The sequence below is a fragment of the Canis aureus genome, chromosome 3, assembly GCF_053574225.1.
Source record: "Canis aureus isolate CA01 chromosome 3, VMU_Caureus_v.1.0, whole genome shotgun sequence".
Taxonomy (NCBI): Eukaryota; Metazoa; Chordata; class Mammalia; order Carnivora; family Canidae; genus Canis; species Canis aureus.
In genome coordinates, this window is record NC_135613.1 from 88,837,148 (window position 1) to 88,909,236 (window position 72,089).

At 42.0% G+C, this 72,089-nt stretch overlaps 3 long non-coding RNA genes across 3 annotated transcripts; 1 reads left to right on the top strand and 2 right to left on the bottom strand.

Moving 5' to 3' along the window:
• Nucleotides 1–21,190: 21,190 nt before the first annotated feature.
• On the bottom strand, nt 21,191–34,962 carry LOC144306120 (uncharacterized). The gene is made up of 3 exons (XR_013373142.1): nt 34,523–34,962; nt 33,955–34,098; nt 21,191–21,296 (listed from the first exon to the last, which is right to left on the bottom strand). It is a non-coding gene; the product is annotated as an uncharacterized LOC144306120 (long non-coding RNA).
• An 18,140-nt stretch (nt 34,963–53,102) lies between these two features.
• LOC144306122 (uncharacterized) lies at nt 53,103–55,229 on the bottom strand. Its single transcript, XR_013373157.1, has 3 exons — nt 54,825–55,229; nt 54,066–54,674; nt 53,103–53,709 (listed from the first exon to the last, which is right to left on the bottom strand). It is a non-coding gene; the product is annotated as an uncharacterized LOC144306122 (long non-coding RNA).
• Nucleotides 55,230–56,760: 1,531 nt separating this feature from the next.
• LOC144306125 (uncharacterized) lies at nt 56,761–62,513 on the top strand. Its single transcript, XR_013373159.1, has 3 exons — nt 56,761–57,680; nt 57,904–58,113; nt 60,185–62,513. It is a non-coding gene; the product is annotated as an uncharacterized LOC144306125 (long non-coding RNA).
• Nucleotides 62,514–72,089: the final 9,576 nt, after the last annotated feature.

Below are 72,089 nucleotides of genomic sequence, written 5' to 3' on the forward strand. Positions count from 1 at the left end.
CGTATCAGATAAAGGGCTAGTTTCCAAGAGCTATAAAGAACTTATTAAACTCAACACCAAAGAAACAAACAATCCAATCATGAAATGGGCAAAAGACATGAACAGAAATCTCACAGAGGAAGACATAGACATGGCCAACATGCATATGAGAAAATGCTCTGCATCACTTGCCATCAGGGAAATACAAATCAAAACTACAATGAGATACCACCTCACACCAGTGAGAATGGGGAAAATTAACAAGGCAGGAAACAACAAATGTTGGAGAGGATGCGGAGAAAAGGGAACCCTCCTACACTGTTGGTGGGAATGTGAACTGGTGCAGCCACTCTGGAAAACTGTGTGGAGGTTCCTCAAACAGTTAAAAATATACCTGCCCTACGACCCAGCAATTGCACTGTTGGGGATTTACCCCAAAGATACAAATGCAATGAAACGCCGGGACACCTTCCCCCCTGATGTTTCTAGCAGCAATGGCCACGATAGCCAAACTGTGGAAGGAGCCTCGGTGTCCAACGAAAGATGAATGGATAAAGAAGATGTGGTTTATGTATACAATGGAATATTACTCAGCTATTAGAAATGACAAATACCCACCATTTGCTTCAACGTGGATGGAACTGGAGGGTATTATGCTGAGTGAAGTAAGTCAGTCGGAGAAGGACAAACATTATATGTTCTCATTCATTTGGGGAATATAAATAATAGTGGAAGGGAGAAGAAATGTGTGGGAAATATCAGAAAGGGAGACAGAACGTAAAGACTGCTAACTCTGGGAAACGAACTAGGGGTGGTAGAAGGGGAGGAGGGCGGGGGGTGGGAGTGAATGGGTGACGGGCACTGGGTGTTATTCTGTATGTTAGTAAATTGAACACCAATAAAAAAAAATAAATAAATAAAAATAAAAAATTAAAAAAAAAAAAAGAAATGTCTTTCTGAGGTTAGTTTATTCGAATCAGATCTGAAGCCTGCAGATTGCATTTTATTGTTATGAGTTTTATGTCTCTCTTCTTTGTGAGAATCCTCTGACCCCTCTCTGTTTTTTCCTGTGCCATTGTTTTCTGGGAAAAATCCCGTCATTCTCTGTGTAGAAAATCAAACATTCTGGATTTCCTTTCTTATGCAGCCTCCCAACTGTTGCTCCAGCCCCTGAAATCCGTTTCAAATGGACAATTAGAGCTAGATGACTTGCCTCAGGTTCTACTTTTGAGGGACGTCTACATCGTGATGGTGCTGGAAACCTCCTATCTCATCACACCATCAAGTATACAATGTCTGCTTTCCTCACGTCTAGTGACCCAAAAATTGATCATTTTTTTAAAAATTGATCATTAAATACAAGAAAAAGAAAAAAATTATCAGTGTGCTCACTTGGGGTCTCTCTGATCCCTCCGTAATAAAATCCCCCATCAGCGTTTTCCCACTGTTTTTCACATCCATCAAAGACTATTGCCTAAATCCATAATTGCATTTGAAGTTTCAAAATGTTGGTTTTCTAATCCCACCTTTCCTTCTGTACTCATAATCTGGAATTCTTCAGAATGCAGAATTTTTCTTATCAATTCTGGCTACCATGAAACATAAACTTGTAGAGATAATGCATGATACATTTGGTTGCTTTCCTTTAGTTTTCAAATTCTATTTTGATGTGTTGATGTCATGACAACCTGCTCTATTGAACATTTTTAAAATCATTTAGAATTGGTAGATTTACATATATTTGATAATTTGATGTATTTCAATCTGTCCCAAACATTATTTGTTTTATCCAAATTCTTACATCTTAAGCCGGCAATAGTTTCCTCAGCAAACAAGTGTGACTTTTGTTTTCATTTTGAAAAATGTTAAACATGCGCCTGTGACTTTTGGACAGGACTATGCAGTATTGTTTATTTATGGCACTCCTTGAGGGCACAATGACAGTTTTCAGACTTCTATAATTCCTGCCTCATACCTGGTATCAGATACTATGGAAGTGTTTCTAGGTTCTTTTAGTGAGAAAAATGCATTCATAGACCAGAATCTGGATGTGTGAAGTAGATGATTTTATGTGATCTTTACGGTGACCCTAAAATATATCTACTATAATTTTATTATTATTATTATTATTATTATTATTATTATTATTATTATTTTAGTCAAGGGAAAATCTGAAGTTCAGAGAGGTCAAATTTAGTCAAGGTCATGGTAAGATAATTAAGGTCTCAGGAGTGTTGTACTTACTGTGAGGGAATATAAATAACAAGGATGAAAATTTTTTGTCCACTAAGAGTTTATAATCAAATTGAGGAGATCCACATGTGAGAAGAAGTTCACGACATGCTGAAGAGACAGAATTAGAGGCACTGGGGTCTTGTGGTGATAGGCAGTTAGTTCTTGACATAAAGGACAAGGTAGGGACGCTTTATGGAGAATTTACCCCTTATCAGTGAGGTAGAGCATATAGTGAGGCTCAGGGATTTTATTTGGATAAACCTGGTGAAGGCCTGGGTTCAGACTGTTGTTTGGGAGGTGACTGCAGGAAGCAGAAGAGAGGGAACAGAGAAAGCAAGTCAGGAAAGGACTCCACATCTAGGTATTTCATCAAGAGAAAGGAAAACATATGACCACATAAACATGTGAATATTCACAGCAGCTTTAGTCATAATAGCCAAACCTGGAAAGAATTCAAATATACTTTGAGTTATTATTTAGTCTATGGTAATAGACTAAAAAGACTAAATAGACTAAAAAATGGCATATTTGTACAATAAAATACTATCAGCAATAAAAAGAGCAGATCAATGTGTGAAACAGCATTGATGAATTTCAGAAACTATATTGCGCTAAACAGTTCAAACTACGATTTATTTTTGTGAAATGCTAGACTTTGAAAGATTAATCTATAATGGAAAAAACACAAATCTGTGGTTACCTGGATTGATGGGGGGGTGGAGAGAAGTGGACTGCAAAGGGCATGGGGAGACAGGGAGACGTTTTGTGGGGTTACGTACCGGGTAATGCTTACACAGGCACAGAGGCACACAAGGTGCATCAAGTTATACGTTTAAAATGGATGCATCTTTCTATTTATTTATTTTTTATTTTTAAATTTTTAAAAAAGATTTTATTTATTTATTCATGAGAGACACAGAGAGAGGCAAAGACACAGGCAGAGGGAGAAGCAGGCTCCATGCAGAGATCCTGATATGGGACTCGATCCCAGGACCCCAGGGTCACACCCTGAGCTGAAGGTGGACGTTCAACCGCTGATCCACCCAGGTGCCCCTCTTTTTTTTTTTAAGATTTTATCTATCTATCTATCTATCTATCTATCTATCTATCATCTATATATTTATTATGATAGAGACCTCAAATGAGAGCAGGAGGAGGGGCAGAGGGAGGAGACAATCTTAAGCAGACCCTTTGCTGAGTGCAGAGTCTACATGGGGCTTGATCTCACAACCCTGAGATCACGACCTGAGCTGAAATCAAAAGTTGAACACTTACCCGACTGAGCCACCGAGGCACCCCAAGGGCAGGGTCCTTTTCTAATGGAAGTGAGGGGGCAAGGACATCGCCCACATCTCCTGTGTCAACATTTCATGGGACTGAGAAATGGTCTTTGTTGCAACACGTGGATAGCTCAGCCACTGTTTGTGAAATTTGAGGTGTGTATAAGCAACTTTGACATTTTGTTCCCTGGAAGCAACTTTCATTAACAATTGTGGTGCTGCTTCCTGGCTGGTTGCTCTACTGTGTCTGGGGAAGTCCTGCCTCTGAACTCAGAGAGATCGTCCCACTAAGATCCTGAAACCCTTCAACCCCATGTCTCCAGCAGCCAGGAGCAGATGCAAGGCCCCCTTCCCTTCATGCACACTTCACTCAGCACATTTTCTACCCCACACATATCATCTTTTTCCTTTTTTTTTTTTGGTACTTTTTTCTTCCTGTCGTCTTAATTTCTGTTACCTTACTGTGCTGCTTCTCTTTTTATTCTTCTCAGATGTTTGTAGCTAAGACATCACTGAACACTCTACACATACACAAAATAAGGAGCTTGGCTTGAATGAATTTTAAGGTCACTTCCACCCTCAGTGGAATTTATGGCGTAGTCACTTACCTTCTCTGGGCTAGAATTTTACTCATTCCTCAAATGAGGTGGTTTGATTGCAGATCATTAAGGCTTCTTCTTGGTATAAAATTAGATTCTATAATCATGCAAGTTACTGTATTTCTCCTAAGTGTGTAGATGACAGGGACGGGGTAAAGTTTGAGGACTGGCCTCAGTACAAATCCCTTCTGATGGGAAGTCCTACTCATGGCCTGGTATCCATCTCACATTCAATTTGAGAGAAGTATATTTTAACCTACAGCACAGAGAAATGAGCTCTGGACTTTTTCCTTTCAGCAAATTCAATTCAGTGCTTCCTGAGTAGCAAGATGATCTGGCCCCTGTGCTAAGTCTGGCCAGACTGGGGTTTGAAACATCAGGGAATGGGTGCAGGGATGGGAGGTCCCACCACTCAGAATCTAAAGGGGAAGTTGTACAGCCTGCTGTGTCAGGAAAGCGCAGGTTCTAGCTCGCATCTCTTACCCATCCTGTGCTGGGTGGATCCCCTATATCGACAAGTTTTATTACCTCCAAAGTTGTTTTATTTTGTCATCAGCATGGGAAGCTGGGTTCTTCAGAATGCTTGATTTCCAGAATCCAGTTCCCCCCCTCCCCAGCTGTTAATAACAATAGCTGTAATTAGGCTCATCACTCCCTGAAATCACCCTCTGCTCATCATGCTATTTTTGAGTTTCATTTAGGGTAGAGTCAGCACAGATTAGGACATTACAAATCTGGCCTAACTTACCTCTTTGTCATCAGTGTATCTGAGGGAACAAGTTAGTTTATTTCCCAGGATACAAGTCACTTTCCTGCCAGATGAGACCTGCAGCTTCAACAGATGGGAGCCCCTCTCTGTATCTCAGAAGATGCAGGGCTGGCTCACTATGGCTCTCCCTTCAGCCCTCCCTCAAACCTTTCATGGGCCATTAGCATAATGGGCTGTTTGCAGCCAATTCATTGGAATGAATGATGATTTTTTAAAAATTCAATAATCAAGGAACACAGTAACTCACTGACTATGGGAGATGAGGAGGTTTGGAGGGTAGCATGCACCTGGGCCTGTGGGAATGGGTAGAGCATGCAAGTTTCCTGTCCAGCGGGGCCTCTACTGTAAGTGAGCCACCTGACCACCCTTGTTGAGGATTATCCAGTAGATGTCACTTGGCCTCTCTTTTCAGCAGGTGCTTGTGCAATGGTCCAGGAAGCCCCTGCCAAACCCAAAAACACAGGTTCACTCTCTCCAAGGCTGATCTGGCTAGTGCTGTTGCTGAACATCCAACCTGTCATCAGAGACTACTGTACGGTTTTCGATAAAGAAACATAACATAATGGTGGTGTGATAATTAACTGAATCTTAGAACAAAGAGGAAAAAATCCTAACCAAGGCTGTTATGATTCCAGATCCCCACTTAAATAAACAGGAATACCAGCAATTCATACTTCAAGCCAAGACTCCCTAATTGCAACTGTACATATCTTTTTGAGGACTTGAGTTTGCTCCAGCTTATATGCAACATTTAGGTCTCTTGTATATTTTTTTCCTGGCATAAAAGATAAAACAGGAAATTATCATTGAAAAAAAATACTGTAACTGTGTGTTGGTGATGTATTTTCTTTTCAGAAATTTATTTTCATTATTGGGTTTTATTTAAGAAAATATTAAAATGGGCTTGCTTTTGAGAAGTATATCACTCACAGGGGAGAACCCATATTCGGCGTCATAATAGCTGTCTGACTGAGTAGGAGAACTGATCCCTGACCATGAATCCTTGTTTCCTCAAACCTCGTATGCCTCTGGGAGCCCAGGTTCAGGACAGCTCACCTGTCTTCTCCTCTGACTTTTCCAGGAGCCCAGGTTCAGCACCGCTCACCTGTCTTCTCCTCTGACTTTCCCAGGTGCCCACGCTAGTTGAAAGTGTACATAGGCTAGCGTGAAGGACACCTGACTTCTGCAAGAGAACCCATCGTGTGCCTCTGTCCCTTGAAGCTCTTAGCCACTTACAGATGGACAGGGTTGGGGGGATTGTCAGCCCTCTGAATACTAAACTTGACAGACTAGGGTGTTGGCTGGAGGGCACTGGCTGTCAGCCCATCTGTCCTCGTCTCTGCAGCTGCATCTCGTCACACTCCTGGGAGGAAAGCCAGGCCCTCCGTGACCTCACCGCCCTCCCTGGTCTCTAGCTTGGTCATTTGATTATCACCTCATACAGTTTATAGCTGTCTCTTTTCTTCATGACATTAGTATCACACCTACTGTCTGGGCACGTTTTAGAGGATAATTATCCTTTGGCCAGAATATGGAAGCACAGCCTGTTTGTCTGAATTGTATTCATTTTTCCCCTTGTAAATTCTGTATATATGCCGAATGGTTACACCCTGGAAGTTCTGGTTTGCTGATTCATCAGGTTACCTTAGGGCTTCTAACTGGGTGGCTCCGAGTCTGCCTCTCCCTGCCTCCATCAGATGTGCAGATTCAGGTTCAAGCGTCTACATGGGACTACGAGATAGGGTCCAGTAACCACTAGGAAGTGCTTCGGCCTTACATATCTCTTCTATTTTTTCCCCCCTCTATTGATACTGTATGACGGTATTGTGGTCAGGGGTTCTGGAAATATATAAACTCCTTCTTGTTTTGCCCACCATTCCTCGGTGTGAATTCTTTATCCACAGGCTAACACTGGCAAGATAAATTAAAGTAACATTTTATTATTATAATTTTGTTTACAAGCCCCAATTTAAAAGTGCAGGGTGGATTCTTTTTTTAAGGCTAGTGAACTTGGTTTATAGCCCAACCCGCATCGCTTCTGTCTCTTATGTCAACACCAGAACCTCTGATCTTGCCACCACACAGATTCATTCCTTGTGAGCTTGTTGACTTGAGACTTCCCCCCTTTAATTTAAATCAGCCTTTCTTGTGCTCTCAGAGTGAGAGGAGAATGGTAACTGATTTTGGAGATCCTTTAGGGTGGATCAGTAGTTCTAAACTTTGGCTGCACATAGAACCATCCAGGAAGCTTAAAAATAAAAAAACAGGGATGCCTGGGTGGCTCAGTTGGTTAAGCATCTGCCTTCAGCTCAGGTCATGATCCCAGGGACCTGGGATCAAGCCCCACATCAGGCTCCCTGCTCAGAGGAGAGTCTGCTTCTTCCTTCCCTCCTCCCTCTGCCTCTCACTCTGATTGTGCTCATGCACTCACTCTGAAATAAATAAATAAAACCAACATTTCTCAATGCTAGTGGGCCTCAGAATTACCCGTAAGTGTTTTGACTGTTCTACTGTCCAGGACCCACTTCAGATCCAACAAATCGCAATTTCTGGTAGTGGGGGCCACATACTTAGGTTTCAGTAAAATTTTGATAGGTGAATGTGGTACAACTCCTAGGTTAAGACCCACTGATTTAGGCCAAAATATTTATTTAAGTAAATCTGAGATTTAGAGAAGTAAAATGCATGACATAAAATGTATTACACAATAACCAAATGTACTGGTTATTTGTGGAGAGGGAGTTTTGTGTATTTATTTAAGCCAAAAATAAAAACGCTTTACTCATTTTTCCCGTGCCACACCCACCCCATTGATGATCACCAATCTGTTCTCTGTATCTATAAGCTTGGTTTTTGCTTTTGTTTTTGAGTTAGATTCCATAAATGAGAGATTATATGGTATTTGTGTTTCTCTGTCTGACTTATTTAGCATAATGCCCTCAAGATCCATCCATGTTGTGGCAAAAAGCAAAATTTCATTCTTTTTTTTCTGGATTAATAATATGCCATTAGTTTTTTTTTTTCATAATGACTGCACCAATTCATAATCCCACCAATCAGTCACCAGGGTTCCTCTCTCTCCCCATTCTCTTCAGGCCTTGTTATTTCTTGTCTTTCTAATACTAGCCTTTCTGACTGATGTGAGGGGATATCTCATTGTGGTTTTCATTTACCTTTCCCTGATATTTAGTGATGTTGAACATCTTTTTGTGTATCTGATAGGCATCTGTAGGTCTTCGGAAAAATACCATGCAGATCATCTGCCCATTTTTAAAAAAGATTTCATTTATTTATTCATGAGAGAAACTGAGAGAGAGAGAGAAAGAGAGAGAGAGAGAGAGGCAGAGACACAGGCAGAGGGAGAAGCAGGCTCCATGCAGGGAGCCCAACGTGGGACTCGATCCCTGGTCTCCAGGATCACGCCTTGGGCTGAAGGCAGCACTAAACCGCTGAGCCATCCGGGCTGCCCAATCTGCCCATTTTTTAATCAGATTATGTTTTTTTTTTCCCTTTTGAGTTGCATGAGTTCTTTATATAAGTTGAATATTAGCCCATTATCAGATACAGACACATCTTGTTTTATTGCACTTCACTCTATTATGCTTTGTAAATATTGTTGGTTTTTTTACAGATTGGAGGTTTGTGGAGACCTTATGTCAGGCAAGTTTACTGGCACCTTTTTTCCAACAACATTTGCTCACTTCATGTCTCTGTGCCACTTTTGGTAATTCTCACAATATTTCAAACTTTTCTCTGTTATGTTTGTTATGGGATCTGCAACCAGTGATCACAATTTGTTGAAAGCTCAAATATGGTTAACATTTGTTAACAATAAAGTATTTTTGATAAAGGTATCTACATTGCCTTTTTAGGCATAATGCTATTGAGCACTGAATATAGTGTAAACATAGCTTTTGCGTGCACCAGTGTTTGCCTGTATTTGATTTGCACATATCTTCTTCCATTCAGTAGGGTTCTTTTTCATTTTGTTAACAGGTTTTTATTTTGTTTTGTTTTGTTTTCTGAGTAGAAGATTTTCAGTAGCTGTAGTCCCACTTGTTTATTGTTGCTTCCATTGCTTTTGCTTTTGGTGTCAGACTCTAAAAACATTGCCAAGACCTATGTCAAGGAGCTTACTGCCTGTGTTTTCTTCTGGACCTTTATGGTTTCAGGTCTTATGTTGAAGTATTTAATCTATTTTGGGTTAATTTTGGGGTATGATATATGATAGTAGTTCATTTTCATTATTATTACTATTATTATTATTATTATTTGCATGTGGATGTACAATTTCCCCAACACCATTTATTGAAGAGATTGTCCTTTTCCCACTATATTTCTAGGCTTCTTTGTTGTAAATTAATTGGCCATATATGTGTGAGTTTATATTGGGCTCTATTATGTTCCACTGATCTATGTATCTGTCTTTACGCCAATACCATACTGTTTTAATTGCTATTGCTTTGTAGTAGTTTGAAATCAGGGACTGTGACATTACTGAATTTGTTCTTCTTTCTCAAGCATTTTTTTTTTTTTTTTGGCTATTCACTGTCTTTTATGGTTCCATTCAAATTTTAGGATTGCTTGTTCTATCCCTGTGAAAACTGCAATTGGAATTTTTATAGGGATTGCATTGAATCTATAGATTGCTTTGGATAATATGGACATTTTCACAATATTTATTCTTTCAATCCATGAATGTGGAATCTCTTTCCATTTATTTGTATCCTCTTCATTTTCTTTCCTTAATATCCTGCAGTTTTCAATACACAGGTCTTTCACCTGCTGTTAAATTTATTCCTAGGAATTTAATTCTATTTGATGCTATTGTAAATAGGATAATCTCTTAATTTCTCTTTGTTATAACTTGTTATTAGTGTAGAGAAATGCAACAAATTTTTGCATGTTGATTCTGCATCCTGCAACTTTACCAAATTTATTATTAGTTCTAACAATCTTTTAGTGGAGTCTTTAGAGTTTTCTATGTAATAGTTGACCCTTGAACAACATAGGTTTGAACTGTGTGGGTGCAGTTATACATGGATGTTTAAAGATCAATACAGTACAGTATTATAAAATATATTTTCCTTGTGATTTTTAAAATGATTTTCTTTTATCTAGCTTACTGTACTGTAAAAATACAGTATATACTACATATAACATACAAAATATGTATTAACTGACTACATTATAAGTAAGACTTCTGGTCAAAAGTAGGTCATTAATAGTTATATTTTAGGGGAGCAAAAATTATATGTGGATATTTGACTGCACAGGGTGTCAGTGCCTCTAATCCCTATATTGCTCAAGGGGCAACTTGATAATATCATATCATCTGCAAATAGTGACAGTTTTACTTCTTCCTTTGAATTGGTTGACTTCTATTTCTTTTTCTTGTGTATTTTCTCTAAGGCTTCCCATACTGTATAGAATAAAAGTGGGAATAGTTATTTTATTCCTGATCTTAAAGAAAAAATTTTCAACTTTTCAACATTGAGTATGATATTAGCTGTGAGGCCTATATTATGTTGAGGTATGTACCCTCTACATTCTGCTTTGTTGGGAGTTTTTATAATAAATGAATTTTTAATTTTGTTAAATGTTTTCTCTGCATCTACTGAGATGACCCATGATTTTTATTCTTCATTTTGTTAATGTAGTTTATCATATTGACTGATCTGTGGATGTTGAACCTTGGAATGTATCCCACTTGAACATGTTGTACCATCTTTTTAATATGTTGTTGAATTTGGTCTACTAATACTTTATTGAGAATTTTTGCATCTATGTTCATCACGGATATTGGTCTGTAGTTTTCTTTTCTTGTAGCATCCTTGTCTGGTTTGGGTATCAGGGTAATGCTGGCTTAATAAAATAAGTTTGGAAGGAATCCCCCTCTTCTATTTCTTCAGAAGTGTTTAAAAAGGATTGATATTAAGTCTTCTTTGAATTTTTGGTAGAGTTCACCAGTGAATCAGTCTGGTTCTGGACTGTTTTGTTGGAAGATTTTTTTTTATTACTGATTTAATTACCTTTAAGTAATTGGTTTATTTGGATTTTCTATTTCATTCAATCTTGATAGGTTTATATATTCCTAAGAATTTATCCATTACATAAAATTTGGTATGTTATAAATATATTGGCTATTGAAAGAGACAAAGGTTTTTAATTCTGTTAACACAATATTTATCAGATACCACACAGTTTGGTTAGCCTCTGGAAGAGGCCCTATAACCAGAGGCAATTATAAAAAAAAAAAAAAAGTGGAAGTGACTGGAAGTATTGTTTTAGCACAAGATTTGTTCAGTTATGTTTGGGCAATATCTATGGGGCTGATTCTCACTTTTTTTTTTCAATTAAATAAGTCCATTCTGTATGTTAATAAATTCTTATTGTGTACTATGTATAGTTGTATACAGCATAACTGGAAAAGCAATCTATTTTGAGAAATGTCTCCAATAATGTTTGTCCATAATAGAAATGACATACGCAAAACAACTCCAAACACTAAAAAAAAAAGTCCAAACCTTATGGAAAGTACAAATTTCATTTAACAAAATTTCAGCTTATTGATTTCAGAATTAAGACTTTTTTTCCCCTTATGCACATGAGATTACATGAAGAATATAAAGACAGTGCTTGGTGGGGAGTCTGAGGGGTAGAGACTTGAGGGAAAGTCTGAAGAAACAGGTAGGAGAAGAAAGCAGAGGAGTGCTAGAAAAGGTAGGAGGATGGGACCTTCCTGTCCCAGTGCTGACCAACTTAGTGAGGCCCTAGAGAGCAGCTGAGCAGTGGGAGTGAACTGATGTGAAGATAGCGAGCCCAATATGAATGCCAAGCCTAAACTGTATCCATAAATAATGAAGACTTTATTTTCCCTCATTGCTAATTAGAAACAATAATATACAAGGAAACAGAAGTTACTTAATGTGTAATTATTCAGTCAGCAATTTTCAAATCATAAATATGGATTGCTCTGAGTTATCACATTCAAGTCATCTGAAATAGAGCACCATATGCAAATATGATTAATACATCCATGCACCAAGTGGCTCTGAAATGTGAGGGTTTTTTTCTTTTTTGTTTTCCCCCAAGAAAATGATTGTTGCAGCCAGATATAGGTCATTAGCATTGCTAAGTAATCTTCTCCTTCCCTGTTTCCTGACTGTATTCTCTTGAAAGGTTAAGACAGGTCAGCAGGTTCCTACTAGATAAGGAGACCTAAGACAAATACTAATCCCATAAATAATTTTTTTAAGGGTCAGAGAAGAAATCAGCAGGACAAAGGAACAGCTTGAACTCTGCAGAGCATTTCCAGGAGGACAGACAGACATGGTAGCTATGACATCACATCTCTCCCTAGGTCAGCTCACCCCTATTGTGGCTTCTAGACCATTCATGTGCCACTGGTGCTCAGATGGATCCCTTCAACCCAGACTTCTTTTCCGATCTGCAGATTTATGACAGCTTCACTTGAATAGCATCCCAAACTTAAGTTATACAAATATAACCTTTGATCTATGCCCTCCTCTCATCACTCTGTTCTTACTTCAGCTTTTGTTATCTCAGAAAATATCAAGCCAGAAATTGCTTAACCATAAAAAAAAGAAATTGCTAAGCATAAATTTAACAGTCATTTTGATATTATCTTTTCCTTACTTCTCACTTCCAACCTGTAAGAAATCCCTGCCATTTCTACCTCCAAAATATATCTCTAATTTCTCCATACCTCCACCCTTACAGCCACTATTGGAATCACACTCATTGATCACTTGCATATTACTATAGCCTCTTACTCTTTTCCTTCTTCTTTTTTGATTTTTAATTATTTGAGAGAATGAGCAAGAGAGAGCATGAGCAAGGGGAGGAACAGAGGGAGAGGGGGAAGCAGACTCCCCAGTGAGCAGGGAGCCAGATGCGGGGCTCCATCACGGGGTTTGATGGGGCTCCCTCCCGGGACTCTGGGATCATGATCTGAGCAAAGGCAGAAGCTTAACTGACTGAGCCACTCAGGGGCCCTGCCTCTTACTCTTCTTAATTCCACTCTTGCCTCCCTCTAATTCACTCTTGACATAAAATTCAAAGAGACCTTTACAAATATATATTAGATGCCATTTACTTTTCCTCACTTTTGATAAAAATGTTTTATTTTGTTTCATTTTATTGAAGTATAATTAACACACAGTGATATTAATTTCAGATCTGCATTATAATGACTCAACCATCCTGTACATTACTCAACACTCATGGTAAGTGTACTCTAAATCTCCTTTATCTCTTTCACCCACACCCCCACCAACCTCCTGTCTGGTAACCACAAATTTATGCTCTGTGTTTAAGAACCTGTTCTTCAGGCAAGTGGCTAGTTCTGTCAGAGGAGTGTACAAGTTTTTGTCTCAGAGTCATGAGTTCAAGGCCCACACTGAGTTGAGAGATTACTTAAATTAAAAAACTGAAAAAAAAAACTCTTCTTTAATTAGTCTCTTTTGTTCTGTTCATTTATCTTGTTTCTTAAATTCCATATATGAGTGAAAACATATGGTATTTGTTTCTTTCTGTCTGACTTATCTCACTTAGCATTATACCATTCATAAGAGGTTAATATCCAAAAGATATAAAGAACTTATATAACTCAACTCCAAAAGAATAAATAATCCAATTTAAAAAATAGAAAGAAAAATGGGTGGAAAGGGGTGCTTGGGTGGTGCAGATAAGTGTCTGACTCTTAGTTTTGGCTCAGGTAGTAATCTCAGGATTGTGATCTCAAGGTCATGAGATCAAGCCCCACATTGGGCTCTGTGCTCAGCTCACAGAATGTACTTGAGATTTTTTTCTCTCTTTCCCTCTTGCCCATGCTCTTGCTCTCTCTAAAATAAGTAAATAAATCTTTTTTAAAAATGAGCAGAGAACCTAAATAAACAGTTTTCCAGGGATGCCTTGGTAGCTCCATGGTTGAGCATCTGCCTTCAGCTCAGGGTGTGATCCTGGAGTCCCGGGATCGAGTCCCACATTGGGCTCCCTTCAGGGAGCCTGCCTCTCCCTCTGCCTGTGTCTCTGCCTCTCTGTTGTGTCTCTCATGAATAGATGAAGAAAATATTTTAAAAACAAAAACACATTTTTCCAAAGAAGCAATACAAATGGTCAGAAGACACATGTGAAGATGCTGGACATTACTAATCATCAGGAAGATGCCATTTACTTTTCTTCTTAAGACTTGTCAGTTTCCGGGATCCCTGGGTGGCGCAGCGGTTTAGCGCCTGCCTTTGGCCCAGGGTGTGATCCTGGAGACCTGGGATCGAATCCCACATCGGGCTCCCGGTGCATGGAGCCTGCTCCTCCCTCTGCCTGTGTCTCTGCCTCTCTCTCTCTCTCTGTGTGACTATCATAAATAAATAAAAAAATAAAAATAAAAGAAGTTAAAAAAAAAAGACTTGTCAGTTTCCTGCTACATTTCATGTAAAGTACCAGATCCCTGACCCAATAGATTGTCTTCACATGGTATGGTCACCTTCTGCCTCAGCCACCCCATCATGCGTTCTTTCTTCCCTTCTAGCCATCCTTCAGCCATAATGAACTTTTCTTGCTTTCTTTAGGAGACAACCCTTTCCTGCCTCAGGGACTTGAAACATACCATTCCTTCTGAAATTTTCATTTTTCAGAATTCATATGGAAAATCACCTCCTCAAGGCTGCCATTCCTAGCCACCCAAGTCTGTTTGTTCTCTCCTACAGCATTCAGATTTTGTACTTCATATCACCTCCCGCAAATTACAATTATATATTTTCCACTGGTTTTCTGCTTCTTAAGTGAATAAATAAGCACCTTAACTTTTATTTATTTTTTTAAATTTTATTTATTTATTTATTCATGAAAGACAGAGAGAGAGAGAGAGAGAGAGAGAGAGAGAGAGGCAGAGACACAGGCAGAGGGAGCAGCAGGCTCCATGCAGGGAGCCAGACGTGGGACTCGATCCTTGGTCCCCAGGATCACATTCTGGGCTGAAGGTGGTGCTAAACTGCTGAGCCACCCGGGCTGCCCACACCTTCACTTTTATAGAGAAAACCACCTACCATGGTATGGTAGAAAGAAGCTTTGACCAAAATTTAGGATATTTGAGCCACTCTTAATGGAGCCACTATTTCACCTTATCTTTGGGTAAATTTTTATGCCTCTCTGTACCTGCATGCTCCTTGCTTGCCTATGAATCAAAATGCACTATTAGTATGGCTCTGAATTTCATAATAATAATTTAAAAAACATAACTCCCGGAACATTCTTATGTATACAAGGCACCAATTATGTATACAAAAGCCCCTTATGGTGCCTCTTTGGTTAACTTTGTCAGTAGGAATTTCATAGATTAAATGTTAATTATAAGATCTATCCAAGTCTTATTTCAGTGTCTGGAGGGACAATCTAAAATTGCTCCTGAGTGTTTGTGAAAAGTTGGACTGATGAGCAGTGAGTAGGAGAGAAGAGAGCATGGTTACGCTGATTGTGTCTTTTGAGTCTGAAAACTGGAGAATGGTGGATTCTGCGAGTAGGCAACAGCCTTCCCCTGAGGGAAAGCACCTTTGTGATCTTCAAGAGAATGGGTTGTACTAATTTCAGAGTAATCCAAGAGCTGATCCACTGTTGTCTCAGGGCTTAGGGCCACAGATCCCTAACTGAAAAGTTGCAGATGTGAAGGAATCTGGGCTTTATTCATGGCAATTCCATGCTTCTGAGCAAGATTCATGGATAAAGACAGTCAAAACAGCAGCAGCAGTCACAAGAAAAAAGAAAAATTAGAAGTTAGCCCCCTTAAACACTTTTTGGTTTCCTAAATGAGGATACACGGTAAAGTGGCAAACTGGAAACTACTAGTGGCACCGGTAGCATTGCCACATTCCCAAAGTTACCTGAGATCTTGTCTGCTGACAGGTAACAGACATGATCTAAATCACTCCTTCTTTGCCACTTTGGATATACCAATCAGTTATTTCTTAAAGTAATGAATCTGCCAGGCTGGAGAATCTCAGGTCTCGATAGAAACAGCCTCTTGTTTTATTCTTTTCCCCCTAACCTTCTCATACCCTTGAAGCATTTCAAAGTTTCCCAGTTCTGATGGGCCTCAAATATAGAGCTGCAATATGAGAGAGATAGTTAGCAGCAAGGCCATCTATACCACATGACCAGGTGGAGGAAGGTCAAGAAAGTATGAGCACAAGAATATAAACAAGCCAGAAAGTGAGGCTAGAGAAAAAGGAAGAAGAGAGGAGGAAGTTAGAAAGAGGGAGAGAGAGAGAGAGAGAGAAGAAAGTCAATGCAGATAGCAAGGGCACATGATTTGCATGCTCCCAAACATTTCATTGAAGCAAAGAAAATCAATTACAGCATATGTGAGATTAAAAAAAATCATTATCTTTAAATGCATGCAACAACTTAATGAATTTATTAACAATCTATAAATACACTGTGACATCCAGGTCTATGGGAAACTCTACTTCTCGTGTTTCCTCCTTCTTAGCTCTCACACACCAAAGAAAATCATTTTCTTCTGAGGAAAAGATTTTCTCAGACCCTGGTGCTCATTTGTATTTTCAATTTGAACAAAGTCTCCATCTCTGTACAACACTGGGTTATAAAATGCCCTTTTATAAATAAGACCTTTCCATCATGCTGAGCATAAGCACATGGGACAGCTTCCAATTGCACAAACCCCAGCCTGCTTGTTGTGTAATACAGCCTCTTCCACGTTTGGCAGTTGTGCTGTATTGTATTGTATCCTCTCAAGCTCCATGACCAATGTGTATTGTACTTACTTATCTGTGTCTAGAATATATTGTTCCTCACTAACGGATTAATTAAGGGCATTGGTGCCTCGGGATCTATTACCTGTACTGGCTTGATATGCCCTCCTATGATCCTTTATTGAGGTATGAGGCATACCAAGGTGTATTAAAAACTAGACTCAATTTTTGTTAGTCCCCAATGGACTCATGGAAGAATATAATTCCTACAGGATTCTCCTTAATATTTTTTTTAAAATTGAAACCATTATAGATTCACGGGAAATAGCTGAGATAGTACAGAGAGGTTCCATGTACTCAGTTTCCCAAAAGGTCATAGTATATACCATGATACACAATATCTAAGCCAGGAAATTAGAGTTACAGTGTGTGTATGGTTCTCTATCAATATATCACATGTGTAGATCTGTGCAATCACCACTGTAATCAAGATGCAGAACTGTTTCATTATGACCTCTCTTAATGAGGTCTCTTAATGTTTCAAAGACCTCTCTTTTGCTATCCCTTTACCATCCCACCCAGCCCCACCCCTCCGTCTCTAATCCTCGTCAACCATTAACTTGTTCTCTATGTCTGTATTCTTGTCATTTCAAGAGTGTTATCTAAGTGGACTCATACAGTGTGTAGCCTTTGGAGATTAGCTTTTTTTCACTCACAACAGTGCCATTGAGAGCCATCCAAGTAATTGTATATATATCAATAGTTTGATCCTTTCAATTCCTCAATATGGTTTCATGGTATGGATGTATCACAGTTTGTCAAACTATTCACATATCATGGGGTAGTTTAGTTGTCTTTACTTTTGGGCCATTACAAATACAACATAAATAACTATATACGGATTTTTGTGTGCGGGTGTCTATTTTTAATTCTCTGGAGTAAACTCCAAAAAAGCAATTGTTATTTTATATTGTAAGTATATGTTAGTTTTTAAAGGGAATTTCCAAACTGTTTTCCAGAAGGACTGCATCATGCATACATTCCCATCAGAAAGATATGAGAGATTTGATTTCTTCATATCCTCACCAGCATTTGGTATCATCACTATCTTTTAACTCTTCTGATGTAAATATTTAATGATATCTCATCATGATCTTAATTCATATTTCTCCGATGGTTAGTTATGATGAACATCTCTTAATGTGCTTATGTTCCATCTGTATTTGGGTAAAATTTCTCTTCATATCTTTTTGTCTACTAGTTCAAATACATGGCTTACAAATGTTTTCTCCCAGTCTGTAGATTATAGTTTATTTTTCTAGATACATTTTTTTTTTGCAGAGCAAATGTTTTAAATGTTAAGGAAGCCCAATTTATTGTTTTTCTTTCATGAATGGTAATTTTGGTGCCATATCTAAGAATTTCTTACCAAACCTTAGGCCCTAAAAATTTTTCTGTTTTCTTCTAAATGTTTCAGTTTTCCACTTTACAAATAAATCTTAGAGCCATTTTCAGTTAATGTATGATCTTTAGATTGAGGTTTATTTTTTACCTAATGATACTCAATTGTTCAAGCATCATTTGTGGAAAAAATTATCCTTCCTCCATTGAATTGCTTTTGCAACTTTATTATTTAAAAAATGGTCATATTTGTATGGATCTATTTCTGGCCTCTTTGTTCTTTTTTTTTAATTTATTTTGTATTGGTGTTCAATTTACTAACATACAGAATAACCCCCAGTGCCCGTCACCCATTCACTCCCACCCCCCGCCCTCCTCCCCTTCTACCACCCCTAGTTCGTTTCCCAGAGTTAGCAGTCTTTACGTTCTGTCTCCCTTTCTGATATTTCCCACACATTTCTTCTCCCTTCCCTTATATTCCCTTTCACTATTATTTATATTCCCCAAATGAATGAGAACATATAATGTTTGTCCTTCTCCGACTGACTTACTTCACTCAGCCTAATACCCTCCAGTTCCATCCACGTTGAAGCAAATGGTGGGTATTTGTCATTTCTAATGGCTGAGGAATATTCCATTGTATTCATAAACCACATCTTCTTTATCCATTCATCTTTCGTTGGACACCGAGGCTCCTTCCACAGTTTGGCTATCGTGGCCATTGCTGCTAGAAACATCTTTGTTCTGTTTCATTGATCTGAGTATCTATCACTCTGCCCATGAAACACTGTTCTATTACTGTAGATACATAGTAGACCTTAATATCGGATGGAATGAATCTTCCCAGTTTCTTTTCATATTTTCAAAGTGTGTTAACTATTCTAGTATCTTTGCATTTCCACATAATTCTTAGATTAATCTTGTCTATCTGCACACCAATCACTGAGATCTTGTTAGAAATAATGTTAAACCTGTACATCAATTTGGAGAGAACTGACACCTTCAATATGTGGAGTCTTCCAACCCAGGAATTTGTTTAGATCTTTTAAAAATTTCCTTCACCAGCATTTTGTTATTTTCAGCGTATGATTCCTGTACATGTTCTGTTAGATTTACATCTAAGTGCTTCATGTTTTTGGTGATTGTAAATGGTATCATGTTATAAATTTTTGCTTCACAAAAGCCGAGTTTTATTTCTTCCTTTCTGGTCTATATGACTCTATTTCTTTTCCTTAACTTGTCGCGATGGCTAGAAGTTCCAACACCATGTTGAATAACAGAAATGCAAACCTACATCCATGCCTTGTTCCTAGTAATAGGGAGAAAGCACAGCCTTTCATCATTGATTATAATGTTTTCTGTAACTATTCTGTAGATGATCTTTATTAAATTGAGGAAGTTCCTCTCTATTCTTAGCTTTCTGAGAAGTTTTTTTTCATGAATTGAATTAGTGCTGAGTTTTTACAAATGCTTGATATGATTATGTGATTTTTAAAAATTCTTTCACCTTGCTAAAGTATTTTTGTACTATCTTTGGTCTGATTTTGATATCTGGGTAATATTGGCCTTGTACAATGAATCACAAAGTTCTTTCTTTTCTATTTTATGGAAGAGATTATGCAGAAGTGTCATTCTTCTTTAAATGTTTGGTAGAATTCATCACTGAATTAATTTGGCCTTAGAGATTGCTTTTTGGGGAGCATTAAATTATGAATTCCATTTCATAAGCAATTGCAGGTTTTTAAAAAATTATCTATTTTATATTAGGTACAGTTATGCTTTGTGAGGATCTGTTTTGTTTCATGTAATTTTTTAATATATGTGTCTAGAATTGTTTGTTGCATTCCCTTATTATTCATTTTATGGTTGCATATTCTACAGTGGTGTTCTCACAGAGGATTGTTTTTATATATTTTTACTACTGAATTGATCAAAATCTTTAACAAATACAGAATGATTTATCACATGTCTCTCTTACATAGTATCACAACCCTCTTTGATGCTGCTCTTTCCCCACATCCCAAATGCTTGGGAATGGATTATTATAGTTAATGGCAGCTTCTAGGAGCTGGATATCCCCATAATGACTCAGTTTAGCTTCCAGACTCCCAGCACTGGATGTGTCTTTTTGAGCAGAGGCAGAAAAACCTGGAATTGGCTAAAATTCAATGAATCTCATCCTTATATTGTCCCATATGTATTAAAGCAGCTACAGATGTGCCAGTTCAAGTTGCTTAAGGAGAAGTGAAAGACAAAGTCATGGACAAGACACAGAGAAGAAAGGGAAGGAGTGTAGAGTCCATGGAAGCTGATCTATAGTGATGTTGGCTGCCAAGTTGTAATAAATGACAGGGATACTTCCTCCAGTCCTGGACACGTAGATGTGTCCATGGGAACTACATGCATGGACAAGGAGTAGGAAATGCTATAAATGGAGGAACAACTGCTTTTCTTCTTTCTTTCCATCTCCTAACTTGTAAAGAGGATCTTTGAATGAATAAAATATTTTTAGAACCTTCCTAGAGTTTTCCTTTTTTGAATCGTTATAGCTGCATCATCCCCCAGATATATCCACTCTATCTTCTTCTCTTCCCTGAAAATCTGAAACCCTCGGGATAGTGCTCAGAATAAGAAATAAGTGCTCAGAATAAGAAAATATTTTCCTGGACTGGGGAGGATAACTCAGCCGGTCTCTTGAAGGTGGTTCTGATAATCTTTAGGTGCAACACTTATGATGAGGTTAATGTGGAATGGCCGTGAGAAGCAAACTTAGAAAGACAATATTGAGTTTAAAATAAATTTGGCTGTAACCAGAGTAAATCACCTTCCCAGACTGACTAATTGTTCTCAAGGTATGTAGCCAGGAATCATATTCCCCAGTTTCTCCAATCACTATAATTCACAAGCCTTTCTCACTTCATCCAGGAAAAACAATTAAGGTCTTAGATTATCTCACCATAGTGAACCTTGACAGTCTTGAGCAGTATAGTAAAAGCTATTGTTCCCAAAATTGTGTATTAATGGGATTAGGCCAGTGAATTCCTGGACACCAAACAATCCAGAAGACAGTGACCATCACCAAGGTAGGGAGTTCCTCCAAGTTGTCCAGTATCAACCAACACCATTTTCTAACTAAGGAAGAACAGCAGTTGTAACATCAGAATATTGGAAAAACCAGACAGGGCAAAAAAAAAACTTCCTTTTATTCATCACCCATCTCAATCTGCTCCAAGGGCTGAGAACATTCACCCTCTGAGAGATGCTCAGAGTATGCTGCTCACCACCTTCTATGGTTCATCTCCTACAGATAAAAGAAAAAAAAAAAAAAAAACATTTGAAAAGGTAAAGAAGAGTTGTGTGGCATTTCATACTGGTGTGTGAGGTTATGTTTGGCTTGTTCACCAAAGAATATCCTACCAGGTCCCCTGACCGCCTGAACCTTCATCAGACACTTGGGAGAAAATAGCCCTTGATCAGAACTGGATAATGAGAACTGCATAAGGATGTACGCAAGAACTCAGAATAAGGTAGTCTTCCCAGCAACATAGACCTTTTTGACTTGCCGAGTTTCACCAGTCAACTAGAAGACTTTGTTTCCTCTAGCCAGTCCACTAGTGAGAGGCACAAAAGGTATGGGGGAGAATTGGACAAGCCAATTACTTTTATTTTTTTTAATCAATGCAATTGAACTATAACTTACATACAATTTATGCTATATGTAATCTCTTTCTACATACATCTGTATATATGTATAGATATATAGATACAGATGTAATTCAATTATTTTGACAAATGTGTGCAAACTCATCCAGTTAAAAATTAAGTTCCTTTCTCCCAGAAATTTCTCTTACATGCCTTGTGTGGAAAAACATCCAACACTTTCTACTCTATATAACCAATTATATAATTTCTGTCACTACAAATTCATTTTGCCTATTATAATCTCACATAAATGAAATCACAGGGTATGAATTCTTTGGTATTTGGTTTCTGTTACCTAATATAATGTTAATGAGATTCATCCATATTTTGTATATGTCAGATATTATTTTTATTGCTGAGTATTATTCCATTGTATGAATACACATTTTGTTTTTCCATTCATTGTTGATGGACATTTGAGACGTTATGAATAAGGCTTTTGTGGTAGACCGAATAATGCCACCTTTCCACCCAGGGAAGCCCATGTCTTAGTTCCAGAATCTATGAATGCTACCCTATATGACAAAAGGGATATTGTAAGTGTAATCAGCTTAAGGATCTTGAAGTGGAGAGATGATCCTCGATCATCCGGGTGGGCCATTACTATGGTCCTCGAAGCAAGAGGCAGGAGGAATCAAAGTTAGAAAAGGGAAGGCAATGTGAAGACAGGGCAGAGACTGGATTGATGTGCTTTGACGACGAAGGAAGAAGCCACAAGCTAAGGAATTCAGGAGGAAGGTAGAAGCTGGAAAAGACAAGAAAATGGATTCTCCCCTCAAAACCTCCAAAAGGAACCAGCACTGCTGACACTTTGACTTTAGTCCAGTGTAACTGATTTTAGATTCCTTCCCTCAAGAATTATAAGAAAATAAATTTGTATTGTTTTAAGCCACCAAGTTTGTATAATTTGTTATAGTAGCCATAGGAAACTAATACAGCTTCTAAAACTATCCATTAAAAAAATAAATAAAAAAAAAATAAAACCATCCATGTTCAAGTCTCTCAGCATATGCTTTCATTTCTATTGGATAAACACCCAGGAGTGGATGACTAGGTAATATGCATGTTTAATTTTATAAAAATCTGCCAAACTGTTTCCTCAAATTGTTGCACCATTTTACATTCCACTAGCAATGAATGAAAAATCCGGTAGCTCCAAACTCATACCAACACTTGATATTGCCAATCTCTTAGGTTTAGCTGTTCTATTGAGTGCGTGAAGTGCGATCTCACTGTAGTTTTAACTCATATTTTCCTGACAAATAATAATGTTGTTTCTTTCAGAATGTTATTTATTCCTGTGTCATGTTTTGTGAAATGTTTCTTCAGTTCTTTTGCTCATTTTTCATTAGTCACAGAAGAGGCTCATAGAATTCATTTAATGCACTTCTGTCCCTCTCCGTACTAGTAACTCTTCTTATACCTCTTCCTTTCTTCTGTGTCCCTCCTGATGCTATCCTTCCTCTTCTGAGACTTGAATTCAGTCTTTCCTACTGAGAATATTTCACATAAGACACAGTCCCCTTACCATAGGCTGGATGGATGAATGAAGGAAAAATAACTTTGTAAGTTTTTAACAAAATGGTGAAAGGAACAAGGGTGACATTGTTCCTTTGGGACACCCCACACTGGTCTCTATTTGTTCTCCTTTTTTAATTACTGTGGAGCTCCTGCTTATGTTCTTTTCTCCTGAACTTTACTCCTGAAGTAACTTGCTCTTGGCTAGTTGTCACAGTTGTGTTCTACAGCTCATCATCATTACCTAGGTGCCTAAGTTTTAGCAATACAATCCTTAAAATGACCCTTTCTCAAGGATATTTGCCTTTTAATATTTTGAAACCATAAAAGGAAAAATTGCTTAATGAATGTTCTTCAGGCACCTTGACATATGGACAAAGGAGATATCTTGAATAGCTTTTTTGCTAGTGGATATAATTGGGTAGGGTGATTGATTCTACTCTTGCCAAGGACTTGAAATAATCAGAGGCATCACTCAGGCAGAAAATGCCCATCCCTAAATTTTCTGCATGGTGATGAATCTTCATTCATAGTTCAAATCTTGATTCTGTTCCCAGAGCATTTCTTTTTCTGGTCCAGCTCTGTGGGGTACATGTAAATTTGTAACAAAGAAATTTTAAAGGATGATGACCATATAGAAATTTTTTTCTCAGTAAATAATATGTCTAATTTTCTAGTTGGAACAAAAAAAAGAATGTGTGAAGCTAAGTGCTAAGTCTCATTTCCTGTATTTTCCAAGATAATCATATAGCTGGGGCTTTGCTCTGGGCTAGGGAAATTTTTAGCACTGACATGGACAGTGGAATTAAGTGTCCAGGAGTTTTAGGGGAAAATAGCAACAAAGAAGGTCAAACAGGAGAACAGCCTCCACCTCAGTAGGAAGAAATTAATAAAATAAACCTCACTAGAGAAAAAGGTAAAACAAGTTTAGCCCAGAAGTGGTTATTTCCAATCCTGGGAAATTAGTATTTCCTTCTTTCCTTGATAATTGAGTTTTTACTTGAATCCATTATTTTCCCCTTTGTCACTACAACATAATGAGAGTTCCTTTGTTCTCAATTTTTCTTCATTTTCTTGCTTGGCTGATATTAGGTTTTGACATGATCTGTTCTGATTCCACGCCTTCTATTTGCCTTCAGTTCTGAAAGTAGCCATAATGAGCGCTGATCTCCATCAGGGAATCTCGTCACATAGAAGCTCACCCACTCAGGCGAAGGGAATGGACTGGGTGGCAGGGGGACATTCTGACTCTGTCACTTTTTCCCAGCCATTTTGGCTAGCAGCTGACCCCCAACTTACTTTTTCATTTTTTTTCCAACTTTTAAGATTTTTTTTTCACACTGGGATTCTTTGTGTTTAGCATGATGGAAAATTGTTCTCATGAATCCATTTAAAGTTATTGTGACTGTTTACAAAATGCATTATCCTTGCTTCACAAAGGGTCTCAGCAATCTCTGATGCCATTAAGCAGAGTTCTAGGAAAAGTGAAAGAGGAAACGTGGATGATCTGTATTTTTGTACATGTACATCAAGTGCCTCAACATGTGTAGAAACTGAACGTAGGGTATTGTATGAATTACTCATGATATTTAACTGGTGTATTTAATGTTTGTCCCATTGACCTACCCAAATGATTAGCAGAATCTTATGAAAATAAAAACTAAAAACAAAAACAAAAAAATTACAACATGGTTGATGCAACAGAATGAGAAAAAAAGGCAGGGGAGAGTCTTCCTAACACCATCAACTGATAAGCACATCATTGCTGTGGCTGAATGTCAACTAGGTCTCTAAATTTTCCAATTACAACTGAGTGTAGCAAGGCTCCATAAGGATGCACATCTGTGGGAAGTTCACAACTAAGTGGAATAGAGCAGCTTTAGGCATTTCAACATGGAACACCTGCTTTCCTTATCCACTGACTAATTAAGTAAGGGATAAAAAAAGAGCTTGGTTAGAATAGACCCTGTAAAAGCAGAATCAAATCAAAACCATAAGAAGCTCAAAATATATTAGGCTAGAGATCTCCCGAGGAAAACCTGAGGGATCATTAACCTTTTTTTTTTTTTTTTTTTAGGAATCATTAACCTTGACGATAGTTTCAAATTAGCAATCAATGACTCATTGGGTTGGAGGGGGAAATGATCCTTTATTGAGCACTTCCATTTAAATTGTGTCAACGTGCAAGACTTTGTTTTTTTAATTGATAGATTTTATTTTTTAGGTTTGCAGAAAAATCAAGTGGAAAGTACAAAGAATTCCCATTTACCCCCTCACTATCCTCACCTCAACAATTCCTCTTATAAAGAACATCTTGCATTAGTGCAGTATGTTTTTTATAGGTGATTGCACCAATAATGATCCATTATTATTCACAAGAGTCCATAGTTTACATAAGGATTCATAGTGTTAAACATTCTATGGGTTTTGACAAAGGTATAATGTATCCCCCATTATAGTATCATACACATTAGTTCCACTGTCCTAAAAGTGCCGTGAGCTCTACCTATTTATCCCTCCTTCCTTCCTACTGAACTTTCTTTCTTTCTTTTTTTTTTTAACTTACTGGTTCTTTTAGGTTTCATAGTATATATTTTTAACACACCACAGCTCACCCTCAGTTAATGTTATGCTCAGTCAGTTAATGCTCAGTAATGACATAGGAACCTTATGAGTATATCCTTCTATCTTAACTCTCTTTTCTTTAAAGTGAGACAAAAGAAATGTTTTATTTTAACCACATCAATCTTCTTTAATATTTAGTCCCCTGTGTTGGTCCAGATTTCCATCTGCCATCATTTTCCCTCTGACAGAACTTCTTTTAATATTTACTGCACTGAAGTTCTGGCAATGAAATCTTTCAGCTTCTGTATGTTGGAAATGTCTTTACCTTCGTTTTTGAAAAAATGTTAAGAGTGTGGAATTCTAAGTTGATGGATCTTTTTTTCTTTCAGTACTTTGAAAATGGCATCCCACTGTCTTCTGGCTTGCATTGTTTCTGACAATGTCTTATGTATTTCCTATCTTTATTCTTTGTAAACAGTTTGTCCTTTTTTTTCTCTCTCTCTTCTATGGCTGCTTTTAAGATTTATTTCTTTACCCTTGCTTTACCTACTTCCTGGATGTAGGTTTGTGTGTGTGTGTGTGTGTATGTGTGTGAGAGAGAGTGTATTTAAATTCACTGAATTTCTTGAATCTGTGAACAAGTTTTAACAAAATTTGTAAAATATTTTGGCATTATTTCTTTTTTTCCTGTTCTTCCTCCTGGACTCACTTCTTTTCTTCTGGACTCTAATTATGCATTTTATATATATATATATATATATATATATATATATATATATATATATATATAGCCACTTGATGTTATCCTCAAACTTATGCCAAATATTTCAACATTCTTTCTTTTTTGTATTTTGCTTTGGTCGGTTTCAATTGCTTTGTCTTTGAGTTCACTGATTTCTTTTCTTTTGTGGTATTTAATCTGCTGTTAATCACATCTAATGGATATCTAGTGTTTTATGCAGTTCACTTTGTGTTTCTCTTGTGTTTTTTAATATTCCTTCTGTATTTCTCCTTATTACTTTGCTTTCCCCTACCTTGTAAATGTATGGAGTGCATTTATTGTTCTAATGTACTATTTTAATACTGTGTCCATATATATTTAATTTCTATGTCTATTTATACTAATCTCATTTTCTTCTCATTATTGGTCATATTTTGTTTTTGTGCCTGGTATTCCATCACTGAATGCTGGATTTTGTGAATTTCATATTATTGTGTCCTGGATAATTGTATTTCTTTAAATATATTTGATATTTTTTCTGGAACATGGAACGTTACTTGGAAACTTGATTTTTTCAGTGCTTGCCTTTAAGCTTTGTTAGGTGAGATAAAAACTGCTCATAGTCTAGAGCTAATTGGACCCATGTATGGGGCAATTTTCTTTTGAATTCTGAATTAATTGTAGGGCTGACTCATTGGTTTTCCTTGTCTCAGTATCACTGTTTACACTGACCATTCTCCAATGCCTTAAATCATTCTTTTACGTATTGCATCTGCTATAGTCTTTTAAAGAAGGAGGATAAATCCAATTCATATACTCCATTGTATCTAGAAGTGGGATCCAGAGGGAAAGTTTGAATTCATGTCTATCTGATTCTAATCTCCTTGATCTATTTACCACGTAATACTATGTATGCTTTGAAAGTATATCTGGTATGTTTTGAAATATGTTATATGAAAACCCAATGGTATATTTTTAAAATTTATTATTGAAGAATAATTGACATACCATGTTACCTTAGTTTCAAGTGTATAACACAGTGATTTGACAATTTTATACATTACTCAGTTCTCACCATAATAAGTGTAGTTACTATCTGTTACTATACATTATTACAATATTATTGACTATATTTCTTATGCTGTAGTTTTCATCTCCATGATTTACTTATTTTATAATTGGAAATTTTTACCTCTTATTCCTCTTCATTTCATCCATCTCCCTGCCCTCTACCCTCTATGGCAACCACAAGCTTATTCTCTGTATTTAAGAGTTTGTTTGTTTTGTGTTTTTTATGTTCCATATATAAATCAAATCATATTATATTTGTGTTTCTCTGTCTTAATCATTTCACTATTGGGTATTACTCAAAACAAATGAAGACACTAATTTGAAAAAAATAAATGCACCCCTATGTTTATTGCAGCATTATTGACAATAGTCAAGATTTGGAAGCTTGCCAGCTGTCTATTAACAGATAAAAATGGATAACAAAGATGTTGTATGTATATACAATGGAATATACTCAGCCATAAAAAAAGAATTGAAATCCTGTCATTTGTGACAACATGGTTGCACCTTTTGAATTCTGAATTAATTGTAGGGCTGACTCATTGGTTTTCCTTGTCCAATACAAGGAAAAGTGAATATATTAGTGAACATAATACATTATGTTCACTAATTATTATGTGTATTATGTTCACTAATATATTCTTACTGCAAATGTTTGCAATTATACTTAGAATGTCAAATATCAATTTATTCCTTCTTTCACTCAGGTCTCACAGAAAAAGTTTAAACCTTAGTAGGAGGACATTGGATGTGCACCTAGCAAAAGGTAGAAGGATTTTTCTATTATACCCCAGACTTCCTTAATGCTTTTTACAGGTAAGGTAACTAGCTTATTCCTCTTTATGAATATGAGAATTAAGACTAAGTCTTCAAATCTTTATATAACTCTTTACCTAATCAAAAATCCTCCAAATCATATAAACAGGTGGGGCACCTGGGGGGCTCAGTGGTTGAGCATTTGCATTGGGCTCAGGTCATGATCCCCGGGGTCCTGGGATCCAGTCCCACATCAGGCTCCCCTCAGGGAGTCTCCTTCTCCCTCTGCCTGTGTCTCTGCCTCTCTCTATGTGTGCCTCATGAACAAATAAATAAAATCTTTGAAAAAAAAAGTTTCTAGTATGAAATTTATGTGACATTCTAAAAAAAAAAAAAAAAAAAAGAAATTTATGTGACATTCTGATCTGTCCTGGCCTACTTAACAAGACTACATGTTTCCAGAGTATTTTGGCTTCTTGTTGAGTTTCTGAGTCCAAACATTAAGGGCCTTCTATTAAGCAAGACTTTTCTTTTTCCTCAAATTCTAAGTGACTGATTTGGTCTTTAGAGAAAGAAATTACTCTTTCATCTTCTGGTATCATTGAGTGCTTATTTTACCCCATAAAAATACTTCTTCATGAGGAGGTCAGTTCAGTTGGGGCATTAGCCTGATATCAATAGCAAAATCTCTTCCCCAGTGTTTAGAGCAACCTTTGGACATCTGTGGCCTTTATTTTGTTTTATTTTTAAAAAGATTTTATTTATTTATTCCTGAGAGACACACAGAGAGAGGCAGAGACACAGGCAGAGAGAGAAGCAGGCTCCATACAAGGATCCTGATGTGGGACTCAATTTTGGGACTCCAGGATTACCCCCTGAGCTGAAGGCAGATGTCCAACTGCTGAGCCACCCAGCCATTCCTGTGACCTTCATTTTATATCATGGTATGGCTTCATTTGTGAATTGGACACAAGCTGATTCACTAATAGAGCAAGAAGTATGTCATCTTGAGCCACATGTTAAACTCAATTTGTATGACTTCTGTATATGGAAAACTTTTATTAAGTGATTACTATGTGCCAGAGACTGTTCTACATGGTTTACAGATATTAATCCAATTCTACCTCATAAAAAGCCTGCGGTGCAATAGTACAATGGGGCTCTTCTCAAAAGTACAGAGAGTTTAAATACTATTTCCAAAGTAACAATGGCAGAATCAAAATTTGAATCCTTATATTCTGATTGTAGGGCCTAAAATTCTTTGCCACCACACTAGACTGACTTTCATTATATGAATGAAAACTTTTGCTTCAGACATCTTCTTAGTCCCCAAATTGTTATGTCTGTATGGCAGAGGAATCAAGCATGGAAATGAATATGCATATCCACGCTTGTAAACGTATCTGCTTATGGATATATGAATATATGTTGGAGCTTTTAAGTGGCTGTGCATATAGTTTTTGGTATAAATTTATTTGCAGTAGTGTAGTTTGACATTTTATATTGTTTGCAATTTTTGTTATTGTTTATGATTTCTCCATATACATCCTATGATAAGTAGGTGGTTTATAAGGAAGGCTTATGTAAACAGACTTAAAAGGGAGGAGTAAACTGGTGGCAGGAAGAAGATACATGATTAATCCAGAGAAAATATTGTCAAAAATTATCTAGGTAATTTGAACTCAAGCTAATTTTTTCTTTGTTGCCCTCAGGATATGAAGGCCTGGTCAAGAAGGCAAAGCAAATAAGACAGAATCAGGGAAGGCTAGAGCCCCTCCTCTAGCGCAGGCTGTGTGGGGAAGAGGAAGCAACAGGAATGGCACCGGTGGGGGGTGCGGCTGCCGAGTCAGAGACAGATTTCTCTACCTGAAGACTTGGAGGGTCTCCAACCCTGGTCAGGAGCTTCTAAAACGTTCAGAATGAGTTAGTGCAGAAGGTTGGCTTCTTTCCACAAAAGCCAACCATGTGAGTATCACAAATGTTCCAAACAGGACAAAGCCATGTCTTAGGGGAGAAGTTATTCATCCTTCACAGAAATGCCTTATGGTAAACTCCCTTTCAAGTAATGCAAGCATACTTTAGAAAATGTGATAATTACCATAAGGACAACGAAGGAAATAAGCCCCACATAATCTCATAACTGAGAGAGAATTACGCTTAACACCCAGGTGCATAGGAATGAAACCTTTCTTCCTATACAACATATATGTTGGCAGTTGCGAGCTCTCTGACTCCATAGGTTAGTGTCCTGTTATTCTGACTTAATATGATACAGTGATTTTTTTCTCTATCCTTAAACATTTGTACAAACCATCATTTTAAGTGGTTTTTGGATTCACCATAATTTATGTAAACACTTTTCTTTAGGCTTTTTCTTGAGGCTCTTTCTATGTAATCCTATTAAGTATATCATAAAAAGCATCTCTAATAATTCTTGAAGGTAAGAATATCATAATTGTGGGTCAAAATATAAATATCTTCATGGTTCTTGATGTACATGACTAATTGTTTCTTGGAAAGGTTATAGGAATCTATTGATTCCTGTAGGTTTACCAATATCAATGGGTATACTTGTCTTAAAGGATCATCTCTGGCACGAAGCATTAGTACATCATTTTTAAGCCAAGAATTGACTTATTTTTGTTATATAGCTCTCATAGTAAGTAAGTGCTCAGTGTCCATTTTGCCTCCAGTCTAGGGTGTGGACTGATATGAAACTCTGACCTAAAGTTTGATAATGATTATAATGATTATTTTTACCCGAGTTTTCTGATATATCTATCTTTCTATCATCTATCTATCTATCTATCTATCTATCTATCTATCTATCTATCTATCTATCTTTCTATATCAGAGCTTGATGACAGTTTCTTTGAACTTTTAAGTTTCTTGTAGAAACCCAAACATAGTGTCTTTAATGCAAGTTCCCAAGAATCCTTCTCCAGATGCTTTTCACAGGTTCTTGGTTCTGCTGGGGCTTCCTGAGAGTCGTAGAAGCGTGTTTTCAGTGCTGTACTGCAGGGGGTGAATGGAGCAGGAAGGAAGAATGGTGCAAATGTCATAATAAATGACCTCAGTCTAGACAATGATTGTGTCACCCGGTTCCCTGTCTCTCCACACACTGGGATCTAGTAAGACACCACCTTTTTCCTCTACACTGTTAGTAATGAGTAGCCTTGGGGACCCAGAACCTCCATTCGACGATGAACTCAGAGGGTGAGGTATGACAACAGCTCTCTGCAGAGACTCAGGAAAGGAGGCACTATCCCAAAAGATAGTGTGACAACCGTGTTTGAAAAGATGGTCCAGTCCTACATGCTGAGGATAGATCATAGAAGTGTTGTTAGGACATATGTTTCAGTTGTCGAAAGGTTTCATTCATGGCCAAGATCGGGCCAGTACATACAGTGACACTAGCTCTGCTGCATCTTGCCAGGAAGCGGGCTTTAACTACTATCTGACTGTCGGCAGGTGGTAGTTTTGAGACCTTTGCTCTGGGTTGAAATCAAATCAGAGCACCTGTGAAGTCATCTATCCCTGACCTCTACTACCTACACACAGGAAAAATTCGTCTTGGTTGCCCAGAGCCCTCAGTGAAAAAGTTCCTTAGCATTTCTCCAGGCTCAAGAGGGGGCACAGGGCTGGGAGTAAACGGTCATAGTCTTTCTATTGTTCCACCTACCTCAGGAAGGAACCAGTAAAAGGAGGCTGCTGGCTGTTGGCTCTAATGGTGGCACCTGTTGGGCAACTTCTGCTTTCCAACGGGGGTCCTCTACTCCATCAGCCTCCGAAAACCTCTCTCTGTATCAGTAGCTGCTCCTGGGTTTCGGATTCTTTCAGGATAGTAGCAGATTAACTCTTGGTTCCTTTATGTGCTGGGTCTCCCGACAGGAGTCACATTAAGTGCTTGGTGCGTTGGAAGCTTCTGTCTTCAGCATTCAGTCTTCCACGCTGCCTCAGATCTTCTTGCAGGACCTCTGAGTCCTTCCAGGATCTTTGATTAATATGTAGAGTCTTTCAGCAAATAATTCCCATGGTTCTTCCTTTCAAACTTATTTAAATGAACCAATGTCACGTTAACATCTGTTAAGATGTAACTCTGAGTGTGAGGAGCTCACTCCATCTGGAGGGCCCTGGACTAGAGCAAGGGCTCAGATAAAGTCAGCAGGAGGAGGCCGTGATGCCTTCCATGTGAGCATGTGTCCTGTCGTGTACACTGCGGCCAGAGAGCTTTTGGGGGGAAATGAACACCTGAACCGTGTCACAAGAGTGTGGCAGGTAATGCATGCTGGGGTTTTTTTGTCTATTTTTTTATTGGAGTTCGATTTGCCAACATAGCATAACACCTGGTGCTCATCTATTTTAAGGCTTGGTGTGGTTCTGATGGAAACTTCCAAGTTCTAATCACCCCATCTTTGTAGTCCCAGACCTAGAGATAGAAGAGGACTTCTGCAATTCCTCTTCATACTACGTCATTCCTTTTACTTTCCTTCTTTTCTTATGGCCTTCTTTCCTTCTTTTCTCCCTTCCATTCTCCCTTCCTTCCTCGCCCTCTCCCTTCTTCCCTTTCTTTTTCATTTTCAAGGCAGCCATCGTTTGTTTAGCCAATTTCTCATTTTAAATTATCTTTGGCAGAATATGCTTATTTATTCACCTGACTGGCCCCTGGATGATACAGAGCCAGCTCTGCCGTCTACTAGCAATTTGGGAAAGTCACTTTAATCTCCTGGCCACAGTTCCTTAATTTATAAAATTATGTTGGTAATACCTGACCCCTAAGGGTTGCTATAGGAACTAACAGTCATATATAAGACCTAATACAGACCTTGGCACAGAATACGTGCTAGCTACTAGCCCTTCTAATTCCAGCATCTAAGGATGCCTCCCATGTAGTAAGAAGGAAAGCAGCAGGATCCTATATCCATGGTGGTTTGGGGCTATAAACTACTGGGAATTGCCCTATTCTGGACTGTGATGATAAAAGCAAGAAGCAATAATTTAAGAGTAAATCACTTAGTATGAGTCAGTCATTAAACATATTATGCTTTTCCCTTATAAATCTTTCATACTAGTACTATTTATTTGTATATTAAAGGTCAGAAAAACAAGGCATAGAGCAGTTAAGCAACTCATCCAAGATTACAGTTAATCAGTGGTAGACCGGATTCAAACCCAGTTTACCTCCAAAGTTTACGCTCGAGACCACTGCACGATTCCACTACTTGATAATCAGTACTTCAGAATTTACAATTTACTCCGCCCTACACCGTCTCAGTTGATCCTTACAATTCTGCAATAGGAAGGGGAGAGCAATTAGCTTCCACACGCTATAGGTGAAGAAATGGAGAATCAGTGAGTTCCGTGCCTCTAGTAAGTCGCAGAAGTGAGATCTGAATTCATTGTTTAAATTTCCAACTCGTGACACTCAGCCTGAGCCCTTTCTTCTGGGCCAGGACGGCACCCTGCCCCCGACCCCCCACCCTCTAGCCCCACCAGGTGCCTCCTTGCACCTCCCTGGCTGCCTGAGAGCCTTGCCATCTTTCACCCGGAGTGGGCCACACCGGGCCACCCATGTGGGGCCAGCTCTCCCCCGTGATCAGTCTTTGCTTGAATCATGTGTACTTACTTCCATTCTTTGCAGTTAAAGGAGTTGCCATCTCTGAATCTTCCCGTTTGCAAGCTCTTCAATGTAACCAGGCTTTTCCAACCTTAAGTTTCCTGGAGACCAGAGGCATAGACGTGGAGTGCGGAGTGGAGGTGCAGACCGCAGCTGCTCAGGGGAAGGCATGTGAGAGAACCCATTCAGTGCTGAGTCCATCACTGTGTCCATACTTCCATGTTCATCCCCTTCCTAGTGCTCTTGGCCGCTTCCAGCAATTGGGAGACAGGATAAACAGTCTCCTCTGGTCCTGAGTACCAGCGACAGCTCCACTCTGGACACGACCGTGTGCTAGGGGTGCCCTCTGTTCCCATCTCAGGTGTTGCTCAGCACCTGGGCTGCCTCCTCCTCATCTTGGGTACAAGTGTCCCCGTAGGTCAGGCTCTGCTTGACTAGGGCGCCTATCGGAATGGGTGGTGCTCCCCTTGGTACTGCGACTGGGACGTGTTACCAATCTCATCAAAGAACCACATAAATGAGGCAATGGGTAGCTCTCAAGGCTTACCCTAAGGTCGAAAGAAGTGGGAACACATACCTTCCAGAGGTGAGGCAATGAGCAGGAAGCTTGGACTGCGGCAGGAGGCTGTGACCTACAGAAGCTAACGATGAGAACAGAATAGCCCAGAAGTCACTGGATGGGATGAGCACTGGATGTTATTCTATATGTTGGCAAATTGAACATCAATAAAAAAATAAATTTATATGTAAAAAAAGAATAGCTCAGAAGTAGTAAGAAATAACCTCCACTGTCCCTAGGTCTCTGCTCGCTCTGAAACTCTTCGTGTGAAATCATATATTTCTGATGTTGCGAAGAGAAGCACCCTAGGAAAGCAACTGGATTTGGGTCAAATCCCTAAATCTCTCTTTGGGCCTCTTGGTATATAGCATGTGCTCCAAATATATTTGCAGGATACTAGCCTGGGTGTGATCCCTGAGGTTCTGGAATCCAGTGCCATTTTGGAATGCTGAGGTGGACACACGAGATTTCTCATTCGGATCTTAAAGACATCACTTCTTTGTGATACAATCTTGCGGAAGAGAGAAATATTCAAAATCAGTTCATTTAACTAAACCCTTCACAACAACCCTCTAAAGTATTGGGACAATAAGGTGCATTTTATGAATTGGGAAACAGTCTCACAGAAGTTCAAGTAACTTAAAATAGTCAAGCTACTAAGTAGAAGAGAGGAAGTGCGGGGTTTGAACCAAGGCTTCTTTGGTGCCAAAGCCTGCTGCTTTGTTTGTGGGGTTGGGTTTTTTTTTTTTTTTTTTTTTGACATTTTAATTTAAATTCTACTTAACACAATTTAATATTAGTTTCAGGTGCACAATACAATGATTCAACTTTCCCATATATTACTCGGTGCTCATCGCAACAAGTGCACTCCTACGTCCCCATCACCTATTTAACTCACCCCACACCCGTCTCCCCTCGGGTAACCATTAGTTTGTTCTCTGTAGTTGACTCTCTCTCTCTTTATCCCCTTTACTCATTCGTGTCTTAAATTCAACATATGACTGAAATCATATGGTCTTTGTCTTTCTTTGACTGACTTCTTTCACTTAGCATAATACCCTCTAGCTCCATCCGCATCGTTGCAAAGGCAAGATTTCATCTTTCTTATGGCTCAGTAATATCACATTACGTATATGTATATACATATATCCCACATCTTCTTTATACCTTTATCAGCCTATGAACCCTTGGATTCTTTCCATAGTTTGGTCACTGTAGATAATGCTGCTATAAACACAGGGGTGCATGTACTATGAATTAGTATTTTTGTATTATTTGGGTAAATACCCAGTAGTGAGCTTTCTGAGTTGCAGGGTAGCTGTATTTTTACCTCTGTGAGAACCCTCCATACTGTTTTCCAGACTCGCTGCACCAAACTGCATTCCCACCAATAGTACAAGAGAGTTCCCCTTTCTTTACATCCTCGCCAACACCTGCTGTTTTTTGTGTTGTAGATTTTAGCCATTATGACAGGTGCGAGATGAAATCTCATTGTAGTCTAGATGTCCATTATCCTGATGACCAGTGATGTTGATCATTTTTTCAGGTGTCTGAGTTTTAGAAGCTCGTTATAAGTTTTATAAGCTCATTATATACTTTGGATACTAATCCTTTATTGGATATACCATTTGCAAATACCTTCTTCCATTCCACAGGTTACTTTTGAGTTCGTTGATGTTTCCTTTGCTGTGCAGAAATTTTTTACTTTGATGAAGTCCCAACAGTTTATTTTTCATTTGTTTCCCTTGCCTTGGGAGACATCTCTAGAAAGAAGTCGCTACAGCCAATGTCAAAGAAATGTTTATGTTCTCTTCTAGAATTTTTATGGTTTCAGGTCTCACATTTAGGTTTTGAATCCTTTTAGAATTTATTTTGGTGTTCGGTATTCTTTCTCTAGCTTCCTTAGGTGTAAGGTTAGGTTATGTATTAGATTTTTCTTGCTTCATGAGGTAGGCCTGTATTGTACAGTCCTCTTAGGACTGCTTTCGTTGCATCCCAAAAGTTTTGGACTATTGTGTCTTCATTTCATTTATTTTCTGGGTGACTCATTCATTGCTTAATAAGATGTTATTTGACTTCCTTGTGGTTGATTTCTAGTTTCATAGTGTTGTGGTCAGGGTGGTAGAAGGGGAGGAGGGCGGGGGGTGGGAGTGAATGGGTGACGGGCACTGGGGGTTATTCTGTATGTTAGTAAATTGAACACCAATAAAAAATAAATTAAAAAAAAAAAAAAGAAAAAGTGCATAGCAGGACTTCAATATTCTTGTATTTGTAGTGGCATGTGTTTGTGGCCTGATATGTGATCTATTCTGGAGAATGTTCCATGTACACTTGAAAAGAATGTGTATTTTGCTATTTTAGGATAGAAAATTCTGAATACATCCCTAAGGTCCAACTGGTCCAGTACGTCACTTAAAGCCATTGTTTCCTTCTTTATTTTCTGTTTAGATAATTTATCCATTGATGTAAGAATGGTGTTACAGTCCCCAAATATTATCATATTGCTATCAGTGAGTTCCTTTATGTTTGTTATTGTTTTATATATTTGGATGCTTCCTTGCTAGGTTCATAAATATTTGCAATTATTATATGTTCTTGTTGGATTATCTTATTTATTATTATATAGTTCCCTTCTTTATCTCTTGTTACTTTTTAAAAATCTAGATTTTCCAATGTAAATAGTGCTACTCTGGCTTTCTTTTAACACCCATTTTCATAATGAATATTTCTCCATCCCTTCACTTTCCATCTGTAGGTATCTTTAGGTCTAAAATGAGTCTCTTGTAGGCAGCATATATATGGATGGGTCTTATTCTTTTTTTAATACATTCTGACACTCTGTCTTTTGTTTGGAGCATTTAGTTCATTTACTTTCACAGTTATTACTGATAGAAATGTATTTATTCCCATGTTATTATTTGTTTTGTGTTTTTCCTGGTGATGTTCTTTGATTCTTTCTTTTCTTTCTTTTCTTTCTTTCTTTCTTTCTTTCTTTCTTTCTTTCTTATGTTTTGTTGATTTTCTTTAGTGATATATTTAGATTTCTTTCTCATTATCCTTTGCATGTTTATTAATGGTTTTAATATATGATAACCATTAGGTTAGTATATAACCTCTTTTGTAAGTAGCAGGCTATATTAAGTTGATGGTCATTTAAGTTTGGGCCCGTTCTTTACTCCACTCCTCCCCATGTTTTAGGTATATGCTATAAATTTTATAGCTTTTTTTGGTGAGTTCCTTGACAGACTTTTTACAGAAATATTCATTTTTATTGCTTTTGTGTTTCATGCCTTATACTGTCACTTTTGATCTCTCCTTTCAACTGAAAGAGTCCCTTTTAATATTTTTGCAGGGCTGGTTTAATGGTCACAAACTCCTTTAATTTTTGTTTGTCTGGGAAACTATTTTTCTCTTCTATTCTTAATGATAGCCTTGCTGGACAGAGTATTCTTGGCTGCAGATTTTTCCATTCACCACTTTGAATATATCATGCCACTGTCTTGTGACTTACCAAGTTTTTGTTGAAAAATATTCTGCTATCTTATGGGTTTTCTTTGGTAAGTTAATAACATCTTTTTTCTTGCTGCTTTTAAGATTCTTTTCTTTATCACTATATATTACAAATTTAATTATAATATATCTTGGTGTGGGGATCCCTGGGTGGCGCAGCGGTTTAGCGCCTGCCTTTGGCCCAGGATCGAATCCCACGTCAGGCTCCCGGTGTATGGAGCCTGCTTCTCCCTCTGCCTATGTCTCTGCCTCTCTCTCTCTCTCTCTCTCTCTCTCTCTCTGCGTGACTATCATAAAATATATATATATCTTGGTGTGGGCTGGCCTTTGTTTATTTTGATGGGAGTTTTTTGTGCCTCCTGGATCTGAACGTCTGTTTCCTGCTCCAGATTAGGGAATTTTTAAGGATTATTTCTTCCAATAAATTTTCTGCTCCCTTTTCTCTCTCTTCTTCTCATGGGACTCTTATAATACAAGTATTATTATATTTGATGGAGTCACTGAGTTCCCTAAGTCTAATCTTATTTGCATAATCTTTCTTTTGTTCAGTTTCATTGCTTTCCATCACTTTGTCTTCTAGGTCATTAATTCATTCCTCTCCTTTTCTAGTTTGCTTTCATTGCATCAAGCATGTTTCTAATCTTGTTTGTTACATTCTTCATCCCTTTGATTCTTTTTAAACTCTTTTGTACTTGTAGTAATGGTCTTACTGATGTCTTCAATTCTTTTCTCAAGCCCAATGAGCATCCATATGATCGTTGTTTTAAGTTATTCATTAGGCGTGTTATTTACATCTGTTTCACTTAGATCTTTGGCTGTAGCCATATCTTATTCTTTAATTTAGGATAAATTCTTCTGTCTCCTCACTTTGTCTAAATGTCTGCCTTCTTCTCTGTTAGAAAAGCCAGTTATTCCTCCTGTTCCTGAAAGTAATGGCCTCATGAAGAAGAGATCCTCTAGTGCCCAGGGCCTGGCTTTTCAGGGAATGCCTCCAGTATGTGCTGTGTGCACTACACCACTGTGTTCTGACTGCTTTTCCCTCAGCCCAGTCATCCACAGAGGTTCTCCCTATTTGCTGTGGGCAGTGTTTGGTCCCTGCCCTGAATATGATGAGTTTTAACTACGTGTGCTTTGATATTCTTGTGAAATGACACTTGACACCACCACCATGGGAACTGAAGCCCTGCAAACAGCTCTCTAGTCTGGAGACCTGGTATGGCCAGGGGTTTGTGCTGGTTTCTGGGGTGATGAGCCACCACACTGGCCTGAGAGAAGTGTGACTGAGAATGGCAGTTCTAGGAGTGCAGGAGAGTGGGACTTAGTTTAAGCAAGTTAGGCAGCCATTGCCTGTGCTGCACTCCTTCCCACATGTGGCTGTGATTCTACTGAAGGGTTGGGGGGAGGAATTGGCACAGTAATTTCCTCACTGTGTGCCTCAGGGGCTCTTCAAGTTGCTATTTCCATGCTGTATGCTCCCAGATTGTTTGTATGCCTTCTCTCCCAGGGTGGCACAGTGCACTCTGGGATGTATCCTTGCCAAGCCCACTGACCTTTAAAATAGCAAGCTTTCAGCCCTTCTGGTTGCAAGAACTCACAAAAGTCAGCCCCATTCATTTTCCAAGCTTAATGGTTACAAGGAAATTCTCTCCTTGTACAATCCTCTGTGTTCCTCTCTCACACACCCTTCTACACCACGACTTCCTCCCATCCACAGCAGCCAGGATTCGTTTCTCCTGTAAACCACATCTCTGCACTTTCTACCTTCTTTGATGTAACCTCTTCTCTCCTTTTAATTGTGAAATTTGTTTTGCCAGTTCTTTAGGTTGCTTTCTGGGGTATTAGATGATTTGATAGTTATCTAGTTGCATTTGTGGTGTGAGGTGAGCTTTAGATCCTCTTCCTCCACTGCAATTTCAAATCTTGCTATTTTGGGCCAGGCTACATACTGTTTCACTTTAACAATACTTCAACTCAGTATTCTCATTTATAGGACAGGAAAATAAACAGCCAACTCATGGGGTTGTGAGGATTAAGTAAAATAACATAAGTAAAGCACCAAACACCATTCTTGTGCAATGGACACTTAATAACTTGCAATTATTGCTTTGTCCTCCACTGGAGAGATAGATCCACAAGATAATTGGTATTGTTACAACCTTGTAAATGTGGTAAAAAATCTATTATTAGTCCCATAATTTACCCACCATCCTGGCTACCGCATTTATGTACTTATTTATGCCTTAACTTATTCCAGAAAGGATTTAAAGCAGATTATAAAAAGTAAATTATAAGCAAGAAGATACAAGCACAATGGAAAAACAAGAGTAGAAAATCTAAGGTAAGGCCAGGAGTGAATCAGTATGCAAAATGCAAAGCCTATGGCCCTATAAAGTTACTATCTGTGTATTTCCATAGGTTTACTATCTGTGGGCCCACCTTTGGTTCTCATTTTTCTAGAAGTTAAAGCAAAGAAGAAAATTTGAACATTTTTCTATGGTGTGCCTAAAGTTTTCTTTCCTAAAAGAAAAAAAAAAAAATCCCAACTTCTCCTTCGATGCAGATCAAGGATATTTCTCAATAGAGAGGATGCTGTTCTCTCTCACACTCTACCATATAAACAAGCTCCAACACCCAAAACTGCTTCTGTGCAGGATAAATATGGATCTGTGTTTGATACTGAAGGTCCAGATCGGCATCTGAGTGTAATTATTAATAGTGTCCCCTTTCACTATTAGTTTTTGTGACATGGTCAGCCTACTTCTCATACCTCGTGTCCTTGCCTGTGCTTTCTCTATGTCTTTGCATTCAAAACCCATCTTCAAGCCTAGTCCAATTGACTACTCCTTTCAGGGAAAGCAATTTCTCTTTTTTTCTGAACTCGGACAGCAGTGTGTGTGTATTGGGAAGAGTAGTGAGTGTAGCTTACAGTCTATGGACATGACCCTCCAAAAGCATCTTAAAATTATACATGAAATGGTTATTAAGTGCAAATGTGAAAAATCTGTGTCAATCTCCATAGTTTTCATCAGAAAAGGTATCGGTCATCACAGAGTACCTGATTCATGGCCTGCACAATGGCCTCTGGGCAAATCTCACCAACCCTGCCTTGTCTAGAGCTTTTCAAGATGACTTGCATTTGTCAGAGCAGAAAGGAGAATAGTTTTCTTGAGGTCATCTGGAGATCAGTAGTTGGATGGAATAAAGATTTAGGTCCGTGGGCAGGTTCTGTCTTCTGGATTCTCCAGTCCTGGAGGATAGTTGAAAGAAATCACCAAAATAAGGGGAAAAAAAAAAAAAAAACAATGGAGTCACTTGAGGTACTAAAATAACTCGCCTGTGCTCTTGCCTCTTCAGGACTAGAGGCAGTAAAGCTGCCATCGTATCCTAGTCTGAGGGCACTAAGCCTCTACACATCTTACACATGTTGGAAATGTCCCCTTTGGTAAAGTCACTTGAAATACCACATTTGAGTGTCCCATCTATCTCTTACCAGACTTGACTGACAAAGACACTATGTAATAATTCCCGTAACAAATGTATGCATAGGAGCCAAAAGAGATAGTGATTAAAAAGTGTGGCACAAAGACTTGTGTGAGGGTGCCCAACCTCCTGCCCTTGAATCACATATATAATTTCAAGCATCCCATCTGACAAGCTGTGATTAAAAGAGGGTAGAAATACATATTCTTCTCATTTATTCTCTTAGCTAATTTAAAAAGCAATTGAGTAAAACAATAATGTATGTATCATTGTACTTATGATATGTAGAAATATAATACACATGTGATATGTTTTCCAATAACAAAATAAAAGCGTTAAGTGGAAATAAAATGTATTGGACTAAGGATATTGTAGAGTAATATTTAAAATAATGGATTTTTAAAAAGTTTTAATTTTAATTCCAGTTAGTTATTATACAGTGTTACATTAATTTTAGATGTGCAATATGGTGATTCAATAGTTCCATACATCACCCAGTGCTCATCACAACAAGTGCACTCCTTAATATTGGATTGCTGGATTTGCAACAGTAATAGATGCAATGTGTATAATACTAATACTACAAAAAGGGAATAGAGCTACATAAAAGTAATGTTTCTGAATCACTGAAATTAGATGAGAATGAATAAGAAATTGCTTCAGAAAAATATACAAATGGTCAACCCTAGAGCAATCACACACACACACACACACACACACACTCACATTAATAATATATTTTAATGTAAAAGTAAGCAGTAACGAAAGAATAGAGTAAAAAGAATGACATGGGATACATATAGAAAAAAAGTAAAATGCTAGGCATAAATCAAGTATATCAACAATAACATTAAAAGTGAAGAGATTAAACAATCCAATCAAAAGATAATGCCAAAATGGATTTAAAAAAAGAAACAAAAAAACAAAACAAACTCCTTGTGATCCAACTACATACTGTTTACAGAAGACACACTTTAAAAATTAAAATATACAAATAAATTGAAAGTGAAAGGGTGGAAAAAATACAACATGCACATAGCAACCACAATAAAGGTGAAGTAGCTATAATGATCCAGACAAAACAGACAATAAAACAACAAAAAAATAGTCACCAGAGGTAATGAGGGACATTTTAATAATAATAAAAGGTTCAAAGGATCAGAAATCTATCACAATTATAAACATATATACATCTAATAACAGAACACCAAAACACATGAAGCCTGAACTGACAGAATGAAGAGAGAAACGAATAACAACAGAAGTCGAAGACCCATCCCCTACTTTCAACAATGGAAAGAAAATCTAGATAAAAGATCATCAAGGAAACGGAAGACTTGAACATTATTACCTACCTAGAACTAAGGGGCAAAGACAGAACAGTGCATCCAATAAGAAAAAGAATATAGCTTCTTCTCAAGCATTTATGGGCCATTGTCCAGGATAGATCATATCCGAGGCCATAAAACAAATGTCAATAAAATTCAAGAGGATAAAAATAATATAAAGTATACTATCTGTTTATAATGGAATAAAACTGGAAATTAATAGTAGGGGAAAATTTAGAAGATTTACAAATATGTAGAAATAAAAATCACATCAAAAAAATAAATCAAGTGAGAGATCATCAAATACTTTAAGATGGATGAAAATGAATATACAACATACCACAACGTCTGAGATGCAGCTCAAGGAGTGCTGAGAAGGAAATTTATGCATGTAAATATGTATATTAAGAAAGAATAAAGATGTTAAGCAATATCTTAATCCTCCATCTTAAGATACTAGAACATAGGAGCAAACTAAACCTAAAGTAAGCAGAAGGAAGGAAATAACAAAGATTATGTTGAAAATTAATAGAAAATTGAAAAAGAGAATTTAAAAATAATAGAGAAAATCAATGAAAACAAAACCTGGCTCTTTGAAGAGATCAAGAAAATTGTCAAATCATAGCTGAATTAACCAAGAGAAAAAGAAAACTGAAATTACTAGAATGAGAAACGACAGAGGAAACATTACTACTGACTTTATTATTTTTTTTGTTTAGAAACAAAAAAGGATATAAAGAAATACTATGAATTATATGCCAGCAAATTAAATACTTTAGACAAAATTGGAAAGGGCCTAGAGTGACACAAACTACCAAACTGATCCCCAAAAGAGATAGTTTGAATAGACCTAAAGTAGGTGAAGAGATTGAAGTAAAAATCAAAACACTACCCATAAATAAAAGCCCAGGAACAGATTATTTCACAGCTGAAATAATAGTAGGGAAAAATTTAGAAGATTTACAAATATGTAGAAAATTAAAAAAGTAGAAATTAAAGAAGAATTAATACCCATTCTTCCCAAATTCTTCCAAAAAATAGAAGAATTCTATGAAACCAGTATTTCTTGGGTACCAAAACCAGATGAAAGCCATCGTGATAAAAGAAAATTATAGACCTATACCCCTTATGTACGTGGACACAAGAACCCTCTGCAAAGTACTAGCAAACTGAATTCAACAACGTATAAAACAGTTATACCTCATGACCCAATGAGGTTAAGAATATTAACTTGTCAGCTTGGTAAACTATGCAACTTCTGCGTTTTCAAACCATCTCTACTCTAAAGGGAAGAGTCTGCATCTCATCTGTAACCTTCTGTAAAAGAAGAGGCTAAAGGGAGTATTTCTAAGAGGGTCCATTCAAAACAGGGTCAGGAGGATATTGAAGCAGGGACCAGGCACTGACGCCTGTTTTAAATTCTAGGAACACAATGACCCTTTGACTTTTGTCAATTATGGCTTGTTCATTGCAGCTCAAAGGCCTCCTAGAACATATCCTTCTACTTTGAACTGGAATAGAGATAATGTAACTTCTGTTAGCTGAAGGGCCAATCAGGTGTTAGATGGTTTAACTCTGTCACCACCAACCCTAGTCCTTACAGAACAAATGAGGTCTTCTAGGGTTTGGCCTTTATAAGCCTGAACTCCAGGGCTTGCAGTTTGGAGCACACTTTCAACTTGGGTCAACCCTGCGTGTCCTGATTGGCAACCTCGAGACCCCAAATAAACACTTTTGGTTGTGTTACAGCCTCATCATCTTCTTGGGGAGGCTTCTCACAGGGCTCCTGTAGTCGGTAAATCCACAACCTGGTGAACCCTCAAATTCCAGCCATTAAGTGGCAATATCCTTTTCTAAGAGACTCCATCTGCTTGTCACCTTCCCACTGGGAGGTGGGTAAACCAGGTCCATCCTATCCTTTCCCCAATTCCACATGGTCTCATTGATAAGAGCAGGCAAGGCTGGGGAGGGAGAGACAGGTAGGGGGCTAAGTAGGCCGGGTCACGTGAGCCCCAGAGGTGGAGAACCCTTATGGAGGACAAATTAACCAGAGGGAGGGGAACTCCTTGCTTATTTTCATGAGTTTTAAAAGAACATCCTGTTGGTTCTAAATATAGGCAGGATATGCCCAGACATTTACAATCCTCGCTGATACTGACAAGGAACTTACCGAGTTCCCTGGTCTGTTTCCTATCAAAGACCGCCCATAACAGCCCCCGGAGGCCACCCGGGGCCCGGCTCCCTGCAGAGAGCTCTCCTTTTCTGTTCTCACTTTCCCTTTAAAAATGTTCACTTCTCAGTTTCTCTGGCCTCCAGGAGACAAGAGCCCTGCGACCTCCTCCCCGTGGAGTGTGGTCGAGGGCGAGCCCCAGGGCCCTGCACCAGCGGCCGGGATGGGCCCTGCTCCCCCGCCCTTAAAGCCCGTTTCCTTGGCCCCCGGGGAGCTGGGCGGCGGAGCAGGTGACACCCCAGGCTCTCCCGTCCGCGGCCCTGCAAGCAGCTGCTCTGCTCCCTGCCCCGCAGCCTGGGGACCCTTCCTCGCCCGCTACTGAGCCCCTCGCCAGGTGGTTTGGGGGCTCAGCCTCCATCAGCCGCCTTTGGCTCTCTCTGCAGCGGGGAGGGGCGGGGGGGGGGTGTCTCGCAGCAGGCTGGTTCTCCCCCTCCCCTCCTCCTCTCTGCTCCCCCTTCCTCCCTCTCCTCCCCTCCCCTTCCTCCCCTACCCCCCTTGTCCTCTCTCCCCTTCCTCCCCCTCTCCTGTGCCCCCTCCCCCCTTCCTCCTCTCCCCCTCTCACCCTTGTCCCCTCTCCCCTCCCCTGTCCCTCCTCCCCTCATCCCCCTCCCCTCTCCTCTCCTCCTCCTCCTCCCCTCTCCCTCTAGTCCCGTCTCCCCCTCCTCCCCTCTCCCCCTCCTCTCCTCCTGTTCTCCTTCCTCCCCTCTCCCCATTCTCCTCCTCTCTCCCCCCTTCTCCTCCTCTCTCCCCCTCTTCTCCTCCCCTTCTCCTCCCCTCTCAGTCCCCCACCGGGCAGGCTGCTGGCCCAGGTGCCGGCCTGGAGTGTGTGCGCACAGCGAACCCTGGGAAGCCGCGGAGCCCCGGGGTGGGGGGTGGACCAGGGACTGCGACAGACAGCCCCGCGCAGGAACGCTGCCCCGCCCCCCCCCCCCCCCCCCGCCCGCGCCTTTGCTGCAGCCCCGGTGCTGTGCCCTCGCCCCCACCCGTGCTCAGTGTTCCTCCTGCACATCCGTCCCCCTCCCTCCTGCGCGCCATTTGCCCTCCAGTCTCTCCCCTTTCCCAGACTGTAGTCCCTGGGGCATCCCCATCACCTTCAGCGTCTCCGCATCCTAGCTCTGCGCGGAGCAGGTTTTCATGAAACAGCCTGGACGTAAAGCCTCCTAACTCTGGGAAAGGAACTGGGGGTGGTGGAAGGGGAGGAGGGCGGGGGGTGGGGGTGACTGGGTGGCGGGTACTGAGGGGGCACTTGTTGGGGTGAGCACTGGGTGTTATTCTGTATGTTGGCAAATTGAACACCAATAAAAAATAAATTTATTATTAAAAAAAAGAAAAAAGAAAGAAACAGCCCAGACGGTTATGCCAACGGGGCACCCGGGTCTCCAGCATCTGCCTTTGGCTCAGGTCGTGACCCCGGGGTCCTGGGATCAAGTCCCACATCGGGCTCCCTGCATGGAGCCTGCTTCTCCCTCTGCCTGTGTCTCTGCCTCTCTGTGTGTGTCATGAATAAATAAATAAAATCTTTAAAAATAAATCACACAGGTAACTTCGAGAAGGTCATACATACTCAGCTGCATCTGTCAAGGTTGGTTTCCAGAATCACTCCACATCCCCACAGGGCTGGGACCAGGCCAGTTGGTCCCTTCCCCCGGGGCCCCATCTTAGCCTCCAGATGCAAATTTAGACCTGGATAAACACCAGTCCTCCTCAGAATCTCATCAGCATGCACAGTGCTACCAACTGGCCCCTATTTCCCATTTTGGCAATACTATTGGACGCGAGTATCCTTTTATTTTTATTTCAAAAGCCTCTGTTTTACAAGCCTTCAACGTCTGGTAATGTGCTCATAAAACACAATTCCAGCACAAAGTGGCGACAATTAAATTAAAACGTAATGGGGCTTAAAGAGCTGGGGAAGCTCCGAGGTGGGGGAAACTGAACCCTCATAGTCTTTCCGCTCAAGTGAGCGGCCCACCGCAGAAGCTGGTTCTCTGTCGGTGACTCTGGGTACAAAGGCTTCCAGTTGAAAACCCAGTGAAAGGCAGGGGAGGTTTGTGCTGAAAGGAAAGCAGGTTGACCCAGAACCCCTGTCTTCTCTCCTGGTGTGAGACCATCATGGTGTCGCGGTCCTGGTCGGGCCAGCTCGCGCCACCTCTGGCTTTGTCTCTCAATAGCCCTGGAACTGGAGTTCCCTTCAGTACCTGGGCGGTGGGACGTGGTGCAGGTGCCCGGGCCTAGGCCTCGCCCTTCCCTCCTCCCCCCCTTACCCTGGGCGGGGTCTGGGAATGCTCTGAGCCCACTGGCTCTTGGGAAGAGTCCCGGAGTCACGATTAAATGAGAAGATGGGTACAAAACACAACTACCTCTCGGGCTGCTGCGTTGTCCTCATCGCACGTGAGGAAACTACCTCAGGGAGTGAACTTGCCCTGCAGGATGGTCCCAAGACAGCCATTTTCTCTGCATTAAAAGTTGTGTAGTGCAAGTGACAGCACTCCCGGGGCAGGCTCGAGAGCTCACGTCGAATTTCTCGAACAAAGGTTTGGGGATGGCCGAGGCAGAGTCAGAGGCCTGGTGTGGAGTCTCTGTTCTCAACAATCGGGTTCAGAAAAGTCATAAACAGTCATAAACAGTGTGTTTCTGGTGGCAGCTGGAGCCCTAGAGCCAAAGAACATAAAAATTAACCCCGACGGTAAAGGGCAACTGAAGGGAAATTCTCAGCAGACTTGGTATTTTCAGGAATAGCATCAGATTTTCAGCAAACCCCTTTATCCATTTCTCCCTCCTACCCTGCCCTTCTCTCCTTTGCCCTTTCACTGCCTTCAAATTTGATATAAAGCTATTGTTTACTAAAATGGCTCTGCTCAGACCTTTTCGGACCTTTTGGGAGAAATAGCAATTTTTCACTGCAAAGTGTTTCCCATTGTAAAAGTCTCGTGGGGCGTGCAGGGCTCTGAAGTGACAGCTTCGGGACGGGAGGTTGGGCTTGGCACAGACACACGGGGGAACAGCTTGGCTCAGAAGACCTCCACATCCTTCCTGCGCGTGCTTCTCCCCCACAGGGGACATAGGAGACTTACGTGGCGTTACATCCTACCCGCGCGATCGTGGCCCACTTCCTTCTCCTGCCCTCGGTGTCCTCCCGAAGTGGGCTCTGCAGTCATGGTGCAGATCAAGGAAGGCTTCAAGTACCTGTTCCTTCACAGGTGTTCAGGGACGCCAGCTGCCCACATCGCCTGTCTTTCCCATCCTCCACCTCCAAGTATAGCCGCTTGGAGCATGTTGTTCCTTGGCTCTAGAGAAGGAACCTGGGAAGTGAGGCCCAGGTAGTGGCGGCAGGTGGGCCGGATTTTCCGTGTCTATGAAACGTGCGGGAGCTTCGAGCCAGGGGCATAGCCCCACAGGGAGTTGCTGGGGAGGAGGAGGCTCCTGCTCGACGTCCTCTGCCTAGCTCTGGCAGGGCCCCGCACTCTTTCCACCGGCCTTCCTTCCAGGGGCATCAGTGGGCCGGCTTCCTGCGCTGTGAGGCTTTAAGAGTGAGAGACAAAAAATTGCTTCCCCTTTCCCCCTACCAGGCCCCCAGTTTGAATTCACGTGGAATGCAGTGACCCCGCTGTAGCCATGACCCCGCTGTGGCCGTGACCCCGCTGTGGCAGTGACCCCACTGTAACAGTGACCCTGCTGCAGCAGTGACCCGGCTGTGGCAGTGACCCCACTGTGGCAGTGACCCCGCTGTGGCAGTGACCCCGCTGTAGCAATGACCCCACTGTAACAGTGACCCCGCTGTGGCTGTGACCCCGCTATAGCCATGACCCCACTGTGGCAGTGACCCTGCTGTGGCAGTGACCCGGCTGTGGCAGTGACCCTGCTGTGGCAGTGACCCCGCTGTAGCCATGACCTCTCTGTGGCAGTAACCCCACTGTGGCAGTGACCCCGCTGTAGCAGTGACCCCACTGTAACAGTGGCCCCGCTGTGGCAGTGACCCGGCTGTGGCAGTGACCCCGCTGTGGCCGTGACCCCGCTGTAGCCATGACCCCACTGTGGCAGTAACCCCACTGTGGCAGGACCCCACTGCGGCAGTGACCCCACTGTAACAGTGACCCCGCTGTGGCAGAGACCCCGCTGCGGCAGTGACCCCACTGCGGCAGTGACCCCACTGTAACAGTGACCCCACTGTGGCAGAGACCCCGCTGCGGCAGAGACCCCGCTGCGGCAGTGACCCCACTGTGGCAGTGACCCCGCTGCGGCAGAGACCCCGCTGCGGCAGTGACCCCGCTGCGGCAGTGACCCCGCTGTGGCAGTGACCCCACTGCGGCAGTGACCCCACTGTAACAGTGACCCCGCTGTGGCAGTGACCCCGCTGCAGCAGCTCCCTGCGGGTGGGACATGGTGTCCCGTCTCCAAATACAGGGTCTCCCTTGTGTATCAAATGCAAAACAGTAACGTGAATCCGGATGGACTTTTGGGCTCTGCTCTCAGTCCCTGCACCTTTGCTTAGAAAGACCGTGAGCACTCCCACGAGAGCCCCAGGGGCCTGGAGTGGGGCAGACAGGGTTGAGGGGTGGTCTGGACTCACGACACATCATCGGAGACATTACGTCAGGGAGGTTGAGTCGAGCTCTAGTCTTGAAGCGCCGGCGTGAGTCACAGTGTGGCATCACAGCAGAGTGGCTTGGGTGAGATCAGTGACTCTCCATCCCAGCTGTGCTTTAGAGTCAGCTGGAGATTTACGCATTTATATCATTAAGGCTCATCCTGAAAAATTCTGATTCAGAAGGTCTGAGGTGTAATTCAGACGCCTGTTTTTAAAAAAAATCCATGGTCGATATTTCTGCATTTAAGTGTGAAAATCTAATTTGATTAGAATTAAGATATATGTGTCCACTGGGGGTGGACCAGGATTTAGAGTCGCCTCATTGAGCCATTTTTTAAAACAGGGCATGGAGCTATATTTTTAGTTCTTCGGGGGAGAGAGGAGTAACCCGGCTGATGCCAGAAGGCATTTTACAGCTCAGAAGTCCCCTCATAGTATGTCAATATTATTTGTATCAGGACAAGGCCCGGGCACGCACCAGGTGAATCGCTTGCTTCAGTGTGTCCCAGGCCGGCATCGGATGCCACGTGCAGGAAAGGCGCAGTCACCTTCCCTTGGCTCCCTTCCCGTTGCCGCCACGATGTCTCACTTGATTTGCTTCCTACTTGATGCTTTCAATCTCCTAAACCGAATCATTTGTTACCAGTGACTTCTGGCTTTTTTTGTGACCCAAACACACTCTTTAGGGGAATGAAAGTTCCCCTCCTTGGCCGTACGAATCGGAATCCTCCATTCTCAGCCCAGTCCTCCAGGCCGCACGCTCTACCTCTTGCTGGAGGCTGTCCCTGCGAGCACAGCGCCTTTAGCAGAGAACCTAGAGCTGGCCTACGTTTGTCCAGCTTGGGTAAAGGGTATCCCGCACCTCCTCTCCCGTAACTGCGGCAGCCGAGCGAGAGAGCCAAGCCAGGGCTGTGTCACTCGCTGCGGTCCGTAGAGCAGAAGCTACAGTCGCCCGGGAACAGTGGGCGTCCCAGGGCAGTGTTCGAAGGTGTGCAAAAGCAATTAGGAAGAGCCTCCTTGGCTCCTGAGCATCGGAGAACCTGCCCGAGGGCCCACGGTTTCCATAGAAACATTAAGAAAATCAGCATCGAGGAGGCAATTAATAGGGCTGCAGGTCCCACCGGCCCTATTGTGCAGGAGCCAAGCCTATCAGGACTGGACTCACAGGGGAGCCTCCGCCCAGAGGAGAAGCTCAAGTCACAGATGTGTTCTGTCAAAATAAGGATCCAATTTGCATTGTTCCCTCTCCCGTAAGCCCAGCCTAGAATCGGCCTTTAACTTATAAGTTCCTCCAAGTGCTCCTGCAGAAGAAAAGTTGAGAATTTACAGAAACAGATTAAAAGGAATTATGTAAATAGTGAGAGCATCCTGCTTGTTTGTTTTTTTCCTTTTGCTTCTGGAATCCATAGCCCAGGTGTAGACAACACAAACCCATTTATTCCTCTTCCTACATTCAGTAAAATTACCCTTTTCTGTTTCTACTAATGTCCCTTTAGTAGGAAGCTTTACAAGCATCTCCACGTCTTCTCTAGGATCTTACTCCACTCGTAAATAAGGTGACTTTTGTTTTCTGTTTGATCTATGCTTTTCTTGTTGGAATTTAAACTTGTTTCCTCCAGTTCTGTACTAAATGAAATTAAAAATCAAACACGGAAACAAAACCACAAAACTAGAGCATTCTCACTCCTCGCTGGGCACTTACAGTCTTCCGTATGCTTACACCTCCTCAGTCATTCTCGGTCTCTCCTCCAGACTCATTATATCACTAGGTTGTGGGGGTTTTCTTTCCCCCTCAGATTCAAGAGCGTTTAAGAAAGAAATTCCCAACATTTTTCAAACGTCAAGTCTCTGGGACCTGGGACCAGGAAGATAAGGAGACTCTTCGCTAATGGCATAATTGCACAGTGTCTTAAGCACTTGGACATTTTTTTTCAACTGATCCTAATTACCAAGGAATTGAAGTTTTTATTACTCACATTTCACCATTAGGAAATCTAGTTCTTTTTTTTTTTTAACTTTTATTTATTTATGATAGTCACAGAGAGAGAGAGAGAGAGAGAGGCAGAGACCTAGACAGAGGAAGAAGCAGGCTCCAAGCACCGGGAGCCCGAAGTGGGATTCGATCCTGGGTCTCCAGGATCGTGCCCTGGGCCAAAGGCAGGCGCTAAACCGCTGTGCCACTCAGGGTCTACGAGAGGCTGAGTCATTGTCCAAAGTCCTACAGATGGTGATCAACAGATTTGGGGCTTTGAATCCATGCGTTCCGGCTCCGAAGCCAAGCTCTCTTCTGTCACATTTCTGTGATTTTTAAGATGCTACACTTGTCCTTAGCAGTTGCTGTGCATCTCTGCGGCTTCCTCATGCTGACAATACGGATAAACAGGGCATTCGCTTCCCTCTCTCCCGGATTCTGGGTGCTCGGTCAGAAGACATGCAGAAAGTCAAGGAAAAATGGGAAAAATTCCCGTGTCCCTTCTCCTTACAATTCTCTGCTCTCTCCACCGCCCCCGACTCCAGCTGATCTTGGGGACTCCCTGCCGCTGCTTTTGCCTCCCTTCAGTGTCTTCTGTACAGAGAAACCAGAAAAATTCTACTAAAGCATGTCACACCATTTATCTTTCTAAGATCCATGCCCTAATATACGTTCTGGAGAAGTTCCTACAGGATTCCAGCGAGCCTGCCTCACTGGAGGAACTTAAAACAGGAAGATGGATGAGAAGACGTGAAGACGTGTGGTCCCCACTGCCACAGCTGGCGTGGGGGTCACAGCATAAACCTGTCATTTCCACTTCTACACTCCGCTCTGATTCTCTCCCCCCCCAACCCCATAGCCTAGCTGGGCTCATGACACAGGCCCTCCCCCATGAAGGGTGTGAGCACCTCATCTCTGTGCACTTCTCAGACTGAGGTTATTGCATTTTCCCTTTTTCTTTTTTTTTAAGGATTTATTTATTTATTCATGAGAAAGACATAGAGAGAGAGAGAGGCAGAGACACAGGCAGAGGGAGAAGCAGGCTCCATGCAGGGAGCCCGACGCGGGACTCGATCCCAGGTCTCCAGGATCACACCCCGGGCTGCAGGCAGTGCTGAACTGCTGCGCCACCGGGGCTGCCCGCATTTTCCCTTTTCCCATCAAAATTAGGCAAAGGAGTCCTGAGAGGTGTCCCTTCTCTCCATCAGTCCTTGTCCCTTTTCTTTCCTGACCTCTCCACGCCGGCGGTCATCTTCTAGCGTAAGATAACATTGACTTATTTCATTTTTTGTCTTTCCTCAGATAAATGTTAGCATTTTGAGAACAAGGATTTTCATAGGTTCAGTTTACAGCTGTGTCTCAGCCTCAAACACAGAGATGCTCAGAAACGTCTGTGAAATATTGATTGAAGAGTGAGGGGATGCCAGTGCCAAGGACAGGCCAACCCTAACAGCTACCCTCCCCCCCCGACAATAAATAAGCAAGCCGACTAGGTCTGCCCTGCGATCCTCTCTCACAGGCTGTTCTTTTGCATCAAAATGATGGAACAAATTCTAAATCATACATGTGTGTCCTTACTTTTTTCACGTCTATTTCATGTCTAGTGTACCCACACTAGGTGGTGAACCCTTTGGGGTCAGGAAATGTGTCTTATTCTCTATCACATCCTCACTCTCCAGTCCAGTGTCTGGTTGATTACAAGTGTTCAATAAATAAGGGATTCAATAAATCAGGTGGATGAAAGGGAGAGAGAAGGTACAGAGCTGATATTACGTGCTTTATCACATTTCAGACAATTTTATTTTTTTTCCTGGAAACTCAGTGTCTGGAGTTCGGTGTGCCACACCCATGCCACACATACACGTAGTTGACTAGTCAAGGGCCTAAAGGAATTCTTAACCGCTAGGGCTCTCAGTGGATCCCGTGACTTGCAGAGGAAACATCTTAAAGGTAACGTGTGGCACTTCAGCCCCGCTGCTTTGCTGTGAGAACGTGACCTCTTACTGCTCCCGGCTTCTCCACACTCCGATTTCAGAACAGGCTCCATCACGTGTCCTCCCCTTCAGGCTCTCTGCACCCATCTGTTTCCATTTCCAGCTGCCACAGCCTGGACAAAGGACAAACACTCCCTCCTTTTGCCAACTCTGGCTTCATTTAAAAGGCTCATCCCTCAAATACAAATTTCTGGATAAAGGACAGTGAATGTGCGTGTTTGCGGGGGGTGGGTGTGGGTGGGGCTCTCACATTTACTGTCTCGGGCTAGCCTCTTAGTGTCACACAAGACAACACGCTTGGGACAGTCCCCGTGAGCAACTGAAATACAGAGAGCCAGGCTGACGATGCCAAAGGCAGGGCCTGCACGGTGTGTTCCCCCGCTTTTGCGCGCGCGCGCACACACGCACGCACATGAATGCAAGAAGGGAAGTGACTAGAACAGGGGACAGTCACTGTACCTTTCGGACCCTCTGGCACGGATCCTGTGGGCTGGTGCTTTGAGTGGGGCACGGCCCTGCAGGACCCCACAGGTCACGGAAGGCCCGCAGGACTCCACAGGTCATGAAGGCCCCGCAGGACCCCACAGGTCACGAAGGCCCTGCAAGATCCCCCGGGTCACGGAAGGCTCCGCAGGACACCACAGGTCATGGAAGGCCCCGCAGGACCCCACAGGTCACGAAGGCCCTGCAAGATCCCCCGGGTCACGGAAGGCTCCGCAGGACACCACAGGTCATGGAAGGCCCCGCAGGACCCCACAGGTCACGAAGGCCCTGCAAGATCCCCCGGGTCACGGAAGGCTCCGCAGGACTCCACAGGTCATGAAGGCCCCGCAGGACCCCACAGGTCACGAAGGCCCTGCAAGATCCCCCGGGTCACGGAAGGCTCCGCAGGACACCACAGGTCATGGAAGGCCCCGCAGGACCCCACAGGTCACGAAGGCCCTGCAAGATCCCCCGGGTCACGGAAGGCTCCGCAGGACTCCACAGGTCATGAAGGCCCCGCAGGACCCCACAGGTCACAGAAGGCCTCCGCTGCAGGTCGGGCCGTGCTGCTGCGGGTTTGATGTGCTGGTTTAAAACAATGACAAAAAGTCTTGTCACCCGATTTCATGGCTGCTGGCTCTGGGGAGCCCCCTTTCCTGGGGCCAATGAGGATTCCCGGATGCAAAGACTTGGGCAGATGCGGGGAAAGCTTTACTGCCCACGCGGCCTACAAACCTGGGAAATACAGTTTTGGGCCACACACTGGACGGACGCTCCGGAGGGAAGAGTTCAGGCTTTGGGCTAAATGGGAGGCTTCGCCAGGTCCGCGCTCCTAGGCCCGGAGCCGCTACCCCGGCCCCGCCGCCACCTGCGCTGGCGCATTGCCGAGTCTCCCTGTCTCCGCCCTGACGGGTGGGGGCTCCTGCTGCTCTCCCATCCCTGGGGTCTGTCCTCACAGCAGCCAGGCTGGCAGGCAGGGGCTTCGCTGGCTGCCCCCCGCCCCCGCCCCCGGAAGGCACACGAGGGGGCCGCCAAGGTCACCGGGTCAGGGAGGACTTCAAGGCCCAAGAGCCACGGCCCTGACCTTCAAGAGCTTCCTGGGGCACCTGCCTCCTTCCCCAGCCGGGCTGTTCTGCCGGAAGTAGGCTCACCGCGAGGGGGGGGGGGGAGGGGGGGAGGGGGGAGGGGGACAGTCGAGCGCAGCGAGCCTGGGGCTCCTCCCTCCTCCCTCCTCCGCCCTGCGCCCTTGCTCAGCGCCGCGGGTTCCACGCCCCCCTCCCCCCCCCCCCCCCCCCCCCCCCCCCGCTCCACAGCTGCAGCCCCCCAGAGCCGCCAGAGGCCTCCGGGCCGTGGAACCGGGGGGCTGGGGAGCTGCGTCCTGGGTGAGGGCAGCTGGGTCCACGGGGTGGGGGGGGCTGTGCGGCCCGGGCGGGGGGTGGTGGAGCTGGGGGGCAGCATGGACAGCACCTGCCCTCACCTGCCCTCACCTGCCCACTGACACGGCAAATGTTAAGTCCTCCATCTGCCTAATGTATTTATAGATACACATAAAATTTAACATATATTAAGGTACAATCTGATATTAATAAACTATGATGAGGCGAGATATAAATAAAAAGGCCTTCTCTGCAGGGAGACCCGGTGCTGCCCGCGGGGTCCCGGCAGGTGAGGGGACCGCGGGGGCGAGGGGACAGTGGCACAGGCCCCCCCTCAGCAAGAGCCCAGGCGCCGCCCGGTGGTGCGTCCCCTGCCCCACTCCTCCGCCCATTCAGCGCCCTGCAGAGGGGACAGGACCGGCCTCACAGTGTCCCCTGGTGTCCCCGATCCCTAGACCCAGGGCCCACACCTCCTGCTCCTCACCCCCATGTCCCACTGTGTCCCCCGGGCCCGCTGTCCCCACACGACTGACCCCCCACCCCAGGGCCCTCACCTCTTGCCCCCCACCCCAGGACCCTCACCTCCTGTCCCCCACCCCGAGGCCCTCACCTCCTGCCCCCCACCCCAGGATCCTCACCTCCTGCCCCCCACCCCAGGACCCTCACCTCCTGCCCCCCACCCCAAGATCCTCACCTCCTGCCCCCCACCCCAGGACCCTCACCTCCTGCCCCCCACCCCAGGGCCCTCACCTCCTGCCCCCCACCCCAGGGCCCTCACCTCCTGCCCCCCACCCCAGGGCCCTCACCTCCTGCCCCCCACCCCGGAGCCCTCACCTCATGCTCCTCACCCCGAGGCCTGTGTCACCGGGGTCGCTCGCCCCACACACTCAGGGTCGTGGAAGGGGCCAGCAGCCCGCTGCCCCCCAGGACGGAGCCCGTGTGTGCGTCCCCCTCGGCCTGTGATTAGAGAAATCAGTCTTAGCCACATCGCACCCTGAACCTGATGATGGGCGGCAGCTGATGGCCTTGCTGGGGTGAACGGAGCCCCCCCAGGGAGACGGATGCCATTACTCCTCCCCAATGCCCTTCACTGATGCTGTCACAATGGCTCACACGTGCTGCCAAGAATCCATAAAGTGCCGTGTGTCCCGAGGCCCCAGGGAGGCCCTCGCAGGGCTCAGCTGAGACCCAGGAAGTAGAGCTCTTACCCTCCAGGCCTTCGATGGGGGGCTGGGGAGCTGGGGAGCAGGCCGGGGGTTGGGGGGCCTGCAATGGCTGCCACCGAGTGGGCCCAACTATCCACCAGGCCCGGCCGGCAGGGAGAGGGCCCGGGGGCGGTGGCCTGTCGAGGTGGGAGCGGGTCACCCCGGGCAGGTGCTACGGTGGTTGGGAGCCCCGCGGGTGTGGACGGTCGGTGCGGTCCAGGCCGCCCAAAGGCCCCTGACCCGGGCTGGCTGTGCCAGTGAAGCCAGGGGATCCCGGGAGCTCGCCAAGGACCCGGCGCCCGTGTGCCTGAGTACACGCGTACTCGTGCCTGCGCGTGTGTGCGTGCCGATGTGCGAACATCTTGTGTGCATATGTGTCGTGTGTGCACCTGGGGCACGGAAGGAATGGGGTGGAAACTGAGGCACCTGCTCTCGAAGGTCCCCCTGGGGAGGGTCCTCCTGCAGGGCGGAGTCCGCCCTCTAAGTCGGGGGGCGGGAGCAGCAGGGTGCAGACTTGGTAACACAAACCCGAAGGCGCCCGCCCGAGCCCAGCTGTAGACTACTCAGGGCCCGACGCTGATCCCCACTCGGTTTTCTCTCGACTTATCCTTTGCCTGGTTTTGAAGTTTGTTGGTGGTCGTTGTTGTGTTGTTGTTGAGTTATAGGAGTTCTTTATATGTTCTGGATATTAATCGCTTTCAGACATATGATTGGCAAATATTTTTTCCCATTCTGTAGGTTGTTTTCTTCATTTTGAGTCTCCTTTGATGCACAAAGGTTTTTTTTTTTTTTCTTTTAAGATTTATGTCTTTGAAAGAGAGAGAGAGAGAGAAAGAGAGCATGGGGTCAGGGTGAGCAGAGGGACACAGACTGAGGAACTCAAGTAGGACCTCATCACGCGGAGCCTGAAGCCTGATGTGGGGCTCAGTCCCTGGACAGATCGTTACCTGAGCCCAAACCGAGTCAGATGCTGAACTGATGGTGTCACCCAGGCGCCCCCATGCACAAAGGTTCTTATTTCTGATAAAGCCCAATTTATCTATTTTCCTTCATTGCTTTTGCTCGTGGTGTCCCATCCATGAAGTCGTTGCCAAATTTAATGTCACGACACTTTTCTCCTGTTTCCTGAAAGTTTTATACTTTTAGCTCTTAGATTCAGGTTTTTGGTCTATTTTGAGCTAATTTATGTACATGACATAAAGTAGGGGTCTGACTTCATTCTTTGCCGTGTAGGTACCCTGTTATCACAGTACATTTGTTGAAAAGGCTGTTCCATATCCCAGTTGAATGGCCGTGGCATCCTTGCTGAAAATCCTTCGGCCACGAGCACGGAGGCTTATTTCGTGGCTCTGCTCCGCGCACTCGGCCCACGCATCTGTCTTCATGCCCGTCCAGCACTTCTTTGGTTATTGCAGCGTTGTAGTAAACTTGAAACCAGCAAATGTGAGTTCTTCAACTTTGTTCTTCTTTTTAAATATTATTTTGGCTTCTTTGGGTCCCATGACAGTCTAAGAATTTTAGGATGTTTATGTTTCTGCAAAAAATGATATTGGGATTTTTTTTTAAGGATTTTATTTAATCATGAGAGGCTCAGAGAGAGAGAGGCAGAGACACCAGCAGGCTCCCCACAAGGAGCCGGACGTGAGACTCGATCCCGGATCCCGGGATCACACCCTGAGCCGAAGGCAGATGCTCAACCGCGGAGCTACCCAGGCGTCCGGATATTGGGATTTTTAGGGATTGCATTAAAATCCATCGATCACGTTGGGTAGTATTGACATCTTGGCATTTTCTGATTCATAAACACGGCTTCTTTCCATTTATTTATATCTTCTTTAATGTCTTTCAGGGATATTTTATAGCTGCCTGTGTACAAGTCTTTTACTTCATTGGCTAAGTTTATTCTGAAATATTTTAGTATCAGTAGTACTATTTGTTGTCTTGGGATCTTTTGCTGAAAACCAGACATTTGGAAAACCGTGGCATCTCCCAGTCTTTGCAGACTGGCTCAGAGCTGGGGCTGATGGGCTAGATATGCTTCCAGCCAGGGATCAGCTGAGTAGGAAAGCTTCAGGTCTTCTTAGGTCGTTTCCGAGCAGGGGAATGGCTGTCTGTGGACATCTTGATCTCCCAGGGAGGCCCGTGCCAATGACTCTGCATCTTCCGCAGGCTGCTGCAGGCCTCCACCTGTGTTCCCTTGCTCCAGGTGCCTGACGGTCTAGTCTCCCTGCAGCTTTCGTGGGTGGGGCCAGATGACCTTCCTGTCCGCAGATGAGGCAGGCCTCCGACCATCCGTCTGTCCGTCCGGCAGCCTCCAGGCAGGTTAGAACATTGCAGGTGACGCTGGAGGGCGGGAACTGGGATCTGGGCTGTGGTGCCTCCAGAAGGGACCAGGCGCCAGGGCAAGGGGGGTGTGGGGGAAAACATCACGATATTTGCTACCATTTGTAATGTGTGTTTCTTAAAAACATTCTCTTGATTAGATGTTTACTTGCTCGCAGGACCCTCTGTTTTTCAGAGCCCCTATAAGATCAGTTCAGCCAATTGCTTTGCTTGTTTTATGTGTTTGTTTTTTGATGTTTGGGAGGAGGAGACAGGGAGGGGGAGAAACAGGGCTCGCAGCTTCCTCATCCACCTTTGGTGATGCTCTTCTCTCAAGACTTTTTATATCTTGCCTACCTTCGAATTTTTCTTTTGTCTTTTTTTCAGACCATTTGGCACAACGATATTTTTCTCTTTTTAGGTATCTCTTTTTACTTTTTGGAAGTCAATTTGTATTTAAATCTGCTTTCCGGGGCAGCCTGGGTGGCTCAGTGGTTTGGCGCCGCCTTCAGCCCGGGATGTGATCCTGGAGACCCGGGATGGAGACCCACGTCGGGCTCCCTGCATGGAGCCTGCTTCTCCTTCTGCCTGTGTCTCTGCCTCTCTGTATCTCTCATGAATAAATAAATAAATGGAATCTTTAAAAAATCAATCAATCAATCAATCTGCTTTCCGTATAATATTAACCTGAAGGATTTGATGTTCTATAGCCATGGGATTAAAGATAGCTGTAAGGGATCCACATAAACAGAAAAGTCACATTAATGTCTATTTATAATTCTATTTGCAGTTTAGAGGATGTGTAGGGAATTGTAGGATTCAAATATCTCCTTGAACAGAGTTGTCTGTGTATTAGGCAAACTAAGGCAATATTTTTTCTTTCACTGTCTTTCTAGTCATAGTATCTACAAATGTTCTTCTCTCTCAGCTCCTATATCTTAGAGAACACAAGTCCTTCTGGTTCTTCTGGTACGAGAGCCATGAGTTATTTCTATAGCTCACTTGCTAGTTAAGGCTACTAACTGGCTACTAACCAGCTGTCTATTGAATGTTTTCTAAATCTGACATTTTATATTTGGATTTATTTGGTAATCAAGTAATCTATCGCTGTGTCACTTGTTCAAGGAACTCTATCTTACATTATCATATTTAACTTTTACCCAATTATTTCATTTGCTACCACTGCTTCCAGATTGTTAGCTGTATGGTTGGGGTAGCCTTTCCTGTCTTCTTCATGTCTGCATCCCCGTCACTAAGAAGCAACCACATGGTAAGTTTTTTCAATAAATTATCTAGCATGAGGGAGCTCAATCAATGAATAAATAAATGTGTCACAACTTCTTAATTGGGGAAATGAAGGACTTACTACAATTCACTTCTAAGTTCTCGTAGTTTAGAGCACATACAACAACATTACACCTTACATAAGAGAAGAAGGATTCACAAAGATTTGTATATGAAAAGAAGCACAAAGATAGAAGTGTTTCCCCTATGGGATCTGCTTGCCATGGGATAGGATTGCTGTGGAGGGAGATACAAAAGCACAGTGGGAAAGGGATGGGATTTATGTAGCCTGGAAGTGTGTGGGAGGGATGTCAGAAAAAGCTTCAAGCCAAGAGGACAGTCCTGTTGTTCTTAAAAAATGAGTTGAAATGCACTGGGTGGATGGTGAAGGTAGGCAATTCAAGTTGATTTATCTGAGGAACAGGGAACATAAGAAGCAAAAAGCATGGGTTGAGCAAACTAACAAAGCTTCATGTCCTCTGCTTACCGGTTGGGCTGGATTCTGTAGGTTGAGGCTGTCCTCAATGGCGTTTATTAGAGGATGACTTACAGTTTGGAGAGATCAGATTCCTAGTTGTGTAAAGGATGAATGGGGTGAGGCCAGAGTCAGGGAGACCCCCTGCTACCGAAAGCAACCATCCAGGTGAGAAACCATAAAGGCCTAAACTTTGCAGATGGAGTGAAAACAGAGAAGGAGATGCAGCAGCTCAAATGCGCTTCCTTTGGCTTATTTTCCCTCACAGCCAGAACCAAAATTGGCATATGTTTAAAAGAAGATGTTGAATTGGCTCATATTTCTCCTATTTAGGCCAAGATGAACTTTCAGAAGCAAAAAGTCTTGAATTTATGTGGAATCGCTTCTTGGCTGGGAAAGATACATTTCTTATACCTCGAAGGAGAGGAAGGAGAGGTGGCCATGCCCCATGCTGTACCGCGTGGTTCAGTTATTAGAGACCACTGGGTTGGCTGTATCCTCATGCCCAGCCCTCCATTTACAGGGTCACCAGTGTCTTGGCTGCCCCACCTTCCTGTGCTCCTGGGATTATCTAAAAGGGAGCACGTCGGGTGTGGAGGGGCTGTGACATATCTTGGGTGTGTGGTATATGGTTTGTGCTGGCATAATTGGAGGCAGGTAGACATTTATCATTTTGGAGGTGATGAAATTGAGAATCCGAGAGATGGACAACCATCTCAGGATTACACAACTAGTATACAATGGAGACGAGCTAAGGCTGGCGATGGAAAACTGGACAGTCCTGAGTCACAGAGTTTCAAAATCTAATATAGGACCAGTTGGCCATAAAAGGGGGATGAACTCATCCTCAGACTCTCCCATGGACCTGCCTCCTAGTGATCAAAATTTAGCTTCTTCTTGGAAATGTATATCATTACGTTGCAACTTGCAGAAACTTTAATAAAGTTATATTAGTGAAGAGTTTTATTAATTTTTATCTTTAAGATATTTTTGATGGACGTTTTTGAGCATACTCTAAAGAAAAAGTAATTGTCCATCTAATCCCCACACAGAGCATTTCATTACTGAGCTTGGAGAAATATCCATCAGTGACCAGTCTTGTGTCATTTACCCATTCCCCATTTTGATAGTTTGTTGCTACGCCTCTCAACCATTTTACACATCCATAACCATGTTAGGCACAAGTAAACAGCATAAAGATTGAGTCCAGATACTCAAGAGTGACTATCCTTGGGGTTTCAGATGCCTTTGCCAACCTTTTGGGTGGCTGGAGGGATCAATAACTAGGCCTCGCATCCTCAGAAAACAAAGCACTTAGCACTAAGCTTTGGTATAAGTCTCCAAGGGTGGGCAGCTGTGCCTTGGGATGCAGAAGCAGAACAGAAACCACGACAACAACAGAAAAAGAAAAGTATATGTATTAATGACCAAGGGAATCTCAGGAAATAGCTCTGGCTTTAAAATGGTTTAAAAATATTAAAATGGTTTTAAAATAATTTGTTAAAAGGATTTTATTTTTAAGTAATCTTTACACCCAGTGTGGGGCTTGAACTCACAACCTTGAGATGGAGTCACATCCCTACCAACTGAGCTAGCCAGATGCCTCAATGATAATACTTTTAAGTGAATTATTTCCTGATTAAGAAAAACAGGGCAGCCCGGGTGGCTCAGCAGTTTAGAGCCCGCCTGCAGCCCAGGGGCTGATCCTGGAGACCCGGGATCGAGTCCCATGTCGGGCTGCCTGCTTGGAGCCTGCTTCTCCCTCTGCTGTGTCTCTGCCTCTCTCTCTCTGTGTCTCATGAATAAATAAATAAAATCTTAAAAAAGAAAAACAACTCTGTTCTTAGAGTCAAAAAGCTTAACTTTGAGTATGTCCTCTGGCACTACTTTTCTCTTAAATTCTGTGCACTTCAGGTCTCTCTCCTCCATATATTAGTCATTCAGCAAATACTCACTGGGCATCTCTTATGTGTCAGACACTGTGCTGGGCTTGGAAATAGTTTTTTTCACTAGATACTATGGAAAGTAAATAGCCCCTACATTTGGGCAGTTTATGATCTTATGGGTATATAATGTGTATACATGGGTGACGATGATAACACTGCCAGAAAGAAAAGCTCCACAGAAGAGTTAAATCAAGTACAATGGAATATTCCTCAGCCGTTAGAAACGACAAATACCCACCATTTGCTTCGATGTGGTTGGACCTGGAGGGTATGATGCTGAGTGAAATAAGTCAACCGGAGAGGGACAAACATTGTATGGTCTCATTCATTTGGGGAATATAAAAAAAGTAGTGAAAGGGAATAAAGGGGAAAGGAGAAAAAATGAGTGGGAAATATCAGAAAGGGAGACAGACCATGAGAGACTCCTAACTCTGGGAAACGAACTAGGGGTGGTGGAAGGGGAGGTGGGCGGGGGTGGGGGTGAATGGGTGACGGGCACTGAGGGGGGCACCTGATGGGATGAGCACTGGGTGTTATTCTGTATGTTGGCAAACTGAACACCAATAAAAAAATAAATTTATAAAAAAAATCAAGTACAAGGTGCTAAAAGGAAGAAATACTCTTCAGAATGAGGGGACATGTGTCAGGAAGCTCCACTAAGGAGGTAGCCTTTGAACCGACCTGAGGAAACAGCATCTGGATTGACCTCTGAGATTTGAGGAGAAGCTCAGGCAATGAAAGGGGATCCGTGGTGAAGGGAACCTTCTGTTGGGCATAGGATGAGACCACATAAATGGGCCAACCTGGCATGGAGACCGTGGAAAATCATCCGTGAAAAACCCAAGGGCTGTGTTAGTGTTAGCCAAGCCAAAAGGTGCTTAGACTACGTGTCCTCACGCGTCTGGCTGTGACTCGTTCCCTGGATCACCAACACCTCCCTAGAGCTCCTGGTGATGCAGAGGGAAGATTATGGACCACTGGGAGTCTCAAGAGACCAGAGGCCATAGCAGCTTGGTTGGTGGCTCCAGTAATCCTGTTGGTTATGAGGGTGTCGTGGACCTCTCAGATCAGGGCACAGCTGGGAATATTTCAGAAAAATAATTCATCTAGTTCTACCCAGAAGTGAGCATCTTCTTTGATTCCATTTGATTCTCTGAGGGAGCTGCAGAGCTGCTTGGTGGTGATTGTGTTTCTGTGAGGGGCTACTTCTTTTAGGGGTTTTAGGAAGAATGAGAGGCATTTGGGTATTATCCTAGCAAGGCTACTAATGTTATTATTACTATAATACTAATGTATAGTCTTGTGCAAAGTTTCAAGCTGCTTTCACCTTTATCATCTCAACCGAGCCTAACAATGACCACATAAATCTTTTTAAGACGGGAGAAACCTGAGACTCAAACATGCTGATTAAATGATGTAGTGAAAGATATAATGGGTAGCAGAACTGAAACTTTATGATTCCAGAACACGTTCTTTCTGGGTTCTGGGAAGCAGGGGGAGGCCACCAGTCTGCAAACCTGGAGTCTGACTCACCTTGTACCCAGTTAAGGAGTGCATCTCCCTAAAGGTGGGCTCTTTCTGCTGGGCCACAGGTTGCTATTCTGCTTCAGAGAACTGTCTCGGCCGAGGAGAAGCCAGGCCTCATCGTGGAGCGCTTGGCACAACCAAACAGGCCGCATCTCACTTCCATGGAAATGCTCTGCGGGACCCACATGCACCCGCTGCAAACACAGGCATGCGGACTTCAGGTGCCTCGTGCAAAGCACCGGGTATGTCCCGGTCCCTGCACCAAGACAGGTAGGGAGGTACATTTAGCGAAATGTGGAGGGAGGAAGAAGCTGGCGATGAAGGGGAGCCTACAGGGTTGTCTCGGGCAGGAAGCCCGGGAGAGGCGGAGACAACCCGGGGATCTTGCTCCTGAACTCGCAGTCCAAGCACTAGGGCTTCATTTCCCTCCTCAGCCTGACCCCTGTGTGGGCTGGACACGGGCCCCGTGAGCTCGCATCACTTGCAGTGTAGACTGAGGTTTGGGCCCTGGGGGTATGGACCATGGTGGCCAGAGAAGGCTTCCGAGGCGCTCAGCAGGGCAGGGCCTGTCCTGGAACTTTCTAACAGCACCAGGGAGGAGACATTATTATAAAAGGGAACTAGAAACACTTAAAAAAAATATAAAGGAACTGGGATTTGGAAAGCTTGAGAAGCTTGCTTGGGGTCCTCCTGATTAAACCATAATTGCTCTTAGCATCCGTGACTATTTGAGGTTTATAGACTTTCTCCCTCGTGTTAGACGTGGGCCTTTCAAAGTCAAGATGGAATTTCCACCTTCCTCCTCATGTCCTTTTACCTCCCCTTGGGATCCAGCCCATTCCTCTGTGCAAATGGATCACAGTCTCAGGTACAAAATTGCACAAGTTGAGAGAGCGTTTCAGGGCAGGTGCACGGTGCGTGCTGGGGAGGCGCCCTGGGCTGGGCCGGCTCGAGCTGCTGGGGAAACGAGCCCCTATAGATCTTACCAGATCCTCCGTCTCCCCGTGGCAAGGCAGCAGCAGGCCCACTACTGAGAAATAAAAAAAAATAAAATAAAATAATAAATAAAATAAAATAATAAAATAAAATAAAATAAAATAAAATAAGATAAAATAAAATAAGATAAAATAAAATAAATGCCCAAGGGGAGACGCACAGCAAGCTTTCAGATCATTTTCTGAGCAGCTGTCCCTTTGCTAGAAGCCATGCGCCGGGCTGAGCTAGATCTCAGACAAGGTCGTCTGCAGAAGCCGCATCCCTACTGCCTTGGCCCGTGGTCTTGCCTTCCTGAGTTTTACCTGCTGGTGCAAGGACAGGGAGAGCCACGGGCACACAGATGGCCCCCGTACAGCTGGAGTCTCCCCCACCGGCTTCCCCCACGCTGTCGATGGACGCTTCTTCCAACCACTGTAGTCTGAGTTCCTAACCTTCTTTGACGTTTTGGTCTCAGCCCTTTGAGGCAGATTCCATCCCCTGGCAGCTTCCACTCAGAGCTTGCATGATGTGCAAGCAGCAGTGAGCACGCTTAAGCCTGCAGCTGGGGTGGTGGTGGCGGTGGTGGGCAGGGGGCTGACCGGGGGTCTTCCCGCGGACGGAGCTCCTCCTCTGTACTCCCTCTGGGAACAGGGCTAAGAGGCCTCTATATTGCTTTCAAAATATCATTTTTATGGATCTTTTTTGGTCTTAGTATTGCTTTTCTGGAGAAATGATCTACTTCTTGTACTAATTTTAGATTAGTAACCCCAAAAAGAATAAAAGCAGTGTATAAAGATACTTGAAAGGACTAACTTCTGCTTTTTGTTTGCCTCTTCGTTTTGCTTTTTAAATTTTACAAATGAGTGAAATCATACGATGTGTGTCTTCCTCAGTCTGACTTTTCTCACTTAGCGTAATACCCTCGAGGTCCACGCATTGTGGCACAAATGACAGGATCTCATTCCTTTAAATGGCTATGTGCACCTCACCTTCTTCATCTATCCAGGGGATAGCATCACGGACGGACACTTGGGTTGCTTCCATCTTAGCTGTTGTAAATAATGCTACAATAAATATTGGGATTTTCAAATTTTATCTTTTCAAATTAGTGTTTTCATTTTCTTTGGGTAAATGTAGTGGAATTATTGGATCATATGGTATTTCTATTTTTAATTTTTTTGCAGAACCTCAATACTGTTTTCCACAGGGGCTGCACCAATTTGTATTTCTTCCAACAGTGCATAAGGATTTTCCTTTCTTCACATCCTCACCAACATTTGTTGTTGCTTGTCCTTTTTATTTTTGCCAGAGGGCAGCTGTAGGGGGGTGGGAAGTGGAGTAGGAGACACACACTTTCAGTAATGGAATGAATAAGCCATGAGAATAAAAGGCACAGCACAAGGAATATAGTCAATGATATTGTAATAGTGTTGTATGGTGACAGATGGGAGCTATACTTGTGATGAGTACAGCATAATGTATGCAAATGTTGAATCACTATTGTCGTACATCTGAAGCTGAGGTAATATTTTGGGCCAACTCTACCCAAGTAAAAAATTGAACAAAAAAGATACTTAAAAAAAAAAAAAACACTCCCCTGAGTCTACCCCTTGCATCAATCCCACTCACAAGTTCTCTTTGAGGAGAGGAAAAAAAATTTTTTTAAAAACACCCCTCCATTATTTCTCACTGTAAGTTATAATTATTTATTTGATTCTCTTCTTCTCTAGGTGAAAAAACCTAGAAAGCAAGGACCAGGGCTATTAAACTCGGCATCCATAGGCTGAGGAGGTATTTGACGAACTACTGAACTACTGTCCTATGTGAAGAGGGAAGGGCGTCAGGAATGCTACCAACCCACTGAAGTATATTTAGAACCAAGGAGAGGCTTTCTGGAGGCAGATCGAGGGGCTCTGAGCCTGCAGTGTGGCTGGTGATAGCCGTGAAAAGCCGGGAGTCATCTGTCCCTTCCATGCCAGGGATTGGTGAGCTCAGTGCCTCTCTGGTGCAGCCTGAGTGTACGCAGGCCGGTCCATGCTCCCGGGGAGCAAACCCGGGGGCAGCCTCTTCTCTAAGCATCTCCAGGCCCCGTGTCTGCTCTCCGAATGCCCACTTGACAAATACGTAGTGTGCTGTGTGCTGGGCCTTGGCCTTCAATGATTCCCAGCCCTGTCTCATCATATGATGAAGCTGTCTTTTCTTCCTCTGGGACTGACTTAGTCTCTATTTGGGGAATTCTTCATCACACAACATCCAGGTATCATCTCCTGTAAGCCCAAGACAAACAGAGGGAACTGGTTTAGGAAACTGGAAAGGAGAATTCCATTTCCTCTGGCCCTTCTCCAATGTCGTCATGTTTTAGATTAGCAGGCTGTCTCTCCAGAAGTCTCCAAGAGCTCAAGCCTTGGGAAAATAGGCTGAAGACCAAGAAGACCCCACCTTCACTTCTTGTTGTTTTTAGGGTTAATGTGCCAAGAAGCAGAGAGAGCTACAGGCAAGGAGCAGGGCTAACCCCAGGGATCCCTGGAGCAGCAGTAAGCCAGGCTCCCTCACAATTTTGAGCAGAGTCGGAAGTCTATAGGCACGTCACATAGCAATGCCCAACATTTTCAGCAAGGGCCTTTGAGGCCCACCCCCGGGCCAATTTTTCATTCTATAACAACAAGACTAGACCTATCCTATGTCTAAACAGATAGAAATTTAGGAAAATGCAGCACAGTTCATGATTGTCAGAGAGATTTACTTCTCAAGCAAAACTACACAAAATCACTCATGTGCCAATTTCTCTGGGATTCTTGCCAAACCTGATTGATGGTAATTCTTTGAGTGCCACCTTCCATTAGAACTCATACTTGGCTCAGTAATTGCTTATAAAATTGACTTTACTGAGTTTGATAAAGGAGATGCAAGGACCAGAAAATGTTATGTGCTTTCTGCACTGACAGCAGCAGGGAGCAAGTGAAAAAACAAAAGCAAACCTGAATTTTTAAGTCAGACAAATCTGAGCTCCAGCCCTGGGCTTTCAAAACCATAAATACTACCTATGCATTAAGAATGTTGGGAGAATTCAACCTAAAAGAAATATGTGGCATCTGTTCTGCACCACTTTGCTGGGAGCTGTGGCATAATGACAGACAAAACAAACATCTATTTCAGTTCCATAAGAGGATGGAGACACGTAAAAGGCCATTCTAATATGGACATATATTACACCAAGAGAAAACAGCAAATAGGCAACTAAAAGAATAAAATAATTTCAAGCAACAACCATAAAGAGGAAAGAAAAACAGCTAGAAATATTCAAATGGACTGAATGTGGACTTTGAATGCTGAAAAGGAACCAAAACTGCAAAGTTATTCCTCTCAGAAAGGAAGAATTTCCGAGAGGAGGGATTAGTGAGTGACAAATCCCTGCAGTGAGAACGAGCAAGTTATATGTTCCAGAGAGAGATTAGCGCAGCTGGGACTTGGTGAGCAAGGAGACCAACAGTAGAGGAGGTGCAAAAAGCAAGCCAGGTGCTCTACCGTTTCAGCCCTGTGTGTAATGTGAAGAGTTTGGATCGTATTTTAAGTACACTGGGAAGCCGGGGATTTGGGGGTTTTATTTGTTGTTTTTGTTTTTTTGAAGGGGGGCAAATCATCTACTGTCTCCTCTCTCAGTTTACTCATATACAAAATGGTGATAGCAGTAGTACCTATCTCATTGGGATTTAATAAGAATGAAGTGAGCTAATCAATGTCAAGTGCTTAGGATATTATTTAAATAAAATGAGTATTAGGTTTTTTAAAATGTCATAATTGATTGGAAAGTAAAAGTAAAACCATCTTATTGTTATAGGACATGATTAAGAAAAAATAAAGGCTAAGATATCTTAAGATAATATAAAATTACCAAATAAATTTAAAGATATCACAGCATACCATACCAACTTATAAAAATTGCACTTTGTATACTTATAACAAACTAGTTTTTGTGAGCTTTTTAATTTTTAAATTATCTTTATTCAAGTACCATTAACACACAGTAAAGCTCAGTAATTTTGAATACACAATTTGATGAGTTTTAACAATTATAGTTATGTAATCACTACCACATTCATAATATAAAATATTTTCTTCACTCTAAAAATTTCCTCAGTAACCCTTTGCCTTCACTTCCCTTCCCTACAGTTTTAACTCCTGGCAAACATTGATCTGCTTTTCTATATAGTTTTTCTCTTTCCAGGAATCCAAAAATTATGAATCTAAAATATACCCTATCCTGTAACTAGATTTTCCCCTATACTACATGACCTTTAGAATGGTGAAAATTGCATCCATCCGTCTATTATTTATCATCTATCTATCTATCTATCTATCTATCTATCTATCTATTATCTATCTATCTATCTATCATCATCATCATCATCTATCATCTCTATATCTACCTATCATCTGTAGATATATGTGAAGATACTAAAGGTTAGTGAGGATATAAAACAATAGGAAATCACATTCATTGCTGTGAAACAAATATAGTTACTCTAAAAAGAGCTTAATGCTTTTAAAAATTTGATTTTAAATTATAATTGACATACAACATTATATTAGTTTCAGGTGTATAACATAGTGATATTTTGATAGGGTTTTCATTCAATCTGTAGAATGCTTTGGGTAGTATGGACATTTAAACATTATTAATTCTTCCATCCATGAGCATGTTATATCATCCCATTATTTGTGTCATCTTCAATTTTTTTCCTTAATGTCTTAAAATTTTGTTTTATCTTGTTTTTAAGTAGGCTCCACACCCAATGTGGGGTTTGAATTCATGACATGAAGGTCAAGAATAACATGCTCCCCTGACTGAACCAGCCAGGCACCCCTTATCAATGTCTTCTAGTTTTTATTTTATTTATTTATTTATTTATTTATTTATTTATTTATTTATTTATGATAGACATAGAGAGAGAGAGAGAGAGAGAGAGAGAGGCAGAGACACAGGAGGAGGGAGAAGCAGGCTCTATGCCGGGAGCCTGATGCAGGACTCGATCCCAGGACTCCAGGATCGGGTCCTGAGCCAAAGGCAGGCACTAAACCGCTGAGCCACCCAGGGATGCCCCGTCTTCTAGTTTTTAAAATACCCATCTTTCATTTCCTTGTTAAAAATTTATTCCTAGGCATTCTATTATTTTTTATGCAATTGTAAATGAGATTGTTTTCTTAATTTCTTTTTTTTTTTCTCTTTTCTTGATGAGTCTGGATAAACATTCATTGATTTTGTTTATTTTTTCTAAGTATCAGCTGTCGATTTCATTGGTCTTTTTTATTTCTTTTTCAGTTTTTATTTCATTAATTTCCATTCTGATCTTTTATTATTTCATTCCTTCTGATATTGGTATTTTTTATTTATTCTTTTTTCTTCTTAGTTTCTTTAAATATAAAATTAGATTGTTTATATTTAAGATTTTTCTTATTTCTTGAGGTAGGCCTGTACTGCTATCCACCCTGTGGATTTTGGAATGTTGTATTTCCTTTTTCATTTGTATCAAGATGCTTTTTAAAATTTTTTCTCTTGATTTCTTTACCGACTCATTGTTTGTTTAACAGCATGTTGTTTAGGGGCACCTGCATGACTCTGTTGGTTAAGCATCTGCCTTTGGCTCAGGTCATGATCTTGGGGTCCTAGGATTGAGCCCCATGACCAACTCCTTGTTCAGCAGGAACTCTGCTTCTCTTTCTGCTCCCCCTTCCCTCCTGCTCCTGCTCTTTCTATCAAATAGATAAAGTCTTTTTAAAAATAGCATGTTGTTTAGTGTCCATGTGTTTATGATTTTCCAATTTTCTTCTTATAACTGATTTCTAGTTTCATAATGTGTGGTCAGAAAAGATGACCGATATTAATTCATTCTTTTTAAATTTATTGAGACTTGTTTTTTGTCCTAATGTGACCTGTCCTGGAGAATGTTCCATGTGTACTTGAAAAGAACGTGTATTCTGTTTTTGGATGAAATATTCTTTATATATCTATTAAGTCCATCAGGTCTAATGTGTCATTCAATACTACCGTTTCTTTATTGACTTTCTTTCTGGAGGATCTATTCATTGATGCAAGTGGGCTAATAAGATCCACTCGAGTTTGACATTTTAAAATAAAATTGAACATATACTTAGATTGTGATACAGTAATCCTGTCACACTTATTTACCTACTAAAATTGAAACATATATCCACAAAAATGTTTACATCTAAATCTAAAAGAAGAAAAAGTAGCAAAGCTTTTCAGAACTGAGGTAATATATTCATGACTTTGAGGTATTCATAATAGTAAAAAACTGATCATCTGATCATTAGCCAATTGCCTATCAACTGGTTAATGGAAATACAATTTGTGATGTAGTCATACAATGGAATATCATTTAACAATTATGTATAGATCAAACTTATACAAAACCATAAAGTAAACATTCTACACAGTGGCAAAAAACTAAAAATTTACCAACCGATATTAGAAACCAGAAAAAAGGCCTGCTATCACAACTTCTATTTTACATTGTACCAGTCATCTTAACCACTTCTAAAAAGGCAAATAAAAAATTAAATGTATGGGAATTAGGAAAAAATGAAGTGCTAGCATTTATAGAAAATATAATTACTAATATAGAAAAACAAAAAGAATCTATGGAAAACTTCGAGGATAAATAAGTGAATTTAGCAAATATTTTGGATACAAAGATATATTAATGATCTGATGTAATATTTTTATTAGTGCCCAAAAAGTACTACTGCTTTTTTTTAAAAAAGATTGTATTTATTTATTCACGAGAGACACAGAGAGAGAGACAGAGACATAGAGAGAGAAGCAGGCTCCATGCAGGGAGACCAACATGAGACTCGATCCTGGGACCCCG